Genomic DNA, 72,089 nt, shown 5'->3' on the forward strand with positions numbered 1-72,089 from the left:
CACATCAAAAATAAGAGAAGCTTGTGTGAAGATATTTTTATAAGGAATAAAGAGCATGCAAAATGGTAAGAAAATTGTGGTAATGGTGAGTCAATGTACATAGCATACATAGGCAAATAACACACACATAGGTAGAAATATTTAAATAAATACCAAAATAATTATGAAAATTCTTTATTTTTAGGCCCTATATACAATGAAATATTTACACACAAATGGGCCATAATATATCTTATTTGTTTTATTTTTTTGGCTCAAACTAGCCCAATGACTAGCTAACTGAGGGTTTTAAGAAGATATGGGAAAAGCCCCCTAACTCACGCACGCCTATGTACAATGAAAAGGTAAAAATAGCCACAGTGTTTACGTGATTTTGATAGGGTGAGGTAACTCACTATGGCAATTACGGAGAGCTGAAAAACGGCTATCACCATCTATCCTCTTGGGTTTGGTTGTTCTTTAACCTAGCATCATGACCTTTCAAGATCGCATCCAAAGGTTCAAACACTTTGTCGACCAAGATTGAACCTCCCGAGTTAGTCTTTGACTCTTTAGGTCCCTTTGCATTTTTGTTCCTTTCCTGCTCTTGTCTAAGCTACTCTCTTGTTTGATTCAGTTCAGTTTCCAAAGCCGCTTTCTCCTTTAGCCTATTTGCTTTCATTTTGTCTCGTTTGCCTTTCCATGATCTTCTTTCGAAGGTTCTCACCGATATGTTCTCAAATTCTATTTGAACAAGCAATGTGTCCTTTTCAGCTGGTTTGTTTTTGGCAGCTTCTTGAGCTTGAGCTCGAGTCATCACATTTAAAGGAATGGCGGGTTCTACCTCGGATCCACTTGAAGAAGGCATTATGCCTACAACATTCATTGTTGCTTTCCCTTTGTAGTTTAGATTTTTAGCACAGTGTTGGCGTAGATGGTCTGTCTCACAACCATCACAAAACACAAATAATTCTATTTGTGGATCCTTGTTTGGACAACTTTGTGCCCAATGGTCACCTCCACATTCATAGCATGGACCTTCTTGTTTCATAGTTGATGATCCAGTCAATGGTTGTTCTAGCCTGGTGAGAATGTTTTTTGAACCATACTCCTGATTGGCTATGAACATGAATGTATTCGCATCCATGGAGTACTGATTTCTCATGGGTTGTGGAACATACGTTGGTTGAGCGTAGTTGACTACTGCTCTACCATCATTCAGAAGAGGTGGATGTTGCCCTAGCACTTGTTGCAGCTTTGGTTGAGTGTTACACCATGGAGTGGGATGATCCCTTCCATAAGTATTACATATCCTCAATTGAGATTGTCGTACATCTAGGTTTTGTTTGTAGCCTTGGTTTATTCTTCTAATCACCCCCTCGGCCACTTGATCAATGATTGGTTCCCAAGGAGTTTGAACACCCTTCTTTGTTGTTGATTCGCTCCTTGGAGATGAGACGCTACTAGTCGTGTTGTCTGTATCTTTAGTCACCTCTCCGTAGGTTTTACAATTGTCAACTAGATAAAGAGCTTCTAAAGTGACTTGCTCAAACGTTGCGCATCCTTTCAAATGTAGGTCCTTTTTTAGAGTTTCATTCCTCAAGCCCTCTATGAAGAGAAGCAATAATCTCTCATCTTGTGGTAGCTCTCTCTCAGGAAATCTCTCGATGTTTTGTTTGAAGCGAAGCAAAGCTTCCTTCACTCTCTCGGTCTCTTTTGTTTGAAAGCGTAGATTTGTGACAACGTGTTGTGCTTGATCCCCCTTTTTGAGAACTCCTCTGTGAATTCTTGCAAGAGTTGTGCTATGTTTGGGAAATCGTCCCTATTCAATGGTCGGAACAAAGTCAAGGTTGTTCCTTCCAATGTTAACCCAAATCCCTCATACTGAGTATGGAAATCTGCAATCTGTCTAGCTCTCAACACTTGTTTGAAGAGTGAGACATGAGCATATGGATCCCCTGACCCAGTGTACTTTGTCTTGACACAATGAGCCACTTGATATGGTCTTAATTGTTGTGGTTCAGTCACCAGTATAACCAATTCGTGGTCTCTTGGAAAGATGTCTCTCACTCTCTCCTCTCATCTTGAAGAGAATCCCTGTGGAATCCTCTCAGATATGTGCTCTGGCATCGTTTTTGGCTGAATGTAAGTAGAGATCGGAGTACCCTTGTATGTGTATTGTTCTAAGTCAATTGGATTGACAAGCTTGTACTCACGACCATACTTATCTACCATCAAAACTTGCACTCCGTTGGCATCTGTATACGTGAATGCATAGAGGTTCTTATGTGTGGTCAACTCTCTATCATTGGGCTCTACACACCTGTAGAAGATGTATGGATCCCCGTTGGTGAATCTATATAAGCAATCATGAGCATAATCTGTAAGAACTCTCATGGATTCATTGGCTTTGATGAATTTCACGTTCGGTTTGTTGATTAGAGGATGCCTCTCATCTATGTATTCTCCCAATCCCATTGTTGTCGGCATTGCATTGTTTTTCATGTCTCTTCTGAGTAGAGTAGAGAATCCTGGTGGTGGATGATTTGTCATGGTCAAGACTCACTGAAATCTCTCAAGATAGTACTTGACAAGCCCAACTTGGCTTGGTGCAACTAATCCCTTTTTGCCCTTGATGAGGTCTCTGAAAATTCTGAAACTTGTGACTCTTTTGGTCTCTAGAAACTAGTCTTGGGGTACCCTAAAAGTTTGGATTTAGGAAACCTAGAAAAATTCAGCTCTAGGTGTGTGCTATTGCCCGCAAGCTTTCTTCCTAGCTATACCTGACTCAATTTGGAGTTGTCTATCAAACGTTAGAGCACTTTTAGTGAATTGCACTTGAAACAGCACCCAAAATAGTTTCAGGATTAGAACACAGGAACTTTGGGTTGTATCTTGTCTCCAGAAGGTATTTAGCTCAAACTTGAGATTTGGGATGTTCTCAAGTATGTCTACAAGATCACCAAGTCAGATACCACCACTAAGTTGAGGTACATGGATCGCGATCCATGTTCCTCTGTCAAAAAAAAAAAATCTCCAAATTTTCCCAAATTTTGATTGTGTGTAGACAAGGTCATATTCAGACTATACACCAATTTTCAACAAATTCTGAGGTGGAGGTACATGGATCGCGATCCATGTTCAACCACATCTGGACTTGATCTCTTGGCAGCTTGTTGCACTCTATGTCCACTAGCTAAATCTCAAATCTTTTTGAATTTGGACTTGGTTTGATAGGTCAAATAGCCAGTACAAGGTCTGCACTGCAGTTTTTAGCCTGCCACTTGTTTTACTCCCTTTTGACCCAATTTTCTCAATTTTGTTCCAAAACTGAACTTGGGGATATGTTTCTTTATGTATGTACTACTGATCTGGAAAGTTTCAACTCAAGTTGTCATTATGGGAACATGGATCGCGATCCATGTTTGGAGCCCAAATTGACTTTTCTTGGTACCATCAGGATCAGCATGACTAGTAGGTCCTATGGTATCCATTTTTTTTGAAATGGACCTCTAGATTGAAAGTTAGGTCAGGTCTGGTACTTTGTTAGAGTACTTGACAGTTTTGCGCTTTTGGACAGGTTTTTGATATCCAAATTCACTTTTGAAAAGACCACTAGATTCCTTGTGATGTCCTCTACCTATGGTGCAAGTTTGGTATCAACTTGCGATAAAGGAACATGGATCGCGATCCATGTACCTATGTGTCAGATTGCACTGAAACTTGGCACACAGCTTGCCCTTGGCTCACTGATCCCTGCTATATGGTTTTTGTGTGATTTGGACTTGTTTAGGCCAGGAAAAAGTCAATTCACATGTCTGTTTTAGGGTTTTTACCTTGAAGTGTTTTTGGCACTTTTGACTCAATTTTTGAACTTTTTTGAAAAAATTTCTCTGGGGACTTTTGTTCACAATGGTCTCTGCTACAGGCTAGAAAAGTTTTTTTCCAAAAATTTCTCAGAGGTACATGGATCGCGACCCATGTTCCACCACTTTTGGATCTGAATTTTTGGTATACTGATAGCTTATGATGTTTGTAACTTGCTCCACAAATCTTTTTGAATTTGGATCAGTTTTGCCTGACCAAAATTGACTTCTACAGTCTACTATGACAGTTTGGACAATGAACTATCTTTGGCTCTTTTGACCACTTTTTGCAACTTTTTTGCATTTGGTTCTTTTGGGAAAAGTGTTTGTTGTCTATGTCTCAGCTACCTACTGCTCAAATTTCAGTGAAAAAAATTTCAAAAAATTTTCATGAGGTCCATGGATCGCGATCCATGTTTGACCACACTTTAGCATGAAACTTGGTAAGCTTGTAGTCCATGTTATGGTGACACTATTCCCCAAATCTTTTTTAATTTGGCCAACTTTTTCTTAGTCAAATGTGAGGTATTATGTCTGTCCTACGGTTTTTGGCTAGTTTTTGTATTTGGCCTTATTGACCAACTTTTTAAAAAAATTTTAACATGGTCCCTTTTGGCAAATTTGTTCCACTAGTTATTAGGGTTGTTCTTGTCAAATATTAGCCCAAAATGTCAAAAAGGTACATAAATCGCAATCCATGTTTGACAACATTTTTTCATGAATTTTTTTCTATTGGTTCTCTATGCCCTGTAGAAGCCAAATCTCACCCCTTTTTGAATTTGGATCCCAAAATCTCAAGATTTCTCCAATTTTGTGTTTGAAATGCATGTTTTGCTGATTTTGCTCTAACAGCCAATTTTGAAGTGATTTTTGAGTTTTTCTTTTAAGCAAACTTGATCAGAGCAGTTTTTCAATGATGTACACTGTAACTGGTCACTTTTCACCAAAAATGGTTTTTTTGGGATACATGGATTGCGATCCATGTTCCTCCATAGAATCTTGCCAAACTTTGTAGATTGCTTCTAGAGAGTATGTTGATGCCTTTGATCCACAAATTTTTGAATTTGGATCAATTTTGAGGTCTCTACCATCAAATTTTCAGAATTTTAGAGTTATGGTCATTTTTGCCATAATATGGTTTTCACCCTTTTTTTCCTCAATCTTTTAGCCCAAATTTGATGGTGGTAGTTTCTACTTACCCTACTCCTAAGTATTGAAATGAAACATGAAATAAAAACATACAGAACGGTACAAAATAAAGTCAAATGGAAAATGGAACAGCACTCTGAAAGCATAGAGAAAACTGGAGAATGAAATGCTTTTGGCTATCTCACTCACAACCCTCTTTACTTCTCAAGAATAGATCCAATAAGTCCTCGACTTCTAGACTCTATCAAGCACTAAACCCCGTGTCTAGCTGCTTCACTGCTAAAGTGTAAATGGAATGGAGAGACAAACCTTAGAAAAGAACGCTTTAAATACGCACTAGGCCACTCGCCATCTAAGGATCATATCCCCGACAACAGTGCCAATGTTAGCGAGTCGCCACGACGGACGTCTGTAGCATAGATTTCTGGTACTAATATAATGTCAATACTCAAGGAAAGTGACTCGGATGGGGCACGAAGACTCTATGAGATCGTCAATCTCACGAAGTGAACCTTAACAAGCAAACACACTAGCTCAACAAGCAAACCAACACTCAATGATCAAGGAAATCTGCCTATGTCCTTTCTCACAGCTCTTGGTCATCATGCCATTTCGGTGCTCGAACGGACTCCAAATGCAACGAAACTTTAGGAGGAGGTCTAGGACACCTAGGGGCACTATCCTAGCAAGTCTGGTCGCAATCCAACAAGGTACCAAAATCATGATCCATTATGAAAAAGGTCCTAAAAAGTGCAACAGAACATGCCAGAAATGTTGTCCTATGGTCTAAGAACACTCTCCTATGGTCAAAACGACTAAACACAGTCATTTAAGCACCCAAATTTGCAATTAAGGCTCACTAACACGTAGTCACGAACCACGGCAAAACTGATGATGCTTACACTTGAATTAAAGAGCAAAGAGAGAGGAACACAATGCAAGTTTCGGAAATGAAATCTGATTACCCATTCATTAGCTACGATGATTTACAAGTTTGGAGCAGCTCGTAGCTTGAGCGTACGTTTTTTGAGCTCCCTCTTCTCTTCTAAAGATAAGCCTCCTTTCACATTAAAGTTATTGACGTTTATACCTAGGGCATTCTAAATGGCTAGTGGCCGGCTCACACGGGCCTTTACGAATACCATTACAACATTACAACTCAGGGGATTGATCCACTACTCTATAATCAGGATTTACACAGAGTATTACTACACTAGCTCGGAAAACTAATAGAGTACAAATGTGGTGTCCGGCTACGTGTCCGACCAATTGGGCGCCTGTTTGATCTGTCCTCAAACAATCACAAAAACTCAAGAAGTTCAAAAAGGGAGGAAAGAGTATCTCTTTTCTCACCTATGATGGCACCTTTGGTGCTATCGACAAAGTATTGGCCTTCATCCAACAATTTGATGTGGCCTTTGGAGACGAGGGCTTCATGGAGTCCTCCAAGCTACGCCATGTAGCTATGCACTTCCAAAAATTTGCTCATCAATGGTGGGCTAGCCTTCGTGGCAATGGCGAAGCCCCAAAGACATGGAAAACTCTACGAGTTTCCATCATGAAGCAATTCCTTGCAAGCGATACAAAGGACAAAGTGCTCACCGAATGGCGGAGTTTGAGGCTTCTCTCTCATGAGTCTATCCACAAATGTGTGGAAAAGTTTTGGGATTTACATCTCAAGGCTACTATCTTTCAAAAGATAGACTTCGTCGAGCAAAAGCAACAATTCTTTGCGGGATTACCTGAAGAGATGGCCGAGCATGTCAACTCTCAACAGCCTGGTTCTATCAGTGAAGTAATCCACCGTACCATGGTTGCTTCACGCATCAATTTCCAACAAGGGGCTAGACAGAATGTCAAGCCCATGGAAAAATAAAGAAAAAAGTGATGCAAAAGGAAAAATTAATGCCCAAAATTCTTCCCAAGGCCATTCCAACAACAATAACAACAATCGGTCCAAGGAGAAAGGAGATTACAAAGGTAGAAATAAAATCTCTCCTAAAGAGCTTGAAACTTTTTGCAAGGACATGGTTATCGTTCTTGCCCCACTCGCAATGAGACTCCTAGAGATTCCACTATCAAAGCTCCAAAAGAGGATGCTCATTGCAAAGGATCACCTCTCTCCTATGCTTGGGGAAAGGTAACGGAGCATGCTGTCTTCATCTTGTTTCACCCTGGCTCTACTCACAACTTCATATCAATGGAGTTGGACACCAAGTTGGGCATTCAAACTCTTGATATGGGAGATGATGTAACTACCTATGCCGCTTTCAAGGGATAGCAAGCCTCCGTTGTTCCCTTGATTGGAAAGTTGAGGCTTCATGTCCAAAGCTATGTCGATAAAGAAGACTTCTTTATCTCTCCTCTCCAACATGAGGATGCTATCCTAGGGGCACCATGGTTCAACTGCATGGCTGCCAACATGAAGTTTCCTGAAAGGAGAATCTACTTCACGCACGGGGGAAAGAATATGTACATAGATTCTAATGAGTCTGGTCATAATATATCACTTGTAAATCCTCTTGCTCTTGATAAATCAAGAGCTCAGTTTCTACGTACATGGATTTTGTGAAAGAGTCCCTAAAAGGTTCTAATGTTTCATCAAAGGTGAATGGTAGGGTTCAAGCAGAGTTAGACTTGTCTAACTTTTTAAAAGGATTCCAAGATGTGTTCATCGATGATATCCCTATGGACTTACCTCCAAAACGAGGGGATGATGACCATCGAATTGAGCTCTTATCAGGAAGCTCACCACTTAACAAACCTCCTTATTGAGTTTCCCAAGCTCAACAAGAGGAGATCATGAGGCAAGTACAAGGATTGGTAGACAAAGGGATGGTGAGGCCTAGATCCTCTCTCTTTTGTTCTCCAGTCCTTTTAGTGCAAAAGAAAGGTGGTACATACCGCATGTGTGTGGACTACCGCGCACTAAACCATATCACTATCAAAAACAGATTTTCCGTACCTGGGTAGAAGAACTGTTTGATAAGCTACAAGGCTCTACCTACTTTAGTAGAATTGACCTTAAAAGTGGCTACCATCAAATAAGGATAGTGAATGAAGATATCCTAAAAATCGCGTTTCGTACAACGTTTGGCCTTTATGAATACCTAGTCATGCCTTTTGGCTTGACTAATGCACCAGCTACATTCAATTGACTAATGGAGAAAATTTTTAGACCCTACCAAAAATTCAATGGAGTGTTCTTTGATGATATCATCATCTACTCCAAGTCCTTGGAGGAACACAAGCAACATCTCCAAGTGATTTTTCAAGCATTAAGGGAGAATAAGCTTTTTATCAATCAAAAGAAAAGCAAATTTTTCCTTCAAGAGATTCAATACTTAGGTCATATTATCTCTCAAGATGGTATCCGTATGGATCCATCAAAGTTGGAGGTAATAAAAACATGGCCTAATCCAAGGAATCTACATGAGCTAAGTAGCTTTATTGGTATGTGTACATACTATAGATGCTTCATAGCAAAATTCTCTCAAATAGCAGGACCATTACATGACTTAACAAAGGAAAATGTTAAGTATTCATGGACTGCTAAGGAGCAAAATGCTTTTGACAAGCTCAAAGAGAAGCTTACCTCCCAACCAGTCCTTATGCTTCCAGATCTCTTAAAGCCATTTGAGGTCCAATGTGATGCTTGTGGTGATTGCCTTGGAGCAGTCTTGCTTCAAGAAGGGCATGCCATAGCATATGAGAGCCGAAGGCTCAATACGAATGAATGGGTCTTAGGTATTTATGAGAAAGAGCTGTTAGCTATTCTACATGCCCTAGACACATGGAAGCACTATCTATTGGGGACTCCATTCATTTTACGAGCAGACCATCAAAGTCTCAAGGACTTCATGACGCAAACAAAGCTTTTTGACAAACAAATGAGATGGGAAAATTTTCTTTCGCAATTTAATTTCCACATTGCTCACATTGCTAGTAAGCACCATCAAGTGGCTGATGCACTTTCACGACGACCAAAAGTTAATGCTGTGTCTATAGCTGCTCACAATGATCTATCTTCTATGATAGATGAGTATTCTACTGACCCTGACTTTAAAGACATAATGTCAGCCCTTGCTGTGGGGAAGAAAGAGGAGCCATTCACCTTGTAGGATGGTTATCTCTCCATGGAAATAGGCTATGTGTTACCCACTCCCTTTGTGAGAAAGTCATGTATGAATCCCATGCTCCTCCCTATGCGGGGCATAGAGGCATTCAACCTACTCTTCAAGGAGTAGAGACATACTTTTATTGGCCTACCATGAAAGCGAACATACAAAAGCATGTTTCAAAATGTGTGGTATGCCAAAAGACCAAGTATGATAGAGGGAAGCAACCTCGATTACTCCAGCCATTGCCAATTCCCTAATTCACCATGGGAGAGTATATCCATGGATTTTATCTTTGGATTACCCAAGTCTATCCATGGGAACACTGGAATATGGACAATAATCGATAGGTTTAGCAAGCAAGCACATTTTATCCCTGTCAAGAAGACTATTAAGGCTCACCAAATGGCAACTCTCTTCATATTCCAGATTTTCAAACACCATGGACTCCCAACATCCATCGTGTCAGATAAAGATCCTAGAATGACCAATTTTTTTTGGAAAGGTCTCTTCAAAATCTAGGTACAAGATTGAATTTCTCTTCAGCCTATCACCCACAAAAGGATGGCCGAAGTGAGATAGCCAATCTTACGATTCTTGATATACTAAAGACCTATGTTACAGAAGTAGATCAACGCTCACAATGGAAAACGTACTTACCTCTTGTAGAGTATGTTTATAATAATACTATCCATACTTCTATGGGGAAAGCACCTTTTGAAATCATAGAGGGAAAACCTAAAAGTCCCTTGCAGGCTTAAAGTACATGGGAAGATCTTCGTTGTCGATGAGTATAGCCGTGACCTACAAGCATCTTTTCAAAAGATTAAGGAGGCTATATCCATCTCTCAATTAAGGCAAAAAGCTGCTGCTGACAAGCACAGAAGGACCTTAACCTTCAAAGAAAATGATTGGGTCTTACTTCAGTTTCCTAAGGCTCGATTGAGACAAACGACGGGCAAAAATCCTACGGTCCCTCAAAAATATTATGCTAAACTAGCAAAAAGATACTATGGTCCTTTTCAAATTTTGAAGCCAATCAATGAGGTGGCTTATCAACTCAAGTTGCCTAACCATTGGCTCATACACAATGCTTTTTATGTGAGCCTACTTAAGCCCTACAAAGGAGAGCTTCCAAATGAACCAATTATTGAAGACCCTCCTGAAATTGAAGACCAAGAAGAGGTGCTACAACCCGAAGCTATCCTTCGACATGAAGAAAACGTACTACGTCGACATGGTAAGATTATCTGACGGTATCTTATTAAGTTCAAAAATTATGCTTTTGAAGATGCTTAGACGGATGCAAAGAATCCAGGTTAAGGATAGTATGAACCTTGTCAACGCTTAAAATGCTACATTAGAGTAAGCAAATGTACATGTTTCTTTTAAATGATCAATGTTTTTGCCTTATAAGACTAATTCTCTTTTTATTGTGAACAAATTTAAGTAGTATGCATAGTAAGAATCATGTTTGTGATGACGACGTCTCTCAAACACCATGCAGAAGTTGTCACTCTACTCGGGAGGATGAAATGGACTAAAGAGCAGACATGCTTGCGTAGCTATGTCTCCCAAGCACCAAGTGGATCAATCATCCATCTTGGAATGATGTCCTAGGGTAAAAAGGGATCCTCTACCCGCTAAGACAAATTGACTAATGGCTATGGCTTTATCTCTTTTACCTCATAGTCAAGGACGACTATGATTTCAAGAGAGAGGTAATGTCATAAAATCTAATATCTAACCAACCCAAATGATCTTCTCATATTAAACTGATCATTTAATGTTTGATAATAAATGGGAACAAGGGTTAGAATATAGACATGTGCTTACGGATCTATCTCAACACGGGGCCAATGGTAAAGGGGTCCAAATGAGAGATGGTCTGTCAAAGAGCAAGGCTAACCAATGGAGCTCAAAAGACCTTAGGGTTAGCTTCATTAAAGACCTCCAATGGTTAGTGTTAAAAGTCCTTTGACCTTAGGCAAGCTAGGGCTGAGCTTGAGGTGGGAACCCGGACTAAGCTTGAGGTGCTTGTCGTGCTTGATGGCTAAGGTGCTTGAGGTGCTTGTCGTGCTTGATGACTAAGGTGCTTGAGGTGCTTGTCATGCTTAATGAGGAAGGTGCTTGAGAAGCTTCCCATGCATGGGGGGTAAGGTGCTTGAGTAAAAAAGAGACCCTACAAAGGAGGGAGAAAGCCCCAAAGTTAGGGGAATCTTTGACTTAACCTCCCACTCACCCAAAGGGCACCCCTTTTCTGAAGGGGCACATGGGACACATGTTAGACTCTCCCTATGCTTAGCCACATGGTGTGCTTGAATGCTATTGGTTGGGCTAAAGAGGGGTCCAATGAGCTTCTAGTTCCATCAAGCAAATATCTAGATATTTTCAAGCTCTCTCTCTCTCTCTCTCTCTCTCTCTCTCTAAGGGATAAGGAGGATACTTGCCCAAAGACTACCCATGTACTTGAAATGCATGATGCATGTGATTGGCTAGGGGGAGAGGGGTCCAATGAGCTTGAGGTATGAGAAAAAGGTAGAACTCACCCCAAGCAAGCAAGGGGTGTGTTGGGGGGGTGCACACACACACACACGCACTCATTTTGTGGATTCATTCACACTTGTGAGAATTGAGAGCCTACACCAACACTCTTGGCTATGGAATGCAAATCCAGCCAAGAGCCATGCTTCAACGCTTAAGCTTGCCATCTTCTCCATCTTCATTACTATACTATTATGCATGCTAGGAAGAAGAGTGATGATAAGTGAGGAACTATTTCTTTCTCCTATGGAATGTTTCTTCTTCCTCTTCCCTACCCTCATTCCCCACTAGCTCTCTCCACCTTCAAAGGTGTTTGAGGCCTTGGGATAGTTAATGCTTTCTACAAATTTTATGTTATGTTTGTGATGCATGAAGCTTTCCATCTTCATTGCATCACCTAGGTCACAAGGAACACAAAGATTGTATTGTGCCAAGTCTCTCTTGATGGGAGAAACTATAATACAAATGCCTATTGGAGGGGGGACCGGCTCCGTATGAATCCGGTCCTCAAGTATTGTCATGTTCTTGAAACTCTCTCTCTTGCAAAAGTATTGTTCATGCCAAGTTAACTAATGCCGTGCTTATGTTGCTACCATCAATTAAGTTCACCCGCTATGCTCACAAAGTAATCTCACAAAAGTGCTTTATCTAATTTCTTAATTCCTCTACTCTCAAAGTTCATAGGCCATTTCCATTTTAGAAGTCTACTCTCCAAATGGAGTCTTTTAGAATGCACTTATGAAAGAGTATTCTAGTGGGGGTTGGCTAGATACTCTCGCTTGTTTCCATGGATGTTATAGGATGGTAGCACTTGATTAAATGCAACCAATTCTCTTCAACACACTTCTTAAATAAACTCATCGGGATCATGCATAATAAAAGCCCTATCTTTGGATGCAATCACCTAGGCTTTCATCTTGAAGTTTAAAAAACTTATGCATGAAGTTGTTCACACCGACAAACAAAAATTCCAAAGAGATTGTTAGTCAATGGCTCCATTAACCAATAACGTTACACACCTCAAATCCCTCTCTCTCTCTCTCTCTCTCTCTCTCTCTCTCTCTCTCTCTCTCTCTCTCTCTCTCTCTCTCTCTCTCTCTCGCAAAGGACGTCAAAGGTGGGATTCTTGATGAACACCCGTGCATACATGGCCATATGTAATTTATTACATGCACATAGCAAGAGGTAATTTATTATACTAATCTAGTTTGAACCAGGTGAGACATTTGCTAAAAGTACCAAGCTGAATGTTGAAATGCTTTGCTAGCACTGCTTGTGTAATCTCCACATACGAAAATGTTCATGGTGCTTTTGAGTATGATATCAGCTAACCACGTTAGCGTAACTGCCTATGCAAGAAAAGGCACCATATTGCATGTTCCTTGTAGCTGGAACGCTATACCAAGATTGGGCTTATAATGCTAGCATCATCCATCATCACCATTCCATTGACCAAGCCCTCTTTTTCTTTGTGCCCATGGACCACGATGGTGCTGTCACACAAGCCTTTAGTTCCATGCTTAATAGCTGAACTAAAAGAGAAGAAGAAGGACTCTCTCTCTCTCTCCACCAACTACACATCCCCTCTCTTCGCCACATATAACAACTTCCTATATGTGAATTGCCTCTGATGCCATCCATTGCCACGCGGTCCCCAAAACCCAACTACCTTGCTGCGCACTCAACTCCCAACTACACAAACAACCCATCACGTAGCTCCTCTTTCCTTGCCTCACATGATGTAGCCTTGAATTGCTATTCAAAGCCTCTACATGCGCTATAACACTCACTTTGCTACCATGGCCCAAGTATTCCCACCTTGGCCACAATCCTTGCTTTAGTGACTTCAATGTTGGACTCGGTATAGGATGCACTCACATTATTGCAGAGTACGATGCTTACCTTCACTTATAATTTGGCATCTTATACCTTCTTAATTCAGGTTGTTTGCGTGCAAGTAATTCATAGCCTCCAGCTTAGGACAGCCGATCAAGAAATTCTCACAAATCCCCTTCATTGATTTATCTTAAAAGCAGTCAATAATTATGCATATCCTACAATCAACAAGTTTTTCAATAGACTATATTTATGATACCTGTCAACTTTGCCAACAATGACTCTATTTTTCAACAACCATATCAGCATAATGCCAACACCTACAAAATTTAGTGTAATAACCTTCAAACATAGTCAAGTTACCTCTAAAATTTTTAATTAATAGGTTTTTCAAGTGTTTAGAAAAATGTTTATTTCGAGCATTGATGTCCTTGCTTTCCATCCATAGGACGAGTAACACACTCATTCAAGGAATGACTTGGTATTGCAGGTGACACTACCTTTTGACATCCAACTTCAAGTTTCCCCCATTGTCCTTTTCCCAATTTACGTATTTCAAAAAGTGACTCCCTTTTTTTTTTTTGGAGAAAAGTGTAAATTAGATTAGCAAAAAGAGAAAAGAGTACAATAAACCCTTAGATAGGGGGAGGGAAACCCCAACAAGCAATAGCTATAGGAGGAGAGAATCCCTCATCCGAAATCTTATGGCAGAGTAGACTTGAGACAGTTTGGACTTCCATACCTGCCATCTCAGGGATTTTTGTAGCTCTAGAGGGGAAAGGGGTGGGGTGGCTTGGGCATCCTTGACTTGATTACAATGGGATACAACCGTTTTATACAATATTTGGAGAGGCCTTGTTTTGTGGTACATCTGATTTCAAAGGAATGCTGTTATATTTTCATATGAACTCCCCTCCTCTCAATTATGTAAAAAGTGACTCCCTTTGCTATGTGGATGTGTTCTTTTTTGAAGTCTAGAAGTGAAATTTTGAGGGCTCTCCATTATAAAGAGCCTATGGGGAGCCCTCTTGGCCGTCTAGGGTAATTGTGAGGTCAAATTGGCACCAATGCAGTGGCACTCCCATTACTTTACTAACGCTTGTTTTGGAAGGAGAGTTGTCTCTCCCTTTGTGGCCCTAAAGGCCAAAACTGACTGACGAAGGTTGCTTTCACTTTGGGTTTCCTTTTGCAGATGGTCATAAACATGGCAAGTGGGTGATGGTGAAATCGCAGCGGATGGTGAAAACTTTTAAGAGGAGAAGAGGGAGGTGGGTGGGTAGTGATCAAGCAGGCAGAGCTTATTATACCTTGACAACTCAAATCAAATTGGGTTCGTATTGTGCCATCATCTCTCTCTCTCTCTTTCTCAATCACACACAAACACACGATTCATTTGGGGGTCTAATTTGAATAATTTTCCTTTATGGGTTTGCTTTTTCTTTCTGATTTGTTTTGTGGGTCTCTCTCTCTCTCTCTCTCTCTCTCACTCACACACACACACACACACACACACACACACACACACACACACACAAAAGGGTGCTTTCATGCCTATGGATGTCGACTTTAGTTTGATCACATTCATCTGGATTCTGTAGATGGTGAATGTCACATGAAAGCTAGCTCGAAAGAGCGTCTTCTCAGAAGGTAGCTGTTGGGCAAAGCCTCCCTTTCTGACACAAACGCCGCTCTCTCACTCTAAGTAAGCGCTAGCTCTGTCTAGCTAGGCCTAGCTTCTTTTTCACGTAATCTAGCGAAAACACTCTCTCCCCTCCGGGTCTCCCCCTCCCGTGACGAGTCCCGTCTTAACATCTTTTGTATCTCTCGTCTGCATTGATTCTACGCAACGGTTCAATTCTGCTTGATGTTGCTATACACTTCCAAATGCCATAATTGGTGAAATTGATCTCTCTCTCTCTCTCTCTCTCGTCTCACTCAGTCTCTAGTCTCTCGCTCTCTCTCTCTCTCTCTCTCTCTCACACACACACACACACACATGCTGCCCATGCCATGCATACCTGCACTGCTTGCTTGCGCTCTAGTCTCTCTCTCTCTCTCTCTCTCTCTCTCTCTCACCCCAAGCTAGTGTAGTGCAAATCATCATGATCATCACGGCATGAGCATTTTGGGCAGTTGGTCTTTGCAATCGGTGCTTACAATGCGTAGAAATGCTTTCGCGTTATCCCCTTGCAACCATCATATCGATCCAGTTAGCCGTCGCTATTGCTGAACAACAAAACACATCATTTGAAATTGATTATGTCATGCGATTTGCAAACAGCGACAACATGAGCTGACTCTTCTCCAGCAGCATTGTAGGAGGACATGGAAGAAAGAGTCCAATCTTTCTGTGTAGCATAGCCCCTGTAAAAAAACGCTCTGCAAATTACAGCTTAGAGTAGTCCGATCGTGCACGTAAGAATTTCGAAGATGCTAATCGATCCCGCCTGTCCCCCCTGATCAAATCGCTCTTTCAGTATCAACCGCTACACTCACACACTCGTTTGTGTGCACCAAGCTTCTTGTACATCATGGCACACCAGCCCACATTGCAATCAAAGCAACTGCATTTCAAAGATCCTTCTTTAGCTTTGGTAGCACATCACTTTTTGCACAACAGCCGCCATAGCCACTTAAACCTTCTAGGCAACACCCTTTGATGCGAATCAACAACCTCCACTTCTGAACTAATGGAGATCTTAGCTAAAGCAGATCCTGGGGAGCACAATGCAATGGGGTGCATTGATGTATTTTTATTTGGTAGCGAACAAGATCATGTCTATGCCAACCTTGTCATCAAGGAACACTTCATCAGCTTGCCCTTCACTGAAACAAGTGGAAGCTACTAATTTGCAAGGTTGATTTCTGTCAAATTGAGTGTTCGATCGCCGGGAGAAACAATGTTCAAGCCAACCAAGAAGAAGCCCTCCAAAGCAAAGGAGAAGGTTGATTTCAAGCTAGAGTTTCATGCGACCCGGGTACACTCTTATTTTCATCAGACTAAAACCTTCAATCATCATGATGAAACACTAAAGCATGTTGATTCAACGATACAAGCACTCTAATTAATGGAGCTCATACACATCCTCAGATCCACTGTACAATCTAGAGAGGTTTAACTCACATGTTTCGATGTTTCAGGTTCCGCAGCGAGGATGGGACAGGCTTATGGTTTCATTGATCTCCCTTGAGACAAACAAAGTCACTGCTAAGACAGGGAAAGTACATGTAAAAAATGGGGCTTGTTTGTGGTCTGATCCAGTCTACGATTCTCCGCTGATTTCCCAGGATGCGGTTGGAAAGGACAATAGCAGAGCTCCTCATAAGCTTTTGGTTTCTATGGTAAGCCTTCAATCTAGATAAGGCTGTGTCTTGCTTGTGATCTAACTGCAAGTGTTTTCTCCCATGAACGTTTCTTTGCCCGCTTGAGCTTCAATGTCTAAGTGGCTCTGTTATGGGTCATGCATATCTTCAAATAATCTAGAAGTACTTGGTTTGCTTAGCATCTTGAAATCATGCAGTACGCTTCATCAATCTTGCATTGTGATTTATTGAGCCCCGCTCTGGCATTCAAAGTCATAGGATCATCTGTGTTTTTACCAGGGCTTATCTCGGTTTGGAATTCTCGGGGAAGCTACCATTGATTTTGCAGATTATATGCAGGCTGCTGCCCCTGTTTCTCTGCCCTTACAATTGCAAAATTGTAGTTCTGGCACCATCTTGTATGTAAGTATCAAATATTTTTGAATCTGGTGTAAAATCTACCATGCGACTCACGCAGGGTCTCTTATGAGCTTATGTGGGCAGGTCAAGATACAACGAATTGGGCTTGACACGCCCTGTAGGTAAGATCTAAAAACTATCACACGTGTGCGAGTAAATTGAGTGATATGTGGCAATTACCTGCATTCCTTGCTCTAAAATGGGTGTCTAGCTCAGCTTTAGTTCTCCCTTTCAGAGAACTGGAAGGCCAGCAGGACACGCAAAGAGATTGTAAACCTGCTGTTTTTGATGTCAATCTGCCATCTCTCGATGAAACAAGCGGGTCTATTTCCACAGCAGATAAGGTTAGTCTCTCTTTCTGCCAAGGCTCTGGATGACCACTAGCTGAAACAAGCAGAGGATTCTAGGAAACAAGGGGTTGCTCATGGAATTGCGGCGTTGCAGGATGATTGTGCATCAACTTGTCTTAGCTTGGACTCATTGGAAGCTCCCCGAACCCCTGAAGTGAGTGAATGTCGACCGTATAATAGAGATAGCAGGGGGAGGGAGGAGCTTGCATCACCCTGTAGCTCTATTGGCAGCTGTAGTGGAAGGCAGGACCTTGGAAATGCTATACAGGAGTATGTGAGGTTCAGTGAAGTGGATGCTAGTAATCAACCCTGTATTGGTAATTTTGCTTCTCCTGCAGAAAAAGCCAGTGTATGCTTCTCACCTTCGCACTCAATTGTTTCAAGTGGGGACAAAGACGGAGGCAACGGACGGTTTGAACCTCCAGAAATGCTGGCATGGTCAAACAGCAAAGGTATGGAACTGGAAGCTACAGAGTCGACAATTAAGGAACTGAGGTTGCAATGCACTCTTTGGGAACAAAGATCTAAGCAAACAGAAGTGCAGATGGAGCTTCTTCAGAAGCAGCATTTGGACGAAAGGACGAGAAATGAAGAGTTGCAAAGGTCCTTGACTTCATTAAAGGAAGAGCGAGACAGTACGAGGCTGGAGGTGCATAGCCTGCGATTTTCTGGAAACATCCATGATAGGGGTGGAGACGGGATCAAGTGGCGTGAATTGCAGAGTGAGCTAGAGTATGAGAAGAGTATGAATTCAAACTTGTCTTTACAGCTCAGGAAGACCCAAGATTCTAACTCGGAGTTGCTATTAGAGATTCAAGATCTTGAGAGGCTCTTACATGAAAGGCAAAAACAGGCTGTAGATCCAGAGGACATATCGCAACAGAAAAACAAAGAAAAAAAGCTTGAAGCATCAGTAGAAACACTTAAGAAAGAGCTGGAAGAGTTGGACAGAGACTCACATGAGCTGACCGAAGAGAACATGAGTCTCTTATCACAGTTGAAGCAAGCAAATGACCAGATGAAGGCAAAGGAAGACACCATTGTGCAATTGGAGATGAAGATAAACAATGAATTGTACTTGTGTGCTGAAATGGAGACAGAAAAACTCAAGGATGAAGTTGAGGAGCTGAGGTCGAAGCTGAGTGAGTATGAAGAGGCGTATGAGAGTAAGCTGTCCTCGAGCCGAACCCTCATCGATGACTTGAACTCTTCAGTCATGATGGTACGCAGCAAGAATGCACGAGTAGAAAGAGAGTTGCAAAACTCGGAGGAGCATATTTCTGAGCTGCTTAAAGAGATAGAATCCCTGAAATCAAAGATGGAGGGGTATGAAAAGGAAAGGTCCGTGTTTGTGTCACTGAAGGGGCAGCTAAATATCTTTCGTGAAAAAGCTAGCAAGGCAGAGCTGGAGCATCGAGGGGCACTGAAGCGGGTCGAAGAGCTGGAGACATCAAACAGAGAGCTGAAAGCGGAGAAGACAAGAGATCTTACGACCATCAGAAAGCAACTGCAAGATTTTCAAGAGCATGCCTTGGCCACAGATAGCAAGTATAGGGATACATCGCAAGCTTTGGCAAGCTTGAGGGATGAGAAGTTGAACCTTGACAAAGAGATGTCAGCATTGCTGAGCGCCAAAGAAGCTGCAGAAGCAAATTTCACTAAGCTGCAAAGCTTCAACATGGTATTACAAGAGAAACTGCACGCGGAACAGGGGAAGAATTCAGAGCTTTTGCAGCAATGCAAGGAGAAGGAAACCAAAAACTTACAGCTTTCTGAGGAGGTGAAGGTGACCACCAGTCACGTACAGACCTTGGAGCAGACGATCATGGAGCTTGAAACATCAGCAAAGGAGGTGGAGGCTCACACTGGCAGTATGCAGACAGAGAACTTGGTCTGCAGGTCTCGAATCAAAGAATTAGGGGAGCTGCTAGAATCATTAAAGGAAGAGAAAATTTCCTTGGAATCATCAGCGTCTGCATTTGAAGCCAGGCTTCAAGAGCTGGAGGCATTGAATGAGGAACTGTCAGAGAAGCTGAAGAATGCCCAAGAGGATATTGATTGGGCCAGAGAAAATACAAACACATTAGTAAATGAGATAAGGGAGCTTGAAGGGGAGTTAGAATCGGAGATGGTGGTGCAGCAGCGTTTGAAGCAATCTATCTCAGAACTAGAATCGCAGAAACTGGATTGGCAAAGTCAGTTAGATGAGCTTTCAAACAAGAATGTGCAATTACAGAAACATGTACTCTCACTTGAAGAACGCTGTAAGGACGTATTGAACGAGAAAGATTCTTTGCTTGTCACCTTGCAGGAGCATAAAAAGGATAAGCACAGCAGTGAAACTGCCCTTCAGGCCGTGATCAAGCAGCAGGAAGACAGAATCCAGCAGTTGGAAGCATCCAGTACTGAAGAAAAAATTCAGCAGTTACTACTAGATGCTTCAATACTGAGAGATGAGAAGTCTGTGCTTGAGCAGGAGCTCAAGAATCTTCAAGGTATGCTGATGCAGGCAAAGAAGGATGCTGTTGAAGGTGAAAAGAAAGTAAAACACACTTTATTGGAGGCATCTATGCGAACTGATGAAAAACTGGAGCTTGAAGGAAATGTTTTGAAGTTGGAACAAATGTTGAAACAGGCCGAAAAGGATTCTTCATCTCTAAAGAGAAATCTAGAGTTTCAATTTCAGGAGGCCACATTGAAGGAACAGGATATGATGAAGAAATTGAATAAAGTAACAGTTGAAGCTCAGCTTTTGCAGGATGAAAAGTTGGAATTGCTCCAGAAAATCATGGGGTTGGAGGCCCAATGTGCGGCTGCAGAACTAGAGAGGAGAAAACTGTCCATTGCAATGTCAAGAATGGAAGCTGACTTGGAGCTTCTGCAGAGGGAGAAAGAGGTCAAGGAGAGAGCAATCGCTGGTTTCGCTGGTTTGGAGGCCCAATGTGCCGCTGCAGAAGTGGAGAAAAGAAAATTGTCCATGGCAATGTCACAACTGGAGACTAACTTGGACCTTTTGCAGAGGGAGAAAAATGTCAAAGAGAGAACAATAGCTGGTTTGGAGGCCCAATGTGAGGTTGCAGAACTAGAGAGACGAAAGTTGTCTATGGCAATGTCAAAGATGGAAACTGACCTTGGGGTTCTGCAGAGGGAAAAAGAGGACAAAGAGAGGGCATTTGCTGAGGAAAAGGAGACACTCAAGGTTTCATTAGGGACAGTTTTCAAGATAGAAAGTGATTTGGATGTATTGCAGAAGGAGAAGGATCTGAGGGAAAGAGCCTTTGAGAGTTTGAAACAGGAAAAGGAGAGACTTGAAGCCTCTTTACGGATTGCAGAACTTGAGATCGAAACATTGGAGGAAAGGGTTAAATCCTACGCCGTAGCTTCGTGTGATTGGGAGCATTCCAAGGTTTTGTTAAAGGATAGTGCTGATGAGCTCAACAAAATGAAACAGCAGAATGATGAGCTTGGTTCAAAGCTTCTAGAAGAACACGTAGAAAGGGAGGAGCTTAGAAAGAGAGCAACCTACTTGGAGGAAGAGCTTCAGCGTAAAACTGCAGTTTTGGCTTCAATGGAAATGAAAATAAATGAAAGTGAATCATTTAACAGTCTTGCTGGTAGCCCAGTTCATTCTCTTAGTTCTCCTTCAACAGCAAAGAGCAGGGGTGGGGCTCTGTCTGCCATCCCTTCAGTTCGTGAAGCAAGAGAGTCTGCTAACTTGCGTGAAAAAGTGAAAGTCTTGGAGGTAAGAAGCTATCCAACGAGATCATGTTGCATCATGGATGTAGCTTTAACTTCTACCAAAAGGCTAACCCAGACAATGAATATGTGATGTGCACCAGGGGGAGCTTAAGGTGAAAGTGGCCGAGCTTGAATTGTCAAGGCAGCAGATGAAAGTGCAACAGGCTCAACCTTCAGTAAAAAGTGAGCAAGAGGAGCAACAAGTTATCAAGGAGCAATCAAGTGGTTACACAGATCAGCTTGTAAAAGAGGTAAAGTGTCAGCTTTGGCACTGGTCTAGAAATATTTATTATCTTGCAGCTTCCTTCTTGCCTTTCTATTCATCAAATTTTCTTCTATCTGATTATAGGGGCAGAAAAGTTCAGACCATGAACGAACTTGTCGTAAAATTCTCAAACTAGTTGCATTGTTTGAACCTTTTGTGCATGGAATGGTAATGCTTGAAAAGGAGAAATGTATTTAAATGTTTTCAAAAAAAATGTGGTGAGTGCAAGCATCACTATATACTCCTTTGACCATCAGTAGCCCATCAGGAGCTAAAGTGATCAAAGTTGCATTGTTTGGACTTTTTGTGTATACGGGCATGGAATGGTAATGCTTGAAAGGAGAAATGTATTTGGTTGTTTTTGAAAAAGTTGTGGTGAGTGCAAGCATCACTACATACTCCTTTGACCCTCAGTAACCCATTAGGAGCAAGAGTGATCACATGAACCAGTTTAACCTGAGAGCTTCTGCTATCAGCTCGTGTATATCTCAGTGGGGGCCTGATGTCCGTACAGTACGGAATCGATCCGTATGTATGTGTGGAAACAACCTTGCAATACTCCAAGAAGAAGCTTGGAGTGCCCTTAGGGCCTCGTGAAGCTCCTCCCGCTGGAGAGGCATCTCTAGTCTCTGACGCATCTCGCTAGTAACTAGGTGCTTTGACTGTAGCTCACCTGAGAGCGATTCACGATAAAAGTCAATAGCAACTGCACGCATATCCTCGGGCTTTGTAGCAACTGACCCATCAGGTGAGAGAGAGACAGAGAGCTTGCAAGAAGATAGACACGAGTGAGAGAGAGAGAGAGGGAGCCCGGAGGAGGAACTCGGAGAAGAGAGAATTTACGTGCGTAGGGATCTCTGTAACCTGTCAATAGCAACTGCACGCATATCCTCGGGCTTTGTAGCAACTGACCCATCAGGTGAGAGAGAGATAGAGAGCTTGCAAGAAGATAGACACGAGTGAGAGAGAGAGAGGGAGCCCATAGGAGGAACTCGGAGAAGAGAGAATTTACGTGCGTAGGGATCTCTGCAACCTGCTATTTCTTTGCTGTAACCAGTCTCTGGTGTAGGTGGTCAAACATTTAAAAATAATCGCCTAAAAACTGCTAGCCCAAATGAAGCAAAACCCTCAGCCACGCCCAAGTCGATCAAATTAAAAAAAACGGAAAACAACACCGTACGGATAGATCCGTATGGTACGGATCCGTACAGATCGTCCGTGCAATACGGAATTGATCTGTACGTACGTGTGGAAATAACCTTGCAATACTCCAAGAAGAAGCTTGGCGTCAAACCATCCTCCCCTCAGTAGCTACCCCGAGGGAGTGCTCTGAGGGCCTCATGAAGCTCCTCCAGTCGGAGAGGCATCTTTAGTCTCTGATGCATCTCCTCAGTAACTAGGCAAGGCATTTGCGTCCAAACCTGCTCTCTGCATGCATCCTGGCACTCTGACATTTGCATCCAAACCTGCTCTTTGCATGCATCCTGGCGCTCTGACATTGGCTTACTTGAGAGCGGTTCACGATAAAAGTCAATAGCAATTGCACGCATATCCTCAGGCTTTGTAGCAACTGACCCATCAGGTCTCCTCAACTAGCAAAATTGTTGTGCGCATGGTGAGGACGCACAGTCTCGAATTTGTCGCCCACCTGGGTGCACTGAGATGCCTGACGATAGAAGGCAAACTCGTGACGCCGCTCCTCAATTGTGATCAACTCTTGTTGAGCCTGCTGCATCTGCTCCTCCAACCAAGAACTATCAGGGTGCCACTCCTGCATCTATTATAGAGAAGCAATCCCCTGTCAGAGACGCTTCTCCTCCTCCTTGGCTGTAGCCAAGCAAATTGCAGACTCCTGGAGAAAGAAGTGGCTAAGCTCAGTAAGTCTAGTGACCACTCTACTAGCAAGGGTGCCTTGAGTGCCCTAACACTCTATCCAAAGCCCCCCCCCCCCGCCCCCCGCTCTCTATGTAATGGGAATGTCCTATGAACTTTGAGAGTAGCGGAATTAGGAAATTAGATGAAGCACTTTTGTGAGATTACTTTGTGAGCATAGTGAGTGAACTTAATTGATGGTAGCAACATAAACATGGTACTTAGTTAACTTGGCATGAACAATACTTTTGCAAGAGAGAGAGAGTTTAGAGAACATGACAATAGTTGAGGACCGGATTCATACGGAGCCGGTTCCCCCTCCAATAGGCATTTGCATTGTAGTTTCTCCCATCGAGAGAGACCTGGTACGATACAATCTTTGTGTTCCTTGTGACCTAGGTGTTGCAATGAAGATGGAAAGCTTCATGCATCACAACCATAACATAAACTTTGTAGAAAGCATTAACTATCCCAAGCCTTAGTCCCAAGGCCTCAAACACCTTCGAAGGTGATGAGAGCTAGCAGGGAATGAGGATAGGGAAGAGGAAGAAGAAACATTCCATAGGAGAAAGAAATAGTTCTTCACTTATCATCACTCTTCTTGCTAGCATACATATTAGCATAGTAATGAAGATGGAGAAGATGACAAGCTTAAGCATTGAAGCATGGCTCTTGGTTGGATTTAAATTCTATAGCCAAGAGTGTTGGTGTAGGCTCTCACTTCTCACAAGCTTGGGAAGGAGGTGGAGTACCTCAACTTTCACCAAGTGAGAATGAATCCACAAAATGAGTGTGTGTGTGGATCTCCCCAACACCCCCCCTTGCTTGCTTGGGGCTAGCCAATCACATGCAGCATGCATTCAAGTACAGGGGTAGTCTTTGGACAGGTGTCCTCCTTACCTCTTAGAGAGAGAGAGAGCTTGAAAATATCTAGATATTTGTTGGATGGAACTATAAGCTCATTGGACCACTCTTTAGCCCAACCAATAGCATTCAAGCACACCATGTGGTTAAGCATAGGGAGGGTCTGACATGTGTCCCATGTGCCCTTTGAGAAAAGGGGTGCCCTTTGGGGGAGTCGAAGATTAAGTCAAAGATTTCCCTTTGGGACTTTCATGCATAGGAAGCTTCTCAAGCACCTTCCTCATTAAGTTTGTAGGGTCTCTTTTTGACTCAAGCACCTTACCCCCCATGCATGGGAAGCTTCTCAAGCACCTTCCTCATTAAGTTTGTAGGGTCTCTTTTTGACTCAAGCACCTTACCACCCACGCATGGGAAGCTTCTCAAGCACCTTCCTCATTAAGTATGACAAGTACCTCAAGTACCTTAGTCATCAAGCATGACAAGCACCTTAGTCATCAAGCACGACAAGCACCTCAAGCTTAGGTCGGGGTCCCACCTCAAGCTCAACCCTAGCTTGCCTAAGGTCAAAGGACTTTTAACACTAACCATTGGAGGTTTTTAATGAAGCTAACCCTAAGGTCTTTTAAGCTCCATTAGATGCACGTTGCTCTTTGATAGACTACCTCCTTTTGGACCCCTAGTGAGATGTAACTATATCTCCTCTTGGTCTCCTACTGAGGTAAGTCTAAAAGCACTTATTGCACATTGCTCTTTGATAGACCATCTCCTTTTGGATCCTTATTGAGATGCAACCATCTCTCCTTTTGGTCCTGTGTTGAGATAGGTTTAGAAGCACACGTCTCTATTCTAACTCTTGTTTCCGTTTATTCTCCCATATTAAATGATTAGTTTAATATGAGAAAATCATTTGGTAAAGTTAGATATTATATTTTATGACATTACCTCTCTCTTGAAATCATAGTCGTCCTCGACTATGAGGTAGAGAAGATAAAGCATAGTCATTAGTCCATGTTGCTTAGCGGGTAGAGGATCCCTTTTTACCCTACAACATCATTCCAAGATGGATGACTAATCCATTTGGTGCTTGGGAGACGTTGCTGCCGTAAGCATGTCTACTCTTTAGTCCATATCATACTTCCAAAGTAGAGTGACAAGTTCTACTTGGTGTTTGGGAGACAGCGTCTCCACAAACATGATCCTAAGCATGCATACTATTTAAATTTGTGCACAATAAAAAGAGAACTAGTCTTATAAGACAAAACATTGTTCATTTAAAATGCATTTTCATATGCTTACTCTAGTGCAACATTGTAAGCATTGACAAGGTTCATATCATCCTTAAGTTAGGTTCTTTGCATCCATCTAGCATCTTTAAAAGAATAATTCTTAAATTTAATAAGATATCGTCAGATAATCTTACCGTTTCTTAATACCTTGTGGATGGACATAAATTTAATACTTCTTCTTGATCTTTGATTTTTGGAGGGTCTGCAACTATTGCTTCTTTTGGTGGCGATCCTTTGTAAGGCTTATGTAGGTTCTCATGGAAGACATTGTGTATGAGCCAATGGTTGGGCAAATTCAATTGATAAGCCATCTCATTGACTGGCTTAAGAATTTTAAGGACCATAGTTTCTTTTTGCTAGTTTAGCATTATACTCTTGGTGGCCCGTAGGACTCTTGCCCGTAATATGCCTCAGATGAGCCTTGAGAAACTTTAGCAAGACCCAATCATTTTCCTTAAAGGCTAACGCTCTTTTGTGCTTATTAGCAGCAGCCCTTTTTGCCTTTCCTGTGAGATGGATATAACCACTTTAATCTTTGGAAAAAGATTCTTGTAGGTCTCGGCTATATTCATCAGCAACGAAGATCTTCCCATGTACTTTAAGTAGTAAGAGACTTTTGGATCTTCCTTCTTTAACTTCGAAAGGTGCTTACCCCCTAGAAGTATGTAAAATGTCATTGTATGCATACTCTATAAGAGGTAGGTTTTTCTCTCATTGAGAACGTTGATTTACTTCCATGACATAGGCTTTTAGTAGATCAAGAATCGTTAGATTAGTTATTTCACTTTGGTCATCCGTTTGTGGATGATAAGCCGAAAGAGAAATTTAATCTACTTCCTAGATTCTTAAAGAGACCCTTCTAGAAATTATTGGTCATTCTAGGATCTTTGTCTAACACTATGGATGTTGGAAGGCCATGATGCCTAAAAATTTGAGATTTGAAGAGGGTTGCCATTTGGTGTGCCTTAATAGTCTTTTTGACAGGCATAGAGTGTGTTTTCTTGTTAAGCCTGTCGACTGAAACAATCCAAGTTGCTTCCCTCGATCAATTTCAACTTTTGGTATACCACGCATTTTGAAACATACTCTTGTATGTTTACTTTTCATGGTAGACCAACAGAAATACATTTCTACTCCTTGAAGAGTAGATTATGAATTCCCTTTTTGCCCCGTATAAGGAGAAGTATGGGATTCATACATGACTTTCTTATTGTATGGGTGAGTAAAACATATAGCCTATTGCCGTTTGGAAGATAACCATCCTTCAAGGTGAATGGTTCTTTATTCTTCCTTAATGTAAAGGCTGTAATTATATACTTATAGTCTCGATCAGTAGCATACTCATCTATCATAAAAGATAGATCATTGTGAGTTGCTATAGACACCACATTTACCCTTGGTCATTGTGAAAGTGCATTGACCACTTGATTGTGCTTGCCAACAATGTGAGCAATATGAAATTTAAATTGCAAAAGAAAATTTGCCGACCTCATTTGTTTGTCGGAGAGCTTGGTTTGCGTCATGAAGTTCTTGAGGCTTTGTGATCCATTCGTAGGATGAACGGAGTCCCCAAGAGATAGTGTTTCCACGTGTTTAAGGCATATAGAATAGCTAGTAGCTCTTTTTCATATTTGCCCAATACTCACTTATTGCAGTTGAGTCTTTGACTCTCATATGCTATGGCATGCCTTTCTTGAAGCAAAATAGCTCCAAGGCAATCACCACAAGCATCACATTGGACCTCAAATGTCTTTGAAAGATCTAATAGTGTGAGCACACGTTGAGAGATAAGCTTTTCCTTAAGCTTCTCAAAAGCTTCTTGGCAGTCCATGAATACTTAACGTTCTTTTTTGTTAAGTCATGTAATGGGCCTGCTATTAGCGAGAATTTTTTCTATGAAGCATCTATAGTATGCACATATAACTATGAAGCTTCATACCTCCTGTAGATTCCTTGGATACCATCCTTTTGTAATCTCTAACTTTGTTAGATCCATACGGGTGTCATCTTTAGAGATAATGTGACCTAAATATTGAATCTCTTGTAGGAAAAATTGACTTTTCTTTTGATTAATGAAAAGCTTATTCTCTCTCACAACTTGAAAGATTACCTGGAGGTGTCGCTTGTAGTCCTTAAGAGAATTTGAATGGCCTGAAGATTTTTGTCCATCATGAGTTTGAATGTGTCTGGAGCATTTGTCAGGCCTATTTTTTATAGTGCTCTTATTTAGTGATCCATGTGATATGTGTCGTCTTTCTTTTGCACTAAAAGTGATGGTGAACAAAATGGAGAGGAGCTAGACCTCACCATCTCTTTTTCCACCAATTCATGCACTTGGCTCATGATCTCCTCTTGTTGAGCTTGTGAAACTTGATAAGGAGGCTTGTTAGACAGTGAGCTTCCTGGTAGGAGCTCAATTGCATGGTCATCATCCCTCATTTTAGAGGTAGCTCACTAGGGATGTCATTAATGAAAACATCTTGGGAACCATTTAGGAAATTAGACAACTCTAATTCCTCTTGATTCCCTTTATTGCAAGGAATATGGTGTTCTCCGACTCATTATCATCTATGTACATGCTCTCTCCCCTGTAGGTGAAATAGGTTCTCCTTTCAGGGAACTTCATGTTGGAAGCTATGCAGTTAAACGATGGTGCGCCAACGATAACATTCTCATGTTTGAGAGGGGAGATGAAGAAAACCTTTTTGTCCACATAGCTTTGGACATGAAGCCTTAATTTTCCAATTAAGAAAATAACTGAGACGTCTTGTCCCTTGATAGCTCCATTGGCTTTCAATGCATCTCGCATCTCGTGGGCTTGTATGTCTAGCTTAGTGGTAAACTCCGTGGATATGAAGTTGTGAGTTGAACGAGGGTCAAACAAAATAAAGGCATGATGCTCTTCCATCTTTCCCCAAGCATAGGAAAGGAGAAATCCTTGGCAATGAGCATCCTCTTTTGGATCTTCGACATATAGTCTCTAGGAGTCTCATTGCGGGCAATTCTCTTGGGGCAAGGACGATAACCATGGCCTTGCTCCCCACGCTTAAAACATTTGTGGTTCTTACGAAAAGCTTCAAGCTCTTCAAGAGAGTTTATTTTTACCTTTGTAAACTCCTTTCTCCTTGGACCGATTGTTGTTGTTGTTGTTGGAATGGCCTTGGGAAGAATTTTGGGCATTAATTTTTCCCTTTGCATCACTTTTGTCTTTATTTTCCATCGAAATTGATGCGTGAAGCAACCGTGGTGTGGTGGATTACTTTGGTGATAGAACTAGGCCGTTGAGAGTTAACATACTCGGCCATCTCTTTGGGTAATCCCGCACAAAATTGTTGCTTTTGCTCGGCGAAATCTATCTTTTCAAAGGCAATAGCCTTGAGATATAAATCTCAAAACTTGTCTACATATTTGTGGATAGACTCATGAGAGAGAAGCCTCAAACTCCACCATTCGGTGAGTACTTTGTCCTTTGCATCGCTTGCAAGGAATTGCTTCATGATGGAAACTCGTAGAGTTTTCCATGTCTTTGGGGCTTCGCCATTGCGACGAAGGCTAGCCCACTATTGACGAGCCGATTTTTTGGAAGTGCATAACTACATGGTGTAGCTTGGAGGACTCCATGAAGCCCTTGTCTCCAAAGGCCGCATCAAATTGTTGGATGAAGGCCAATACTTTGTTGGTAGCACCAAAGGTGCCATCATAGGTGAGAAAAGAGATACTCTTTCCTCCTCTTTAAACTTCTTTAGCTTTTGTGACCTTTGCCATGCAGGGTAAGAGTTGCGATGTCTTCCCCTCTTGTATTCTCTAGGAGAATAGCCATATCTTTCATCGGTAGAGAAGAAAGGTGAAGAAGAAGGAGAAGAGGGTGACCTCTTTATTGCCCTTTTCTTCTCTCTTCCCTTTTGGAGTGACGAGGAGAAGGACTATGGGTTAACCGTTTCCTCTTGGGAGGAGTTGGCGATCGTTTAGTCCGCCTTCTTCGTAGAGCCACATCTTCGGAGGAATTTAGGGATTCATTACTTTCTTGATCTTTGGATTCCTCCTCTCGTATGGGAGAGAGTCTTCTTTTGGGGGTCTCATCAAGAGGCCTCCTAAGCTCTCTCTCCTCTTGGAGAGGATTCGAGGAAAGAAAGTCCCATAAGCACGAAGTTGCTGAGTAACTTCGGCTTCCAAAGCGGGGTTTCCCATAGCTTGTTGCAACCTAGTGACAAGATAATTAACAAACATGGAGACATCATCATTAGCACCTTCATGTGCAAAATCAAAGTTATCAACGTTCATTCTACTCTCTTGGTTATTGTCAGCCATGTTAATTAAACTTATGTTTTACTTAGTGTATGCTTTGGCACTTCAAAACCTTAGTTGCTACTCCTCTTAGCCTTTGAAAATAGGCCTTAAGTATCTACACCCACGGCTCGAATTGGTTAATTATAGAGAGTAGTGGAGTGATTCTAACATAGCGAAGTTGTTGAGGGATAGCTCCTTTCGGACTTCTTATGGCTTAATAATGGTAAAGCTGTAGGCAAGTCTAAAAAGACTCCATTATTAAGACCAAAGCTCCCGAGGTGTCGACCATATCCCACATAGTGGACTCAATAAAACCGATAATAGATCCCAGTCCCACTTACCCTAATATAATTACCAAAATCAACCATTAATAGGGTACTTAAGGACCTCTCTTCTTAAGCAAAAAAAGAGAAACCAAATGCTCTGATATCAATGTAATGGGAATGGCCTATGAACTTTGAGAGTAGCGGAATTAGGAAATTAGATGAAGCACTTTTGTGAGATTACTTTGTGAGCATAGCGAGTGAACTTCATTGATGGTAGCAACATAAACATGGTACTTAGTTAACTTGGCATGAACAATGCTTTTGCAAGAGATAGAGAGTTTAGAGAGCATGACAATAGTTGAGGACCAGATTCATACGGAGCCGGTCCCCCCTCCAATAGGCATTTGTATTATAGTTTCTCCCATCAAGAGGAGCATTATTTTTATTGTCCGAGACTCAAAAAGGATGTGGACGACTTTGTTTGCAGTTGTTTAGTATGCCAAAAGGTAAGTTTGATAGGCATAAGGCACAGGGACTACTACAGTCTTTACCCATTCCCACCCGCCCCTGGAAAAGCATTGCTATGGATTTCATCTTTGATCTCCCCAAGACTCAAAGTGGGCACGATGGCGTTTGGACTGTCATTGACAGATTTAGCAAGTAAGCTCACTTTATTCCAATAAAGAAAACAGTCAAACTTGATCACTTAGCGATTGTTCATTGCTCAGATTTTTTAGCTACATGGCATACTTGAGACCATAGTCTCCGACAGAGATCTCCAATTCACGAGTTTGTTTTGGAGGGCCATTTGGGAGAACATTGGCATGCGGTTGCAGTTCTCATCATCATTCCAGCAGACAAATGGGCAATCGGAGATAGCAATTTAGTGGTTTTGGATTTATTGAAGTCTTACATCTCGGATCAAAAGACTCAATGGGGAAAATATTTGCCTTTGGTGGAATTTGCCTACAATAACATGGTTCACTCTTTGACGGGGACGGTGCCATTTCAGGTAATCGAGACTGCACAAGAGGAGAGTCACTCCGCTCCTTTGTCACATATTACCCGGATGGAATAGAGTCACCGGTGGATGTCCCTTTTGGATTTGAGGGATACTGCTGTGCTGACAGTATTCTGCTGTACGACTTTATGAATATTGAAAATGGGAACTCTCGAACTTGAACCTGATTGATGTGTACCCTCTCATGTGATTTGTTTGAGTGTAGGATTGAATGACAAAATGACTGCATCATTTTGGTCTTGAGAATCTATAGACATGATCGTAATAATAATTAGCTAATCCGACATTAGTGAGGTCTGGGATGGATCTAGATGCGATTGCTAAATACGTTCGACAAGAATCATGGTCTTAGATCTGGAATCAATTTTTATGTGATTGATATGATGTGAATCTGCACTGACTGAGTCGTCTTTGTGCACGTGCTAGATTTGTGTTGGTCTAGTGTGTTGGTACTTAGAGTCAGTGTCTACTGAACTGGTTTATGGTCTTTGTGTCACGTGCACATCTAACCCTATGTGCATGTGGACAAGCTACTTCAGGTTTAGGGTTCAGGGCAGCTTAGGAAGTGTTTTGGCACATTTGTGAGCCTGTTGCAGGCCGTGCATGTCCAGGCACTTAGAGTAGTTGCATATCCTCTGGTTGCACACAGCATGATCATCAGCATGACATTCAGTATCCATCAGGAGCATTTTACAGTGCACATAAACCCATTTTCCCAATTTATCCATTTTTCACTTATTATTTAATAAGTGGCTTATGTTGGAAAACTGGGTAGGGCAAATTTGCTAAGCTACTATAAAGAAACCTAGCGCTAGCACTTTCTGGCAGAAGAGGTAGAAGAAGTTCCAGCAACTTGCCGTGCACCTTCTCAGCAAGACCGGTAGGAGACTTAGCGTTTTCAGCCACAAGAAAAACATGGCGTTTTTGGACATCCAGACCAGCCAGCGTTTTCAGATCCCAACACTTGGCGTTAGCAGATTGCAGGCCTGGCTTTTTCCAGTTGCAGACCTTGCCTAGCGTTTTGCAGTTTCCGGTGCCAGATCAGCCCCAATTCATCAGCGTTTTCAGTTTTCAGTAGTTAGCCCCACAGATTCAGCCTCGTAGATCTCATCTACCAGCAGCAGAACCTCGCCGTACCGTCGAGTCAGCCAACGTTTTCAGATTCAGCCAGTTGTCCGCAGATTTCAGCATCTGTGTTTTCAGCGCATCGTCGTCGTGTCGCCGCCATCGCCGTCCTTGTCGACACAGTGTCAGAGATTAGCAGAAAGTCAACGTTTTGCAGGTTTCAGATTTCAGCGCCTAGCGTTTTCAGATTTCAGCCCGTCCTCGTCGTCGTCATCATTGTCGTCGACATCGTTGGCAAGTCCATTGCATCTAGACGATTGTACCAAATTTGTGCAATCAATAGCATAGACCTCTTGCCAGAGGGGTCCTTCGAGGAGGGTTTGAGAACCGTCTGGTGTCGTATTCTTCTCTCTCTCTCTCTCTCTCTCTCTCATTTTGTCATCTTGTTACTCTGACTTTGTATCAGATCCACCACATTGTAATTTTCTTGTCTCATAGGTCACTTTGGCCTTTTGAAGACGTTAATATAACATTTCATTTCAGTCTCAGCACCTTCATTCACAGTAGTAGTCACTTTGTTTGTGGTCATTGTACTCTCTCACTAAAGGAACAGAAGGCTCTCCCTTCCGTACGTAAAAGGAACCCTTGAGCACAGTTTGGAGCACTCATCTTGAGCAAGATCAACATTCACTTCCGCTGCACCTTACACTCTTTCTGTTTTTGCAGGCGTAATCGCCCTAGGCGTAATCGAGGGGGATTACAACTCTTTCAAGAGGGGGGTATGTCACAAATTGATGATGTGGCATGTCCATATAAGTGCCCAACTTATATGGCTTCTGCTGACAGGGCCCTAGGGACACTAGGAAAAATTAAAAGATTGGCGGGCTGTTGCTATACGAAAACCTCCGCAAAGCACGTTGAGCATGCTGACGTGGCTGTCCGTACGGAAATCTCCGCAAAACGCGTTGCTGTGGTGACATGGCAGGCTGTATGGATTTTTGATTTGTGTGTTGGCTACTTTTGGAGAGCCTAGTGCTTTTGAGTTAAAGGCTTTTCATCTACTGCTTTTCATGAGGCCAAGGGCCTTTAAATAAGCCCCTTGCTCTATGGCTCATTGTGTGCTAACGAGCCGGTGAGGAGAGGTGACCCAAGGGAGACTGTACTTTACTCAATTATTTATACAAAAAGAAATACTGAGAGGAGCGCGAGTCTTTGGGCATGGAACTATGCCGGGCCGTGTCCACTCAATTGAATTGTGATTTAACTGTGAAGTGTTTAAAGTGATTCTCTCTCGTGTGTTGTGCGAGATTCTAGACTTGCGGTGTCCAAGTTTGTGACATTGGGGACACCAATTACCCTAGGTAGGAGGACTGAATACCTGCAGGAGTGTGTGGGTGTCTCGAACCAAAACACGTATTGTGGGAATACCTGCAGGAGTGTGTGGGTGTCATGAACCAAAACACGTACTGTGGGGAATACCTGCAGCCTTGGCAGCAAAAACTGAAGCTGTCGTGCGCGGGGTCTCCAAGACTGTACCGGTCTAATCCTGAAAGAAGCGGGAGGTACTCTCTCCTCAGGCCAGGGAAGCAAACCAAAATGGGCAGATCCGCTTTCTCGGCAAGAACATTTGAAGATGAGTCAAAACCATGGCGCCACTGTGGGAAATGAGCCCTAACTGTTGGGATGGCCAGTAGGCTCATTGAGATGACCTTGGCAGCCATCTCGGGAGTCTCAAACTCGATCTAGTAGTACCCTTGCCGGAGAAGCTGTATGTCGATGATCTTTCCCACCATTGGTAGGAGGTGGGCCTGTAGGAGGTCGTGCACCTTGCCTCTGCTACGTCGGCTGCCAATGATCTTGCAGATAACAGAGGTGGCGTGGCCTGAAGGTGCTCCACCTTTGCTACAAGGCTTTGCTGTGTTGGCGACGGAGCAAGTCGAATGGTGGGCTCTGCGGGATTGGTCGAGGGGGACTTCATCAGAGTCCCTCTGTGGTGGAGCATTAGCCTCCATCCGTGTCTGCTGTTGTGGAGGATGGCGATGGTAATGAAGAGATTACTGGCAGGCTGAGAACAGCCCACAATGGGTGGGGGGGGGTTAATAATGGCGAGGGGGAAGGTGGGGCACGCAGGTGAAGGCAGCAGCAAGCGTGTAGTCTCTGGGATTTCTTGCTTTTGGTCAGAGAGAGTGCACCACATAAAATTTGGCAGTATATTTCTTAAGAACAAATGCTCCCACAAGTAAGCAGTTACAGCTACCTTCACCATAATGTGTTCTCTAGATGTCTTACGGATTCTAGAAACTTTTCTAGAAAGTTGCATGGATACCAAATTGTTCAAATGGCCAGACCACTCAGGTCCTGGTCCACATCAGCTGGGCTTTTCCCTTCCAAAATCTGGGTCAATTGTTGGTTAATGTATCAACATCTTTGTACCCTGATGTGGACACTTTCATCCGGCTTATTATCTTTTGTTTTGCTGAGTGTTTAGATCTTCTTCTTGTTTGTGCTTTGTTTCTCACCTGGTGAATCCTATTGGTATTATTCTTTAATATGCTACTCCCTTTTGCTTTCTTGTTTTTGGGTGGGAATAAGCACATCCTTTTTGTAATTCTTGATTTTTGATGGTGCAGCTTCACAGTCTGCAAAGTCAAAACGCTGCTTTTTGTCAGAGGGAAATTGAACTCATGTCCAAAATCACCTCGGCAGAAGCCTTGCAACAAGAAGTCGAGAGCTTGAAGGAGGTACATATCTTTCCATCATGTAGTGTTGAAATATTTGGCTCTTAGTATTTTTGGTGTTGGAAGTCTCTCTTGTATGCACCTAATGATGCCAAAATGTGGTTGTCCAACACTGTTATGGTTGTATGAACTGACACTGACCATAGATCTTTTGTTTGATTGGACACTGATCATAGATCTTTTGGTTGAATGCTTAAAGACTCACCTTAATCAATCCCCCCCAACCCCCCTTCTTCTAGGTTTGCCCCCCCTGCTAGGTTTGACTTTGGTGTGGCTCAAAATTATTGCCATCATAGAAGAGATCAGATTGAGCAATATAAAGCTATTCGTACTAGATCCGAAATGCAAAACCACAGTCGTGTGTGTACACATTCATTATATGTATTAAGAGGCTTGGTGAGTCAAAACTTACAGACAAGGTCATTGTGTGCATGTAAATCACATGCCAAATCCAGTAGAACAAAGCTCGATGGTGCACAAAGATTTTCAGTATAGTTGCTAGCCTCTGTAGTATGAGGAGTGTATTGTATGAGGGCAGCCTTGTTTTCTGGGTAATGTTTTGAAACTACTGAAGCACTAGAGGGCCTTTGTGATTTGCTTTCAAGTCAGTTGGGTACTTGATTTTGGGGCAGCATCATTTTTGTTTACAGTAATATTGATGTCAATTCCTTCTTTTAGAGTGGGTATTAGAGACTTAGCTCATGAGGAAATTTTTTTTGTGAAGTATTTATTTTCTTTGAACTTTACTTTTCTTTTGAAGTTGGTGTGTAATGTGCTTGACTGAAGGTACCTGGGTTTAGACATTCTGCAAAGTCAGTTTCAATGCTTGCCAAAGTTGGAATTGTTTTGATCCATCCTCATTCAATGGTTTGTGTTTTGTGATCTCATCAAATCTCAGGAAAAGAGAGTGCTAGAGGTGGCTCTTTCCAACTTCGGTGCTGCTGCCAGTAGTGATAATCTCTCGAAAAAGATTAGTGCATTGGAAATGGAACTTGCAGAGGTGCTGGAAGCCAATAATATGTATAAGAAGGAGCTTCAAAGGTTTAAAATTGTTCTTTCTCTGGTGGCATTGTGGTGATGTATGCTACAATTTTGGATTTGGAAATCTCTATGGATTAGAGAGATATTAAGCTAATCACTGTACATGACTTCTTGTTGATATTTTTTTGTCTCTCCATTTCTTCTTCTCATCATCAATGAGACATGTATTTGACCTTTTTTCTGCAGTGCATTTGCCAAGCAGCATAACGTTCATACAGCTGCCTTGGAGAAGCTTGGAAGTGTGGAACAGGTAATCCAGGACCTTGCAGACTTGAAAAGGAAAAATATGATACTGGAAGACGAACTCAAGGACATGCGACAAAGGTACTTCAATATGAGCCTTCAGTTTGCAGAGGTGGAGGCAGAGAGGGAGGAATTGGTCATGACCATCCGCAATCTTCGAGGTGCCAAGAAACTGATGCCTTTCAGAAGTTCCAATTTCTGAGAGATTGCCTTAGCAGGTGATGATGATGACCCATTTTGACAAGAGGCGCCTATCCGCTGTACATAGGGTCGGCACACTACAATTGACTACTAACAGGAGACCATGTACATCAAACCGTCTCCCATGTCGCCTACCGGGTCTACTTAGAAGCCAGGCGCCATATTTCACTTCATAACAGCTCATCTATCTGGGATACAAAGTACACAGAGCTATTTCCAAATCAAGTGTTATTGTAATAGTAGACTTTCTTCTTTTAAAGTCCAATTGAAATATTGGATTCAGCTGCATTCTTTCTCAATTCTCTTGCTTACAAGGAGCACTGCTTTTGTGTCGGCGGTAAGAAAACCTTATAGCCATATCCTATAGTGAAAAACTACGACAACCACTCCGCTACCCATCATAGTTCTTAGACGACAATCGCCTTGTTAAGAGTTCAGGAGGATACTGTTCTTCCTTTCAATTCCAAGCAAAAGCCATTACTTCCTTTCAATTCCAAGCAAAGCCATTGTACATACAGTCTGTTTTTCTTTTTAAGTGAAAGGCATCATTCAAAAATTTCTAGGTTCTCAATACTCAGAACAGCAAGAACAGAAGTAACTAGAAAAAGTTGGCCTCAGTAGGAAAACTGCCACACAATATCCATTTTGCTAAATTCTGATTTACAATAGAAATATGTACTTTAAGGCTGCTCATAAATGGGGACAAGGGTGAGCCAAGACGGTGTCGAGTGATGCCAGCCTGTCCGAAACAAACAAGACAGAAGGCCACCCGAAAGATCTGATAAGTCAAAGCCATTGCTCCATTGCCAAAGAGGAGTGAGTAGACACATCATGAAGACTCTGATCATACCATGCCTTGAATATTTGCATTGGAGGAACTAGAATCTGAGTTGATTATGTATATGCTTTGGAAATGAATTGCTTCATTATTTTTAGATCTACTTGCCTTTCCCAAGTAATTTGTGACAAATTACATGCTAAGCACTCAAAAACTGATCTCAAATGTTAAAAAGGAATAAAAATTAGAAAATCTTGAAGAACTTAACCAAAATAGATACAAGGGTATTTTGGGAATTTTTGTCTTTGTTGTACCTCTCGAATAAAGCCCTAAGGTCCATGTCTTCCAAGTTCCATGTAGAGAGAGCTAGAGTCCTGCGTAGCGAGCACTTAATCTAGAGCTTTATGCAAAGACAAAGCACATTAATGTGAGATATCACAGCTCATGAACCCCAGTTATTAAAGCCTTGCAATGGACAACAATGCTTTGCCCTCATGACTAAGTAACACATAGCATTAAAAGGGGAAGGGGAGGGGGGGGGGGGGGGGGGGGGGGTTAAGGGGATCGAGGCAGGGAAGTTCGCCCATAAAATTTTGAGAAATCGTAGCCATCGATGCACACTTAAAAACTAACCCAGCCCTTGGGTAGCGCCTTTAAGTTAATAATGAATTGTAAAATTGTGCATGGGTACATGTGTGTGTGTGGGTGAAGTGGCTAGCCCATCCTCAGCACTAAAGGGCACGGGGCATTAAATGAAGCCCCAGAGGTGGGATCTACGGCTGAGAAGCCCGGGCACAAAAGCAGAGGCGCGCAGGGCCGTAGGATGCACCAGAAGTAAACTAGGACGCCGAAAAGTAAACTTGAACATGGGCACACCTGTCCACGTTGACTTGTCATGCGTTTATTGCCCACCATGGTCAACATATGCGCACGGGGGGTTGGATAAGCCATGCGCCTTGCCCAACACCCACCGGGGTTCAAATCGTGCGAGTAGCACCCCACGCTCCATTTTTTTGAGCCCTCAAATCTCCTTGAGATTCGTGCGCGCACCCTCAACCGTAGATCCCATCTCTTTGCTCCCGTGCCCTTTAGTGCTGAGGCTAGCCCATGAGTCTCAATCTTGGGCCACGAGGTCTTGTGTTCAAATTCGGGTGATTGGAGGTATGATTTTTTGCTTTGTCTGAGTTCCATTTTGCCTCGGGATCCCGCCTTGGACTTCCCAGCCGTCGATCCCTTACCACCCCCCCCCCCCCCCCCCCCCCCCCCCCCCCCCCCCCCCCCCCCCTCCTTTGTGTCACGTAGTGTTGGGGAGTGCCCTTGGGAATCACTGACCAGCCTCTCACGTATGGCTCTAGAACAATGAGAAAAACACATGCGAAAGGTTTGCATGTACACTGCTCATATGTGTGGTGGCTATGTGCATTAGTGAGACCTTTTGAAAACATAGATTTTCCTTCCTTCCTTAACCCTTGATGCACATCTATGTCCTTGAAATTCTGAGCATTGCAATGGCAGAAAGACAACTTGGAATCCACAGTTACTGTGAAGAACCAACCTATGCACTCCAATAAAATTAAACAGCCTTCCACCTCAACTCAGCTTGATATTGTATGCACACATATGGATTAACCACCCATACATCCCATCAACTCGTAATGCTTGTATGAAGACGCCGGCTCACCACACCGGCAAAGGTGATGTATTCTAAATCACTAGCTGTCTCTCAACTTCCTTGAGCAATTAGGATGGTTCTATCCTGTACCAAATTCCATATCTCTCTGTTTTTTTAATGGGAATAGTCAGTTGATTGTGTTATGAAAAAATGATCACACAACCAGCTATACAACCGTGTACATGGAGTTTGTTAGTCCATGCACACCCATCAAGGCTAAGAGCCTCTCACATGAGGCATGCTGACTGTAAATATCACTTAACCAACGATCAACTTCTATCTTGGTAATACCATGTGCATCATCAACCAACCACAAAAATCTCTCACGTGAAAGAATGCATGCCGGATATTGTGGCTGCCGGAGAAGGGAAAATAGCCTTCTATAGAGGAGGCAAAGTGATAGTACTTGACCAACCTATGGGACCAACCCTAAAGTTTGCGGTATCATCCAGGTGGTTCAGAAAGGCGAGAGTGACCGCTATATGTGGGTCAAAATTAGAGCGGAGGAGAGCAGAGCCTTCTACGTTGCCATATGTTACTTCCCTCCCCTCCCAGCACATCTCATTATGCTTCGCCTAAGGAACAGTCACCATACATGATACTAGATGAGAATATTTGGGAGTTCTTGAGGGATGGTGATCATGCTACTAGGGGATTTCAATGCTAGGACAGCATGTCATCAAGCACCCTTCTTTGACACTTTCGAGGACAGCATGTCATCAGGCAACGACAATTCTGAGATGTTGAGAGAGCTAGACTCCAGTGAGATGGGGCTCTCTGGGACCTTAGAGGATGCTAAGGATTTTACAGAGTATGGGAGATATTTGATTGAGATGGGCACAACACATGGATTGACCATTTTGAATGGCCTTGATAGATATGTTCAGGGAGCTTCACTTGCTTCCCTCATAGACATGGTGCTAGCAATGTGGATTATGTTCTAGCTCCCACATCATGTACACCACACAATTAGGACTTATCAATCTCACCTAGAGCTTTTGGAGTGGCTATAAATCATGGGATAAAAGCATGCATTGGTGGTACAAAAGAAGGAACTTTTTTGTTTCTACCTAGTTGGTACTTCTACATATGTTCAGGTTGTTTTGGAGGGAACCTTTTTTTCCTCTAAATTTAATCACTCTAGGAGGGAATGTATCAGAAATTGAAACACCACTCCTTTGAAAGAAAATGTGGGTGGGGCAATTATGGATGTGAGTTGTGCATATTTGAATTCGTGTGATTGAGGCTGTCACTATCTGTCCCGCGTCAATGGCTTCGTATCGCTCTCACAAAGAGCACCTGCCCTCCCTCGTGCTCATCGTCACTGGTTCTCACTACCTGCACGTTCCCTTCACTCCACCATCCCTCGCACCTCTTGCACAAGCAACAAAGGCTTTGCACCACCAGCTAGCGAGATCCCCGTCTGTGCACCATCACCACAAGGAGGACGCTTGCGAGGAAGGCTACTGTCAGGACGTCACTCGACAAGGGGAAGAAGCCTAGGACCATGGATGCAAGGTCCCCCCTAACAGGTACAAAATCTCCTCGGAGAATCAACACCCCAAACACAAGAGCTAGCAAGGGGAGCTTCTCTGTAGAGAAATCAGCTAAGTTTGGAGCAGTTTTAGTAGAGGATTAGACTCGATCGTCTACAAAATCCAGAGGTTGGTGTTCCTCCTTTGCATGTGTACACTATTGTGTTGTGTCATTGGCAAATGATTTTCTTTCATGAAAGGTAGCTATTGTCATTTGAAGGTTTTAAGGTTTTGAGCCAATGCATGTATTCTTCTTAAATTGCATGCATGCATGCAAGTGAATGTCTGGTATCTTGAGAGCTCTGCCATTTTTTCAGAATTGCATGCATGCAGGTATATGTGCTATGAGTCGAAAAAAAATTTAAAGCTCTATAGGGTAGTGAAGGTTAGCATATAAAATGAGGCACTTTATAGTACCAAACTTGGTACTTTACAGTACCAAATTTTGCATTGGCAAGGTCATCGAAGCATGCTTAAGTGTTTGGTTTGGTAGAATGAGGGCATGTCTAATGAGCTTTATGTTTCCACATTGCAAGAAAAAGCAAAATGGAGGAATACCCTCTTCTGACCAAGTTTTGCTATACAATTGAAGAGCTTTATGAGGATTATGGTCTGAGCATGAAGGATGTGCTTCCAAAGGATCTTACGGAAGAAGACCTCCCTGATGACCAGTGGATGATTGTTTTCAAGCAACGCTACCATAAGAATGCAAAGATTTACTTGAATCATGTGCAGTCACGTCTGGCTGACGATTGCAGGTTCCTGTTCCACAAGGTATACCAAGTCCCTCCATCTTGTGGGGAGATCACTTCAAAGTTTGCGCGTTGCTTTGCTTTTGAGAAATGCCATGCGGCAACAAAGGACCCTATGCGCCATAACGTCACATGGGTGAGGTTTTCAGAGAGTGTACTCAATATGTGTGCCAGCTGTCCGAGAGGGTTGGAGCGGAAGGTCGAGACGTGGTGAAGGGAAAATGGTGCCCCCCAAGGAGGCCAACTGTCATCTATTAAGAAGCCCACAGAGGCCACTTGTCATCTATTAAGAAGCCCCGCCTTATGGAAAGTGGTGGTAATCTCTATATAGCGGTAGACCCCTCACAATGTCACGTGTGGACACCTAACTATGTTACAAACATGGAAAGTATTGTTGCGAGAGTGCCTCAGTCATGTGCAGCTGCACATAATAGGCTGAAAGAGTTGAGGGCAGCTCTGCACAGCAGAACAAGGAAGCTTTGTTGAGAGCAGAGGGTTCCAATGCTGTTGCGAAGCGGATAAAAGATGACATAGAGCACTATGAAGTGCAACTTGCAAAATTAAAGCAGGAAAACCCTTGCAATGATGAGGACATCAAAGAGGTGGAGGTTGATTTGGCAGCCAGTCAACGCATGATTCACCGACTTGGAAACAGTGAGGACATGAAGAAGCTTGAGAAGGAGGTTGATCTCCAACAAGTAATCCTTGACATCCATCCTTTGAGAAAGTGGTTTTGGTCTTTTTGGCAGCTTTTGCTAGTGTTGACAACTTCTATTTGTTGTTGCATTGGTACTTCTAATACATTTGGTGGTTTATGGCAGTTTCTGGTACTTCAATTAATTTTCTTAGTATTTGTAGATTTTGACAGGTCTGGCAGTTCTGAAACTTTTTGGTAGTTTGTTGTATTTGTGAAATCTCTTGGTATTTTTTTAGTATCTATAAATCTTGCTTTGGTAGTTTTGTTAGCGATCGGTCCTCTTGCTTCTGTATGGATGCTGCTGACATGAAGCCTAGAGATCAAATCCCTAGTGAGGATGAGAACATGCAAGGGGAAGGTGCAACAACCAAGAAAGGAGTGGAAGAACCTAAAGGGGCAAGGGAAGAGGCCAAGCTAGGGGGGGAAGCCAAGAAGGAGGATGAGGGGGAGGCCAAGAAGTGGTTGGAATACAAGAAGGGGGATGAGGGGGAGGCCAATATGGGGGTGGATGCCAAGGAGGGGAAAGGGGTAGATGATGCCAAGAAAGGGGAAGGGACACGGGCGAGGAATGGGGAAGAGGCAGAAAGGAAAAAGGTAGGTAATGGGAAGAACATGGACGAGGTCAAGTATGCCAAAGAGGAAGTGACAGCAGAGGATGCCAAGGAGGAAGTGGTAGTAGAGCATGCAAAAGTGGATAGCACCGATGGTGGTGTGGATCCAATTGCTGATGATGTTGTACACAATCCGACATGTTATTCTACTGATTCAGTGACCTTGTTGGAGCTTTTTTATGTGCAAACAAAGAAGCACAATTGCGTCCGTGGCCACTTGTCTTGTGCATGCAAACTGTAGCCCTTCTTACATGCTAATGTATTTCAAACAATGTGCTTTTCATTTCACTGAATCATTTCAATTTTTGACCTGTGTCTTTCATCTCTGTTCTCTCTATGATATTCTGATGTGTTCAGCTTGTAACTGTGTTCCAATGTTACTATTCATTTCCAAACTAAGTATTGCACACTGTAGTACCAATTTGGTACTATTTGGTACCAAATTGGCTCTATTGAGTACCAAATTTGGTACTTTCTAGTGACATACTAGTTCTCTTTTTTGATATGATAATTGCACTGTCTATTTGCACCGTGTGTTTGCATTGTCTATTTTCCTCCACTCATTTGCAATGTTGGTATCGTAGTAAAATCTTGGTGGCTAGATGAGCCACCAGCAAACACGGTGCTTGAGGTTGATATGGCTGCTAAACCCGGACAACTGATTGCACTTGATCTCAATGGGGTGTCATTGAAAATTTGCAACGAGCTTCCAAAAGGCCTTTGGATTTTGGACAAGAAGCTCCAACCACAGATCGTCAATGTCTATAGATTGCTAATTTGTCTTGTAAGGCCAGATGCTGATGAGTTCATAATAACTCTTTTCCAATATAATTTTGTGGTCCTGTTGTAAAAGGAGAAAATTGATAGATATGTTGAAAACTTGCTTCCCCCAACATGTTAAGCAGAAGTATTTTGTAAGTAACTCATGTGAGCCTTGAGTGTTTCAGAGGTTAAGTTACATATGCTTCTAGCCTGCTTTTGGCATGGCAGATGTACTCTCCCAAGAAGACTATGAGACCTGTCGACAGAGTATGGTGGAGGTGCCACATGTGCCCAAATAATGGGCGAAAAGCCTATTTTCCTAAAGAACCTACGGACAGTGTGGGCAAGGCACCTGCAGTTTGATGCTAGCAACACAATTCTAGTGGATGATTGTAGATACAAGTCGCTCAAAAATAACTATGAGAACTATCTTGCAATCAAACCATACTACCCTGTGGTGGTAGGCCAAGAATACCCGTTTTACTTGGTGGACCTTATTTTACCGTGGTTTCTTGGATGGATACGCTACCAGTACCCAATAGTGTACACTTGCAAGAACCCAATCTTTGACATAGAAGATGATATTTATGGGTATGTTGTTGATTACTTCATACAGATGGAGAGTTACTCTTATAGATTTGATCCCCTTGAACTAGGAGATTCTTGAACTATTGTACTTGGTGAAATTTTATATCATGACACAATATATAATGGAAACCCACTTTTTTGGTACATTGTCTTGGGATCTTGATCTCTAGTGTCTTTCCTTGTGCTGTCTAGTACTTTGTAGTCTAAAAACATATTTTTTTAAATCCTTGACATTGGTGTTAATACAATGGTGAAAATGTACAAAATTTGGTGCTAGCCTCGGGGGGTGCACTATGTAATCATGTTATTGTACCCCGTGAGGTCATTAAGAGGGGTTTTAAAATGTAAAGATTTTAGGCAATATAACATAGATACATTAAAAAAGGGGTTTTTTATATTCCATTCTGGAAAACAATCCTAAAAGAAGGGGTCATTTTATTCATTCAAACATTTTAAAAAAGGGGTTTTTAAACTACCTCGCGAATGCACGTTGTATAAGGGGGTAATGAATAGTGCACCCCCCGAGGTGCTAGCACACTATCAAACTTGGTGCTATTTAGTACAACATTTGGTGCTAGAACATTATCAGAATTGGTGCTATGCTGTGTGTCATCTGATATGTAACAGTGTAGTGTCTTTTGAACATCACCTGATGTAATTCTTACATAAGTGATGTGCACAAGTATTGTGACTTGAGTAGACCACCAATGCATTGACTGAATCTCATTCTAAATAAATAAATAAAAATTCTCAGCAAAGTCAATAACTGAAACAACAACATTGCTAGGAAACTTGAGCAAACAATCCTTGAATTGTTGGGCTTGCCAGCGGAAGACTTAGTTGTGCTTGATGAAGCTTGTGAGGTGGGTAGAAAATAGACTCAAAAAAACCGCACTTTTCATTCGTTGCACAATCAAGTGATTTCTCTTCTTCTCACTCCTACCTACATCAACTTGTCCCATTCCAACATCCATGAAAACCTTCACATACACCTCCTTGCTATCCTCTGCTATCTCATTGGGACAAAATGTTAACTTCTGTACACCACATTGGGAGCAGTCCCCCACCTAGCATTTCTTGGCATGCAACCTTTGTTACTATAATAGACTATTTCCATAATTGGTACTATCTTTAGTCTTTTGGTGCTATGTACAACCATGGGCATGCAAGAGAGTACCAAATGGATTGTTTTTGGTACTTTTGGTACTATGTACAACCATAGGCATGTAGGAGATTACCAAATTGGGTAGTTCAAAGATGTTTGTGTATTATTCATGCAACCTTTGGTACTTTAACAAAATATTTCATTATTTGGTATTGTATTTAGGCTTTTGGTACTAGGTACCACCATTGGCATGCAAGAGAGCACCAAATTTGGTGGTTTACAACAGCTTGGGCACTATACAAAGACCTTTGGTACTGTGGAGGACTAGTGCCATATAAATAAAAATTTAGATTTGGTAGTGTCTTACTGCTTTTGACTTATAGCAGAACTCCATGCAGAAGAGTACCCATATGGCGTACTTTGCAAATGCTTTGGTACTATGAAGAGAGTAAGTTTTGTACTGCACAAAGACTTTGGTACTACAAAATTAGGCTTTGGTAAAATAGAGTGAGGCTTTGGTACTCTATAGATTGCCTCTAGGGAAGGAAAAGGTACTATATAGAGGCTTTGGTACTTTATAGATAATATTTGGAATTACTAGTATACAATTGAACACAAAATTTGGTAATGCATAGGGGCTTTGTTTCTATGCAGGAAAGTTTTGGAACTACATAGGAATGTATTGAACTATATATAACCTTTGTAAGGTACTGTACACACCCACTGCCATATAGTAGACTACCAAATTTGATAATGTCCAGACCAAATCAACCTTAAAGGATTACCAAACAAACTACAATTGCTAAGAGTTGTTGGTACCTGAGAGTCATTAAGTAGATGCAAGGATGTTTGATGATACTTTTTCTTTTAATTCTCTTTTTGCGTATGTCCTTCTTGTTAAGTGAAGCTCTGGTCTCTGATGTCCAAAACGCATACACCTAATCTCTTGTTTCATTGGTGATAACGGCTCCTTGAGCAATTATCTATCACATGCAAACAATGTCAACACTTCATTCTCATCTTTATTCTCCAGCCTTGAACTTGCAGTAGCTATATTTGTTTGATGGATACCCAAGACATTAGCAATTTTAGATTGGTTTATTGAGGTCACACATGTACTATTGTTCAAGATCATTGTGAAACAGGTTCTCTTCACAAAATGCTCACTTGCTGAGTGCGGGACCTTAATTTGAGTCAAAGTGTTACGCACACTCGATAGAATGGTCTCTTCGACATTCCTAAAATTTGATTTTTACAGCTCTAAAAAAGTTTGGTGGTCCAAGAGTTGCTGGAATATCTCCTTTTGCTCATTCCTTGACAGTCCTAGTGTTTGCTTGCGCCAACATCGTGCCACCGTTGCGCAAATATTCTTCCTTGTCCTAGATTTTGGTGATCCATCTGCAGAAGAAGGATGTCTTTCTTTGCTTCTCTATTCACGTTTCTTTGTAGCCCAATAGTTACAAAGAAAATCCCGATTAGTGATAATTGTATGAATGGAAGTGCTAATGGGATGACTTTGCATCTGTTCATTCGTGCTCGAACCACCTTCCATCTCGTCGAAAGAGAGCAACTGTGGATCAACCGAGCAATAATCTCTTGTAGTACTCTCCAATGGCAAGGAGAAAGTGTGTGTGTGTGTGTGTGTGTGTGTGTGTGTGTGTGTGTGTGTGTGTGTGTGTCTGTGTGTGTGTGTGTGTGTGTGTGTGTGAGAGAGAGAGAGAGAGAGAGAGAGAGAGAGAGAGAGAGAGAGAGAGAGAGAGAGAGAGAGAGAGAGAGAGAGAGAGAGAGAGGTGTTGAATCCATAACCCCCTCTGGTCCTGCCATCACCCCCACCTCTTCTCGGGAGTGGTCTGTTTCAAAAGCTAGAAGCGTCTTAAAAAACAAAGAAATATATGGTCCCTCCCCAAGTCCAATTAAAGGGTCCTCTATTTTTACTCACATGAACCACCAAGCCTATGTTGTGTCAATGAAAATCCTTTTTGTACCACCACACCATTCTTTTAGCCCATGCTCAAATATCTATTGCAATAGATTTTACTTACACTATTGGTGGCTTTCATCGTGTGGCACATCACCATCTGACATACTAGAGACAAATGGAGTGTATATAGCATGGTTGTATAGTCTTCTAGTTGGAAAGAACCCCCATAGATCCTAGTTAGACCGCACCTGGATATTGACAAAGATGAGACACATAATAGCAGCCACAACTTTTCCTCACTCTCGACTGAATGGGAGGCCACAGTTTGAGAGCACCTCAAAATAGTTGGTATGATAATGAGTTGTCAAGAGACGAGAGCCTGACTACAGAGAGAGGTGGCTATGGGAGACATCACACATGGGCAATCGTGTATACTCTTTCGACGCCTTATATGGCTAAAGAAGAGAGCTTCCTTAGCTTAGTTTGAGAGAGATATTATCAAATACTCTCGGGTTAGGATTCTAGGAGGCTTGGAAACTTCTTTAAAGAGCACTCATGCTCTCCATTCATGACTTCTACAGAGACATGGACACAATATGCATCCTCTTTATACAAAGTAGCAGAGAAGTTACCATTGCTAGACCCGTCAGAGCCATGTCCTCCGAATTCTACTTTCTTTATAGTGGAGATGGTTAGGTGAGCCATTGGCAGATTGCACACAGGGAGGTCACATGATCACAATGACGGTATAGTGATAGAGCATTTCATACATGCTTGAGATCATATTTATGGTTTGTTGGCCTCTCCTTGGCCTTCATGTTCAACACTTCTCTGTGTGTGTGTGCGCGCGCGCACGCGTGCGCATGTGCCAATGTACGTGTCCAGTATTACTGCCTCTTTAGGTAGGGTTTTGGCCCTCTATCTAGAGTTATGAGATACCAGGGTCAAAAATGTCTAGGACTCTATGTAGGGATTTCATTCACGTGATCACGATCATGTGATTACGTTACTAACACCAGTAATTACACAAGAAAAAGACATGATCATGTTATTTGTTAACGTGATCCTAATGATGAGGTGCAAAAACCAATAACGCCGGTTAGCCCACAGGGTATAAGCATATTCCCTTTGGGCCCGTCGAGAAAATAAAAAAATCTAGTGGGCGTAATTATATATAGTAAAACCCGTGCTTATCGTGGTGTTTTGAGTAGGAAAATCCCTGGGGAGTGAATCCGAGCACTGGGTACAATCATCTCCTTGTGAATTGACCTAAGGTTACAGAGTCACAGGTCCTTTTTTTGAGCCGAATATGATTCTTAACTCGCTAACCACTTCTAAAAATATTTAAATCCTTCACCAAACATAAAGGTACAAAACCAAAACAATTGAGAAATTGGAGAGTCATGTTCATTGCGATGAAGCCATTGGTCCATATGAGGGCTGAAGTTGGTTTTAGAAGATGAACATATGTAAATGACAAGTCGATAGTCAAGGGTCGGATGCCCAATACACTGGATGCCCTGTACTAGTGTACTAGGTATATAAAGATTCTTGAAGTCTTGCATTTTCCACCATTAAAGATTTGAGTTGATATACATTTCACTGCACAATATAAGAGCTATAATCCTTAATTGGGTAAAAATAGCTTTGATATATTTAATTGGATGCATAAGGGGGACTAAAATCTGTCATAATAAATAATATCTAATTCTCCTAAATGATTTTCTCATGTTAAACTAATCATTTAATATGGGGAAGTACCAAGGGAGAAAAAGCTAGAATATTGGTTAGGTTGGTAGACCGGTCACAATAGGGATCCAAAGGGGGAGCCATTTGCAGAAGAACAATGTGCATCAATGGGCTTCAAAGACCCTAAGGTTTAGCCCATTAAGACTTCAAAAATGCTAAGGTTCCAAAAATTCAAAGGTTATGTCCAATAGTCCAACCTTGGGTAAATTGGATGCTTGTGGGGAAGACTCAAAAGTCTTCCCACATCCCTATCCTTGAGGGAGCGAGCCCTTTTAGTAGGGAGGGATGAGAGAGAAACACACACACACACACACACACACACACACACACACACACACACACACACTTGCAAGCTCCCTTTACACAAAGGGCATAATGACACATGTCAGCTCCCTAGCCCAGTTGCCCCACGGTGCATTCAAATCCTATCCTTGAGGGAGCGAGCCCTTTTAGTAGGGGGGGATGAGAGAGAAACACACACACACACACACACACACACACTCTTGCAAGCTCCCTTTACACAAAGGGCATAGGGGACACATGTCAGCTCCCTAGCCCAGTTGCCCCCAAGGTGCATTCAAATCCTATTGGATGGCCATAGAGGTGGACCAATGAGAATTAGGCTAGAGTAAATCTAATTTAATTAATTTAGAAACACTTGATAAAATAACCAATAGAAATTAAACTCTCTAGAAGACTACTGGACACTCTCCCAAGGGGTCCATTGAGCATTCAACAACCCAATGGCTTGCCTGATTCCTATTGGCCAGAAGACTAAGGGTTCCAATGAGAGTTTAATTGCATTATTTAAATACCTAAAGCTGTCACAAAAGGGGAAAGGGGAACACATGTCACAAGCTATCACTTATGCTTCTTAATTGTCATTGCCTAAGCTTTGCAGGTCCAATAGGATGCCAGCATGTGCAATTAGCAAGAGGGGTCGACCAAGAGAGAGAGCGAGGGGGCTGATTTTTTGAAGGCATTATCACTTACACACTCACACAAGCTCATGTGTGAAGAAAAGAAGACTATATCTCCCTCTCAAGCTTTAATGGAAAGCTCATCATCTACACCAAGCTTGTGAGAAGGTAGGCCTACACCAACAACTCTTGGCTTTGTGATGCAAATCCAACCAAGAGCCAAGCTCCAGTGCATGCTCATCTCCTCTACCATGCTAATTACTAAGCTATTATGAGTGATTATGTGAGGAGACATACTTCTTTCTCGTAAGAATACTCCTTCCTCTTGATCTACTATCATACCCCGCTAGCTCTCACCATCGAAGTTGTGTGAGGTCTTGGGTCTGAGACCGTGAGGGAATTGATGTTTTCTTTTACAAGAGTGAGCTTGGTGCTTGAAGCTTCCATATTCATTGCACCAGCAAGTTATTAAAGGAACACAAAGTATTGTATTGTAAAATGTCTCCCTTGATGGGGGAAACCTATAATACAAAGCCTTTTGGAGGGGGGACCGTGTAAATCCGGTCCTCAACTGTTGTCAATAGCTTCATTTCTCTCTCTTTTGAAAGTATTGTTCATGCCTATCTAACTAGGTGTTATTGCTCTCTCCATCCAAGCACACTTGCTATGCTCATTAGGAATCTATTCTAATGAAATGCTCACTATGTCAATGTTATTTTCCGCTACACACAAGTTACTAGACCATTAAATGTTACATTGGTATCAGAGCACAAGGTTTTTCTTTTCTTGCTCAAGAAGAGAGGTCCTCAAGCTAACTATAAATGGTTTCTATTATTAATTGGAATTGAGTAAGTAGAATAGGGATTTTTCTACCGTGCAGTGTGCTTGCTTCGTGCAGGTAACGGGGCATCACCGGTCGAGATGTATGGTCTTAATAGTGGAGTCCTACGGGGCGTGCCTACGGCTTAACCACTATTGATCTATTAGAAGCTTGATAGGAGCTGATACTGTTTTGGTGTTGAAAGGCCCTCTCTTCTATTCCTTGCAATTAATGATATTCAAGCCACGGGTACAGGAGCTTGAGTCCTTGTCTAAAGGGGTTAAGAGGAGTAGCAACTAGGGCTTGAAGTGCCAAAGTACACCTAAAAGTTGTTAGAATGGATGACAATAGTAAAGAGAGTGAAAATAATGTTCATAGTGTTGATTTTGCTAATGAGTAGGCTACTAATGATGCCCCTATGCTTGTTAATTACCTTGTTTTTAGGCTTCAACAAGCCATGGGCAATCCATCCCTCCAAAGTGAAGTGCAACGGCAGCTACATGCTCATGGGATTCTCCAAACTCTCCACCAAGAAGAGAGAGTACCTAGGAAGTATCCTTGTGAGACTGCCAAAAGAGGCCTCTCTCCAATAAGGGAAGAAGAAGAGGATCCGTATGAAGGGCTCAAAAATATACTACTTGGCGACGCATCTCCTTCCCAAAGGAGAACTCAAGTTTCAATGGTAGAGCCCCCACCCAAAGAACGAGAAAGAAGTGAGTCTCCTGCCACCTCGGCGGAGATGGCTCCACGAAGACGGCGGGCAAAATGCTCTCCATCACCCCCTAAACGGAGAAGACCATCCCACACTTCTCCACACCATAATTCAAAGAGGGACAAGAGAAAACAAGAGAAAACAAGAGAAGAAAAAGGCGAGAAAGAGGTCACCCTCCTCTCCATCTTCTTCATCCTCTTCCACTTATGAAGAAAGTGATGATGCGAACAATCTAATTTCATTCATTTAAAAACACTTGATAAAAGAAAAAATAGAAATTAAGCTCTCTAGAAGACTATTGAACAGTCTCCCAAGGGGTCCAATGAGCATTCAACAGCCCAATGGCTTGCCTAATTCCTATTGGCCAGAAGACTAAGGGGTCCAATGAGAGTTTAATTGCATTATTTAAATACCTAAATCTCTCACAAAAGGGGAAAGGGGAACACATCTCACAAGGCTATCACTTATGCTTCTTAATTGTCATTTCCTAAGCTTTGCAGGGTCCAATAGGATGCGAGCGTGTGCAATTAGCAAGAGGGGTCAACCAATAGAGAGAGAGGGGGGGCTGATTTTTGGAAGGCATTATCACTTACACACTCACACAAGCTCATGTGTGAAGAAAAGAAGACTATCTCTCCTTCTCAAGCTTTAATGAAAAGCTCATCATCTACTCCAAGCTTGTGAGAAGGGAGGCCTACACCAACAACTCTTGGCTTTGTGATGCAAATCCAACCAAGAGCCAAGCTCCAATGCATGCTGATCTCCTCTACCATGCTAATTACTAAGATATGATAATCTATAATGAGTGATTATGTGAGGAGACATAGTTCTTTCTCATAAAAATACTCCTTCTTCCTCTCGATCTACTCTCATACCCCGCTAGCTCTCACCATCTTCAAAGGTGTGTGAGGTCCTGGGTCTGAGACCATGAGGAAATTGATGTTGTGTTTTACAAGTGTGAGCTTGGTGCTTGAAGCTTCCATCTTCATTGCACCAACAAGTTATTGAAGGAACACAAAGTATTGTATTGTAAAATGTCTCGCTTGATGGGGGAAACCTATTATACACAGCCTTTTGGAGGGGGGACCGGCTCCATGTAAATCAGGTCCTCAACTATTGTCAATAGCTTAATTTCTCTCTCTTTTTGAAGTATTGTTCATGCCTATCTAGCTAGGTGTTATGATTTTGTTGCTCTCTCCAATCAAGCACTTTTGCTATGCTCATTAGGAATCTATTCTAATGAAATGCTCACAATGTTAATGTTACTTTCCGCTACACACAAGTTACTAGACCATTAAATGTTACACAATCCTTGACTAGGTACAAGTAGTCCTCAATTGTGTGATTATGTTGAATATTTCTTTGCATTGTTTCATGCATTGGCTTATATAGGGAGTGCATTATGTATTATGAAAGATTGTTAGTGCATGACATGACCAATCATAGATATTATTGCTTCCGTGTGTGTTTTGCAAGTAATTAATATCATTTTAGTGTAGAAGTTGATTATTCTTTGTAGCATTTGAAAATAGATGTGTCTTATTGTTTGCAAATCAAAGAGGGTGTATAAATAATCATCATAATAATAGTTGCATTGAGAAATTCATAGCGTTGTTGTATTTATAATGCTGTGTAGAGAGTGCATTGCAATGTGTATGTTTGCTCACAGCATATGTTATCGATATGTGGATTGACTAGAGTGCATTGCAAATCTCATATTGTGCAGATTTGATTACTTTCCTAGTGATTGGTTTTTTAATATATATTGAAAAGATGATAAATGTTTTAAAAGCTGAACATCTAGTCCTTATGCCTTCAGTCTTAAATTGAAAGCAGTGGAGTAAAATGTCAGCACAAGTGGTACGAAGAAGACAAAGAATAAAGAAGGCCCTGGCAAAGAGTGGGATTATGCTCACAACATATGCAATTGATATATGGAGTGGCAATGTAAATTTTTTTCACAACAAAATCAGGCGGTGCATCATGTATTAGAGACCATTTTTTGGGTAGAATTAAAAAGAGTTGTAAGAAATGTGAACATCCTCAAGCACCTACAATTGCAAAGTGTTGAGAGAAGAGCTCGCCAAAAAGGGTAGCAAAAGACAATGGATACATAGATCTATTATAGATGCAAGTCAAGAGGAGTCAGAGTGAAATATTAACTTTAATGATCATGTGGTGACACCAAATAACCTTGCAGAACAGCTTGCGGAGGGAGAGGAAATGTCAAGCAATGTTCCTTTTAAGCATCACAATGAAGGTGGACTTGAGCAAATGCGTAAAAAATCACTGCATCAAAGATTTTAAATGCAATCTTTAGAAGAAGCACAAACCGCACTCGCCAAATCAATTTTCTTCACTGGAAGTGCTCTGGTCGTGGTAGACAACAATCATTGGAAGGCCGCTTGGAAGAAAATCGACGAGTTTGGCCCAAAATTTTCAGCCCCTTTGTATCACACGATACAAAATGTTCTCTTGCACAAATGGTACATCGAAGTCAAAGAGCGTGTTACCAAAATAATACTTGGAAATATTTCACTTTTAGGATGCACAATTGTGAGTGATGGTTGGTCTAATATTCAAAGAAGACCACTAAATAATGTAATGCTGGTTTGTCCAAGGGGAGAAATGTTCATAAAGACGATTGACAGTTTTGGTGCAATTAAAAGTGGCAAATACATTTTTAAGGTCTTGAATAATATAATTAAAGAAATTGAAGCTGAACATGTCGTTCAAGTAGTCATGGACAAAGCAAAAAATTATAAAAACTTTAGGAAATTAATAAAGAAGTGCTTTCCACATATTTTTGTCAATCGTTGTAATACGTATAGCTTAAACTCGGCGTTGAAGGATTGGTACACTAGTGAAGAAACCACATGGTTTGCCAAAATAATTGACACAATGCGGGAAGTTGTGAAATTTATCTTGAAATGACAAAGAGTACTCGATTTGTTCAGAACGTGCATGTTAGTGATGTTGAAACTTCTTGCTAAAACTCAATTTTGCACACATTTTTATACATTGGAATCACTTCTCTACAATAAGTACGCTATGATTGACACTTTCAATTGCACAGCCTTTGACGAATGGCAACTTGAGCAGAAAGAAAAAGTGACAGAGACAATTACATGTCTACGTGGCTCCATAAACAAGGCTGCATGGTGGAGGAGTGTCATGGATGCATACCATGTAATTATGCCCGTTACGTTCACGATTTTCAACCTTGATCAGAAGGTGCCAAATATGGACAAAGTGTGGATGTCATGGTGGTCAGTCCAACAGAGTCTTGAAAATCTTGAGGAGCTGAAAGAGTCTCTAGTAAAGAAGGAGTGGTGACTACCATTCTTTGTCGAACAACGAAGAATTTTGGCCAAGTTTTTTTGTGCAAGATGGATGAGCGCTCATAGTCCACTCCATAGTGTGGCTTACATGCTCGATTCAAAGTATTGGAATTTAGATCCGATGTCCAATTTAGAGGTGGTCAGCGATTTCTATCATGTGGTCAACATGTTCTACTTCAATGTTCAGGACTGAGTTGATTGTATCAAAAAAATGAGTGCATTTAGACTAAAAGAAGGTCCTTTTGCGAATGATTATGTACCATCAATGGCAAAAGAGCAACGTGCATGGAAGTGATGGATGATGAATGGTGGAGAACATTACTCAACCTTACGTCCCCGTTAACCCTCACGCACATTCCTATCACCTACGATGGATGCTATATTATTTATTTAGTAGAGTTAGGTACCGGGCTTGTCGGCCCAATAGGAAAAGGGTAAGAGTGATCGTTGATGAGAGACGCACTCTAACTGGAACATTCAAGGGATTAGTTGGCTAAGCATGGGCGTCCAAGTGTGAATGGGGTGAGCTCATATAAAAGTCAACTAAACCTAAAATTCACTCATTCTCTCATTTGTGCAATTGAAGAGTGCTCTTGCTCCATCTCCACCTTCTTCTTCTTCTTCTTCTTGTGTGTGTGTGTGTGTGTGTGTGTGTGTGTGTGTGTGTGTGTGTGTATGCGTGAGAGAGAGAGAGAGAGAGAGAGAGAGAGAGAGAGAGAGAGAGAGAGAGAGAGAGAGAGAGAGAGAGAGAGAGAGAGAGCATTGCGGCAGCACGACGGCTGCGAGGCGCTTGAGCGCGGTGTAGCGGCGTCTCCCTCTTCTTCGCGGCGAGGAATCCTTCATGACAGCAGGCGTAGAGCGGTGAGTGACACACCATCGCCATCTTTGAGCTTACTAGTTTAGGCTTGTTGTGTGCTTGGAGCCATTTGTGGCTCACACACAGTGTATCGGCAAGTTCCTTGAATTGACACGTACGACATACGCGCACATTTTTGGCGTTGCTTTCCGGGAATGCCTTACACTAAGCTTGAATGGCACTCTGTGCTTCTTTTGTGGTGCAATTTCAATTGTAGGAAAGGTAGGGAAGGAAGGTGTGCGTGTTGAGAAGAAGGATTTTGTGTTGTTACTGTGTATTTCTTTGTTAATGAAGTTTTGAGAGGTTACTGTGTTTTCTTGGTGTAGTTAGTTCTGTGTAATATAAATTACAGTAAGCAGGAAGTAGATCTGTGAGAGCTAATGAAGTGTGTTAGTGTGTAACAGTAGGTGTATTAGTTGTAAGTAGGTAAGTAGAGTGTGTGTGTGCTCTCGCGTAGGCCGCGGTGACCTTATCCTTTAAAAATAAAATAAAAAAATAAAAAATAAAAAAAAATTTAAAGGTAGGACCGGGATCGGGAATATCTCCCAGACCCAAGCGCAGACCCAAGCCCAAGCTCACGCTTAGGTTCAGGCCTCAGTCGCCCTTTGAAATTACGTATTTTAGCTTCACATGTAGCTAAAAATTGACTTTTTTGAGGACCAACGGAGCTTCAGGTGACCGAACGTTGTGCTGTAAAGCACACCGCGGCCCTCTGAGTGATACGCTTGTTTCAAGCTATCACACACTTTAATCAAAAAACCGATCCATTAAAAAACATTAAAAAAAAAGAGTGAAAACGGATGCCTAAAAAAGTAAGCGGTTAACCTTCAAGGTTATTCGCCGCCGACGCTTGTAAAGTGCCAAAGGCATATGCATCTGCGCTTTTGTCGTGTGCTAGAGACGGAGCAACTAGAGAGAATTTCGACTTACGCGAGTTCTCATTATCCACCTACCTTAGGTTCCGGGCCCTCAACGGGGACCCAAGGTAGTACAAACCAAGACCCAAACATAGCGGCTAGTGACTCTTCCTCTAACTACGACATCATGGAGGGTTTCCCGATGTCTAATCCCAATAGCTCAAGTCAAGATATGCATGCCATGGGCCCGAGGTCCGGGCCGAGAGTGCTTAGCCGCTTGAAGGAAACCTTTAGTAGAGCCACTCGCTCCGAACATGGAGCTAATGATGTAAATGAGGGGAGTGGGGAAGTAAATTCTCCATTCATGACCAACATAGAACCTATGCCCTTAGAGAATGTGCACGTGAATACTTCATTCACTGCACCTCCTGAGTCTTCAGATTTATTCCCCTCCGAGGTCATATTACCCAATGGTAGAATCCTTGCCGAAGTGCAAGAGGTTGAGCGATATATCCTTGTAGCAAGGGGAAAGGAAATCGAGAGCTTACGCAAGGCGGAGCAATGAAGAGAGTTAAAAGCAAAAGCCCCTATGAATATATCCTTGCTAGGAGAGCAATCGAGTGCTCCTGACTTAGCAACCGCTAAGGGCCAACCCCAAGAGAGCAACATTGCATCTAGCTCAAAGGACACCCCTAGCACCTCAATCCTAGATGGAGCGTTCTTAAATGAGAACTGGGAGTACGAACTACAAACGGAAACTCTGACCGACCTATACACAGGTCTCACCTATCATGTGGGTTGGTTAGATGTCCTACAATCCATAATGGGTGCTACTAGTGTGGTCGATCAACAACAAAGAGCTTGTGAGGTCATCCATAGGGTGATTGAGTTAGAGAGACAGAACAAGGGGATCCACATGCCTTCAACGGGTCTCATGATATTCTTGGATATAGGGAAGGCTAAACAACCGACCTTATCGCAAATGGAGACTCCCTCGGTAAGTCCGATGGATCCTCCATATGTTGTTTCTATAGGGGTCTCAATGCAATTTGAGCCCACAAGTGATAGCTTTACCTTTCCAAGTCTAGCTCATCTTTCCCTTGATGACACCACAGCTACCATGGCTACCTCAATGATGGGCATGCCAAGAAACACGCCATGGACCTCATTTATTAGTAAAGCACCGCTACATGGTAGCTCAATTCCTACAATAGTACCTACAAGTGTGTACCAATCGTATGCACCTATGGGTCATCGCACTCATGTAGTCCGTACCCCTCCCATTGTTTCAACTACGTATGCTCCACAAGCACAACACCCAAGTTCTTATTTCCATGGGACTATACCTGCAAGCATTAGCATGTCACATCCGACGTCGGCTATGCCTAGGGTCACACATATGAACTATGGACCACCACATGGCACAACATCGTACCCAATGTGGAATCCAAGGGCTTCCTATGCGCCAAGCCCAATGCCAATACCCACTCCACATGTAGTCTCTGGAGCACCTTCACCCAATAGTACCTACAAGTGTGTACCAATCGTATGCACCTATGGGTCATCGCACTCATGTAGTCCCTACCCCTCCCATTGTTTCAACTACCTATGCTCCACAACCACAACACCCAAGTTCTTATTTTCATGGGACTATACCGGCAAGCATTAGCATGTCACATCCGACGTCGGCTATGCCTAGGGCCACACATATGAACTATGGACCACTACATGGCACAACATCGTACCCAATGTGGAATCCAAGGGCTTCCTATGCGCCAAGCCCAATGCCAATACCCACTCCACATGTAGTCTCTTGAGCACCTTCACCCATGGTGCCTGCTCACTTAGGTGACTTGGCAACATTTGCTCAAGCTATTGGTCGATCTATTGCTGAGAATATGCGTAACACGCCTGATAGAGAGCCTAGAAGTAAGGCAGTACAAATAGCCAAGCTCACACAAAAATTTAGTGGAGACGGGGATGTGAAAAAGCATATCGAAGTGTTTGAACAAATACGCAATTCTCTAGGAGAACACAATGACTTGCATAAGAGTAATGGTTTAAGCCTAACCTTAAGTGGGAAGGCAGGGGATTGGTATAGAACCCTAAGGGTGGAAGAAAAAATGATTTACCCTACTCTTAGGAGACTGTTCTTGAAAGAATACATACGAGAGGGAGTGCTTTGGGTGTAGCCTCTCAGCTCCAAAAAGCCCAACGAGAGGAAGGAGAGTCGATGAGAGACTTTATTAGTCGCTTGAAGCATTTGAATTCTCGCTGCAATCCAAATGAACGCTTCAACAATAACTAATTGCTTGATAGATTCATTAGGGGATTATGACATGAGGATATCTACAATGGCCTAGTCATTAGAGGTATCACCAGTTGGGAAGCAGTCACCACCAATGCGATCAAATTGGAGGACAATTTAATGATTCAAGGAGAAAGAGTGTTTGTTGAGCCTAAATCTATTAGCTCGCAAGCATCGGGACATCAGAAAATGACTCTAAAGCCTATTGCTAAGGAGCCAAAGATATCTGAAATGACTTTAGCAGATCTCACCAAGGCCATTCAAGACAGTCTTAGAGATAATCGTGCTCCATAAAACAATCATATGTATCCAAGAAGGGAGCAACAATGGTGCTCAGTATGCTATGGACCGCATAGTACCAGTGAATGCTCTACTTTTATAGTAAAATTCAATGGGAATTGCAATGCCTGTGGAAGGTATGGTCATCAAGCTAAGGATTGCATAGTATTTGAACGCGTGATGGCCAATAGACCAACCTTAGCATGGACAGACACACCTCGAGTGCCTGCATTGATTCCGGCCCCACCTCTTGAACAAACAACACAAAACATGGTCCCTACGGCCCAAAATGTTGTTCAAACAACACCCTTACCACCTCCAGTGCTAGGACCGCAACCACCGCATCCAAGAATCACTTATGTGAATCAAGTGGGGTGTGAGTCATCTATTGCTTGTTTGGAAGGCTGTGAGGAAGATATAGATCGTAATATTGCCTATGGGATGGATGTGCTTGAAGAAAGTCCACAATACTACATGGAGGACTATTGGGGACAAGTCAAACCTGTCTATCAAGTAGTTGCTCTTGCGGAAAGAGGCCAAAATATCAATTAGACCACCTCTTCAATGCTATAAGTGTGGAGGTCCACATCGTGCAGCCGAGTGTCCTATTAGGCTGCCACACTAATGAAAACCAATCAAGCGAGCACGTCTACAATGCCAATACTCACGTGTAATCGATGTGGCATAGATCATTTGATTGCACAATGTCCAAATAATCCAAATGCACTGAAGATCATGCCATTAAACTTGATTGAAGTTATCGAGGAGCCATCACAAAGTACACCTGTGGTACCAGTAAACGTACTCACACGATCGATGCTCCAAAAACAAAATTATATTCTTGAGGAAAGAGACACGGCATCAATTTCCCGATCTCAGACAAAGAAGAAAACACGAAGGAAGAGATCGCAAAAAGCAGCGAAGTCAGACCCCAGTTCAAAGACCAACATAGGGACTGTTGGTGACCTCGTATATATGAACGACGGTGAAGAGGATTCTGATTCAGGTGAAACCATGGAGACCAAAACGACCACTAAGATAGAAACCAACAAGGAAGATCTTCATGAGCCACAATGGCAGGGATCCAAGAAGAAGATAGGAACTTATCCAAACCGTATAGAGGAGATCGAGCAAGTCAATCAATCAATGAGTTTGGTAGAAGATACCCAAAGTTATCTAGAACCAGCACCGAGGCAGATCCAGATTACACACACCGTGTTCCCTACGCAACAACAACCTCACCAAGTCCATAGACCCTTAGCCGTCATCCAAGAAGAAAGTGACTTAAAGTCATGGGAAAGTGGACGTACTTACTTCTTGATGGAAAGAATGTTTACAGAGGGACTACTTGATCCTATCAAAGAAATGGAGATCCCATCTTCCCCACATCAAAGGACTGAAGCCCAGAAGGCGCTGTTTAACATTGCCAAATTGATGGATTTCATGTCTTCAAAAGTCAAAACCACCATCATGTCCAAACTATATAAAGACCCTGAGCTAGTCTCAGCTCTTTGCGCCTTCCTCAATGGAGAACTAAAGTTTGGGCTACCACAATTTGCACAGATGGATGGAGCTGGGGAGATGCCAATAGAGGAGGAACACTTAGATCCACAACCCAACGTAGATAAGAACCTTGTTATAGAAATACCTATTAACAAGTTGGGACAATACTTTGAGGGTGATGAATCCAATGCGACCATACCAATCACTACTAAGGGATTAACTATGAAGGGAATCCTTGATGGTGGCACTAGGGTTAGCATTGTGACTAAAAATTGCTGGGAAATTATGGGAAGACCTCACCTTGTGACCAAAACCATAGTAGTGAAGATGGCCAATGGGTCTATTGTTAAACCTATTGGGATGCTAGAAGATCTCAAGATCAAGGTCTTTGGACATAAAATAAGGATTACCTTCATTGTTATGGATTTCTCCAAACACACTATGGCATCGGAGATGATCTTAGGACGTCCTTTCATGAGGGAAGCAAAAATGATGCATGACTGGTCTAAAAACCATGTCTACTTGCAATTTCAAGATTTTGTCATTTGACTGGATCTTGTTACTGGTCGAGCACATCCTCTAGGAAACAGGTTTCTAATTGATCATAGATCTGACACAACAGTTCACTCGGCCCCATTGCAGTATTGTTACACGTTGTCAGGAGTTTTTTGGAGCAAGGGATTGCGCATATGTACATACACATGCATGGTGCATCAAATAAAGGATTGCCCATTTTCCTTAGCCAGGTGGTTATGTGGGGCCCACATGTGTACAGGTAGGACAACATGTACATAGTGCAGCGATTTTCACTATTACCAGTACCAGTGTGTTTTTTATACAATAATGAGGAGTTGGTAGCGCGTAAAACTTCTCGAGGAAGCTATCCGCGGGCCGACGACGTGAGGTCAGCAGGTGCGTCAGATGGCATCTAGTGGCGTCAGGAGGGCGAACGAGGTCAATATTTGCACGCAGATGAGGACGGACACAACGTGGGTGTTTGCTTGTGAGAATTATGCAGAAAGGTCATCATGAGGACCTTTTTTGGGGCCACTTCACGTGGTGGCGAGATGCATTATTGGAAAAAAGCTGAGTGCCAGGTGTGCGAATGATGCAAAAAGGTGACAACTATGCACTGCGAGGTCAGTTTTTGGCCTGTTCGGGGTCCGTTTGAGGTCATCTAAAAGGCCAAGGGTGCCCAACTAATAAGGCTAAGTGTGGGAACTGAAAAAACAGAGAGAAGACCAGAAAAAACGTGGAGAAGAGAGGAGGAACAGCCGCAGGTGTGTTTTTTGGGTTTTTGGAGCCTGTTTTGGCCGAAAACTGCTCATCCGATGTCGGATTTGAGCACTTTGACATTGTAGACTGGGGTTTTGGGCCGTTCCGGACGCGATGGCGCTGTCCATTTTGCCAAATTCCTCACTCTTTTCCTGCTGTTTTTCTGTGTAAGTTCCTCCTATGAGCGAAGTTTCTGCTCCAGTTTGTGATTGTATCTGGCTTCTTTCACCCATAGTGTGTGAGCTATTTGCCCCATTGGTGTTGGCCCAAGCTCAATTGTATCTAAACATCAGAAATTCTCCTCTTTTGAGCTGAGTTTTTTGGGTGTGTGTGTGTGTGTGTGTGTGTGTCTGTGTGGAGTGGGCAAGTGGATAGTCTCTCTCCTCTCACTCCAGAGGTGTGTTCCCTGTCTCGGCCAGGTGTGTTGTCTAAGCCGAGTGGTGCCCCATAGTGTGTGTGTGTATCTTCCCAAGAGTGTGTGACGGGTCGTTATAGAGGCGCTGTGTGTGTTTTCATCCCGCTCACATTCTTTTGGTGCCCCCACTGAGGATCTTCTTCGAGTACCTTCTGCTTCGAGCTTCGAGCTTCGAGCTTCGGGATTACAGGTTACAGGTTACAGGAACAGGGACAGGGACAGGTACAGGTGATTCACACAGGTACAGGTAGCTGGAGTACAGGGATGTCACTTGCAGTTGTTGTGGGAATGCATCACTTGGCGCCTATTTGAGCGCATTGTCTGTTGGATTGTACGTTACTTGTGGAAACTGCCATTGTACGCCTTTGTGGAGCCATATATGGTTTTATTTGGCAGTCCCAGCCATTTCTGAGACTTGGTTTGGAAGATAGTCATTTCTGAGACTTGACTATACGCGATTTGCATTAGCTTTCGTGTGAGGGTCGATAGCGTGAGGTTTTTATTGAGCTGGGGGATTCTCAAATGTGGAGATCCTTTCGGTGATACAGGTAGCTGGAGCACCCTTTTCGTGACCTCGCCATAGGCTATGTACTAGTGAGTCCTACTTGATGCTCGGGTTCTATTGTTGACAGTTTATGCGTACATAGACAGTCTATATTTTGGGTTCCTACTGCTCTACTTCTGGGGAAACTCTGTCGAAATTTTCCCAAGTTATGATGGCTGGTTTTTTGGTATTTTGAGCCATTTATGCTGTTATGCTACTGAAATTTTGGCAAAATCAGAGGTTGAGTCAGGTGTGCCTTCTTGGGAGCTTCATGGTTGGCTTTAATGGATGATCAAAATGGCCCTCAGTTCACTCCTTTTCATTTAACTCAAAGAATTCAGATTAATGTTCATGTGTCCAGGAAGATCTTTTTCCAGCAGCGCATAGTCTTTATGTTTGGGCCAAGAAGATTGAGAGAGATCCTGGAATGTCCTTTGCCTGTTGTCATTCCGATGATTAACTATGAAAACTCATTTGATGTGCATGTGTTTGTACTTATCTAAAGTTGAGCTCCATTGAAGTTTCTGGGGATTGGGTAGTCAAAAGTTTTGGGTTCTTGCACGTGTGCTCAAAAAGGTTCTCAAAGCATCATAATTTGGGTAGCCATGGCTTTCTCTTATCCCGAGTTTCATGGAAGAAGTGATGAAGATGTGGAAGAATTTTTGGAAAAGATGGAGGTTGCCTGCATTAGCAACCAGATTCATGACCCTACGCAAATGTTACGCCTTCTCCAAATTTGTTTGAAGAGTGATGCACGAGCTTGGTCCAAAGCATTTGAAGAGGAGTTGCGTATGGCTGATCCACCTATAAGATTGAGTTGGGACAATCTAAGGCATGGATTGGAAGTGGAGTTTGTGAAGATAGAAGACCCTGACAAAGTGTGGCAAGAAGTACAGGCTTTGGTGCAAAAGGAAGGTGAGCCAGTAGATGCGTACATACGTAAGTTTTCATTGGCATGGGAGCGAATGTGCAAGGCTTTAGCACCACAGGTACCCCCGCCTGACATGATGAAGAAGGACAGGTTCTTGGCTGGTCTTTGGGAGAATATACGTTGGAGAGTAGAGCTAAAGAAGCCTAGGACATATGAAGATGCACTAAAGGTAGCAAGGAACAAAGAGTGGAAGCTGAGGAAAATGAGCCAGTTAGGCGTGGAGTCTTTGCCAATGAGGTCTGAATTTCAGCCTATAGAGTCTTTACAAGGGCGCATGTCAGGGGTTCATCATGAACCAGTGGTTCCTGTTACTACTCAGGTTATGCCAGCAGTGGTCACTACAGCAGTGCAAGATGATGGCCTAAGGCAAGACATGAGGCAAGTGGTTGATCTGATGAAGAATCTCAGCCTAAACATGCTAGGTCAAGTGGGAAATAATCGAGGTCGAGGGCGGTTTGCAAATCAGCCAGGAGGTGAAGAAAGACCTAGGAATGGTGCTGGACAAAGTAATAGTAGGTTTTGGAGGCAGACGCCCACATGTTATAATTGTGGAGAGTTGGGTCACATCAGCCCGCAATGTGATAAGCCACCAAGGATGGGGGGAGACATGTATCCATTGCCAAGACAGGTGCTAACTAGATCAAATGATTATGGCATCAAAATTAAGGGAGACGAAGGAACCAGTGGACTGACCCAGGAGGAAAAGGGAAAGACAAAAGTGCTAAGTGTAGTCACCTTGGAGAAGGCATCAAAGCTAGAGGATACATTAGTGATGCCTATTGGGAAGAGGACCACAGAGGATAAGGAAGGAAGAAGTGCCCCAGGTCCTAGTAAGAAGAAAGGAAAGAGCCATGAAGGCGAGGATGTCAAGGCCAAGAGGAAAAGGAGAGCTCGTCGAAAGTTTCATGTTTCAGATTTTCCACTAGGGGATGGGCAATTAAGCTATGACTTGAAGGAGGATCTGACGAGCAGGAAGGCAGATGTTACTTTTGGGCAGCTTATAGAGATGGTGCCTAAGCTAAAGCGACAGTGGAAGAGGATGGTTAACCCAATGGAGAAAGAGCCAGAGAGAGGTTCAGTGAAGGTGTTGGCAATGGACGAGCTACCAGACATTTGTCCAATAGTAGATGTGTGGCATAAAAGGAAAAATTTGGGACAAGGTTATGTGGATGGCGGAGCCCAAATATGCGTCATAACACACTCATGCGTTGAGAAGATGGGTCTCACAGTGGCTGGGGTGTCAGGTTTTCGGATCAGATTGGCAAACCATCAAAAAGTAAAATGCTTGGGTGTTGTAAAGAGCTTAGAAGTGGAGGCATATGATGCAAAGGCAGTGGTTGATTTTCATGTGATGCCAGCAGGGTTGGGAGCATATCCTATTATACTGGGCAGACCATGGTTACGTGCAGTGGGAGCTGTTCAAGATTGGCGACATGGTACAATTAGCCTCTATGGAAAGACAGGTACCAAGAAGCTTTATAATATGGACACAAGGAAACGATTAGAGGAGCTTTATGAAGATGAGGATGAGTCTAGTGATGAAGACTCTTCCACGGTGACAGATGAGGACAGTGATAGCACTACCAGCAGTGATGAGGATGCTGATGTTGCATTTCTTTTGATGGATAAAGAAATCCAGGAGTGTGGTTTAGTCGCATTTGCGAATGAAGTTGAAGATGAAAGTGAAGGACCTTATGAAGTGATTGAAGGGCTGATGCAAACCAAGGTTGAGTTGTCAAAGAAGCAGGAATTAATGACGCAAATGATTAGTGGAGACCTCTCAGCTATGGAGAAGGATATATATTTGCATATGCTGGCTAGTTTTCCTGATTTGTTCATTACTTCATATGAAGAGATCAGAGGGTTCAAGGGTGAAGAGATGCATATAGAGCTGAATGAAGGTGCTAAGCCAGTGCGGCAAAGGCTAAGAAGGATGGGTCAAGAGCAAATGGAAGCCTTGCGGGTAGAGGTGGACAAGTTATTGAAGGCAGGGTTCATAGTTCCAGTGGAGACCACAGAATGGGTGAGTCCAGTAGTAGTCAGTCCAAAGAAGGATGGGAAGTGGAGGATTTGTGTAGATTTTAAGCCCTTAAACGCAGCCACAAAGAAGAACCCATATCCTCTTCCATTCATCGATCAGATCTTGGATTCAGTGGCAGGTTATGAGAGGTACAGTGTGTGTGATGGTTTTTCAGGCTATTTTCAATTGAAGATTGCTCTTAAAGACCGCACAAAGACAACTTTTATTACGCCATGGGGATGCTATTGCTACACAGTGTTGCCGTTTGGGTTGTCAAATGGACCATCTTTCTATCAAGAAAGAGCAAATTGGGTGCTGGAACCATTCATTGGTAGTTGTGTTAAGGCTTTTATGGATGACTTCTGTGTTTATAGCAGTAGGGCTGAACACCATGAGAAGCTGCAGATGGTATTGGCTCGATATGATGAATGTGGAGGACAACTAAATCCAAAGAAATGTCATCTAGCACAGCCAAGGGTGAAGTTATTGGGCCATATGGTGTCAGAAAATGGCATTGAGGCTGATCCAGATAAGGTGAAGTCTATTATTCTTCTTCCATCACCTATGAGTACGAAGCAATTGGCAACCTTTATACACAAAGTGAAGTACATGGCACGGTTTATTCCATTGTCTTCGCAGCTTCTTTATCCATTACAGCAAGTGGCAAAGCATGATCCATTGCAATGGGATGACAAGTGTGAAGAAGTGTTTCAAGAGGTGAAAGAGGTGTTAGGGGGGTTGTCAGCCATGCAGGCTCCTGATTGGGAGAAAGTTTTTTATGTAAATCCATCAGTAGGGGATGATGCCATTGGAGCCATGCTATTGCAAAAGGGGAAGGGCAGCCATTATATGAGGCCAGTGTATTGTGCAAGCCGAGTGAAGTTGGTAGCGGAGAGAAAGTTATCGGAAGTAGAGCTAGTGATGGCTAGTGTAATATTTGCTTGTCGACGATTTCGTCATTACTTGCTACCACGGCCTTTTGTTTTCTTGACGAGTTATGCCTTTTTGCCACAGTTAATTAATGGTATTAACATGTCAAATGTGGTGAAGAAATGGGTAATTGAGCTGCAAGAGTTTGAGTTCTCTTTTCTAGTGGAAGATAGTACAAGGGCTACCCTAGCTGATTTGTTGACCTACAAGGAGAATCCCCTTATTGTTAAGGAAGAGGTGGTGAGAAAGGTAGTTGAAGAAGTGCCACAGATCAGCAATGCACATGTGTTGTTCTTTGATGGTTCATACAGAAAGAGCCATGATGCAGCTTCAGGGGGTATAGCACTTTATGATCCAGATGGGAAGCTAGTATGCAAGAGAGGGTTCAAATTGGATGCTCATAGTAACAATGAGGCTGAATATGCTACATTGGAAGCCGGATTACACATTTGTTTGAAGCATGGGGTTCGAAGGTTGAGCATAAAAGGTGATGCCTTGTTAGTGGTGAAGCAAGTGTTGGGTGTGTGGAAGAGCAAGAACACCTCATTGAAGGAAATGTGCTTCAGAATTAAAGGCCTGTTAAAAAAGTTTGAAGCATGGAGTATCAGACACATTGAACGTGCTCTAAATGGAGAGGCACATGAAGCAGCTCAATGCATGATTGGGGAGCTATTTGTGTTGAGGACCACTTTACCTCTTTATCATGGCCGGGAAAGTTTGGCTCAAGAAGAGGAGTTTTTGCTAACAGGAATCATTCCAAAGGAGATTCAGAAGTCTAAGAAGTATGGCTTTGTGCGTAGAGCATACAGGTACAAATTGATTGGTGATGTCTTATACATGAAAGGGGCTGATCTCGTGTTGAGACGTGTACCTTGGCGGGAGGAGCTTTACAGAGTGTTGGAAGAGAATCACGAAGGCGCATGTGGTGGCCATTTTGCTCTAAAGATCACCTTGCATAAGATTTTGCAAGAGGGGTATGTATGGCCTAGTTTGCACAAGGATGTTCACCATTGGTGTAGGTCTTGCAATAGGTGTCAAGCATTTGGGAAGAGAGTGTTGAAGCCAGAGCTACGAAAAACCATTATGGCGTTTGATGTGTTTGAAAAGTGGGGGATTGATGCAATAGGCCCGTTACCTATCACAAGCAGGGGCAAAAGCTATATCTTGACGGCAGTGGACTATCTCTCTAGATGGGCAGAGGCTATAGCAGTAAAACAGATCACTGCAAAGGATGTGGCAAAATTTGTGTATGATGAAATATGTTGCAAGTTTGGGGTGCCACTGGAGTTACTTTCAGATAAGGGGCCTGGCTTTAGAGCTAAACTGCTAGATTTTTTATGTGCAAAGATGAAGATTAGGCACCAGCATACCACTCCTTATTACCCGCAGTGTAATGGCTTGAATGAAAGATTCAATGGTGAGTTGGTACAGATTCTTTCGAAAGTGACAGAGCACCAAGGAAAGAATTGGGATTTGGAATTGCCTAGTGCATTATGGGCTTACCGTACTTCGGTGAAGACAGGTACAGGGTTTACTCCATTTCATTTGGTGTATGGAAAGGAAGCACTATTGCCTGTGGAGGTAGAGTTGCCTGCGGTCAAGATGTTAGAGAAGTTGCTTGGGCCGCCTAGTGATGCATTCAAAGAGAGGCTCTTGCAGTTACAAGAGGTCCAGTTGGATAGGATGAGCGCTTTGGAGCATTATGGGCAGATGCAGGATAAGGCTTTGACAAAGCTAAATGAAAAGGTCAAAAGTAAGGGTATCAAGCAACATGACTTGGTTTTGCGCTACAACCGTAAGCTGGACAACACCTTCCAAAAGAAGTTTCAAATTAAGTGGGAAGGCCCTTTCAAGGTAGTAGAGTGTTTTCCAAATGGCACATATCAGCTGGCTAACCTGGATGGTGTTCTACATAAGTCAAGGGTAAATGGATTGCGTCTTAAATTGTATCATGCTAGATTGATGATGGTGGAACAAGATGAGTTGTCGGTGGAGCAAGAAATGTTGGTGAAGCATGAGGAGACTTGTGATGCGGCGAGTCTCATATCTCTCTTTGCTGCTGCTGATCATGAATGATCTAGCAGGCTAGGGGATGGGCAAATTATGTCAGGAGTTTTTTGGAGCAAGGGATTGCGCATATGTACATACACATGCATGGTGCATCAAATAAAGGATTGCCCATTTTCCTTAGCCAGGTGGTTATGTGGGGCCCACATGTGTACAGGTAGGACAACATGTACATAGTGCAGCGATTTTCACTATTACCAGTACCAGTGTGTTTTTTATACAATAATGAGGAGTTGGTAGCGCGTAAAACTTCTCGAGGAAGCTATCCGCGAGCCGACGACGTGAGGTCAGCAGGTGCGTCAGATGGCATCTAGTGGCGTCAGGAGGGCGAACGAGGTCAATATTTGCACGCAGATGAGGACGGACACAACGTGGGTGTTTGCTTGTGAGAATCATGCAGAAAGGTCATCATGAGGACCTTTTTTGGGGCCACTTCACGTGGTGGCGAGATGCATTATTGGAAAAAAGCTGAGTGCCAGGTGTGCGAATGATGCAAAAAGGTGACAACTATGCACTGCGAGGTCAGTTTTTGGCCTGTTCGGGGTCCGTTTGAGGTCATCTAAAAGGCCAAGGGTGCCCAACTAATAAGGCTAAGTGTGGGAACTGAAAAAACAGAGAGAAGACCAGAAAAAACGTGGAGAAGAGAGGAGGAACAGCCGCAGGTGTGTTTTTTGGGTTTTTGGAGCCTGTTTTGGCCGAAAACTGCTCATCCGATGTCGGATTTGAGCACTTTGACATTGTAGACTGGGGTTTTGGGCCGTTCCGGACGCGATGGCGCTGTCCATTTTGCCAAATTCCTCACTCTTTTCCTGCTGTTTTTCTGTGTAAGTTCCTCCTATGAGCGAAGTTTCTGCTCCAGTTTGTGATTGTATCTGGCTTCTTTCACCCATAGTGTGTGAGCTATTTGCCCCATTGGTGTTGGCCCAAGCTCAATTGTATCTAAACATCAGAAATTCTCCTCTTTTGAGCTGAGTTTTTTGGGTGTGTGTGTGTGTGTGTGTGTGTGTCTGTGTGGAGTGGGCAAGTGGATAGTCTCTCTCCTCTCACTCCAGAGGTGTGTTCCCTGTCTCGGCCAGGTGTGTTGTCTAAGCCGAGTGGTGCCCCATAGTGTGTGTGTGTATCTTCCCAAGAGTGTGTGACGGGTCGTTATAGAGGCGCTGTGTGTGTTTTCATCCCGCTCACAACGTGTAAAGTGGACCCTGTTGGGGAAGATTCTCCTTATATGGATGTACTACCTGGGATGACTGAGTCGGAAAATGTGGATTGGGTCCACCTAGAAGCAACCATAGACACTTGGGGAAATAGGGGGACGACTTGGGTAACACCTGAGGGGGATGAAATGCCACCATTTGTACCCTTGAATATGCTACAAGCAATGCATATAGCTTCTGACAAGACTCGTCCTAATATAACGCGAAAAACATACAAGTGGGTCCCTATAGCTTCTTTAGCGACCATAGCTAGTGCTAAAAAACAGAAGCCTTGTAAGAAACGTACCGCTTGCTCCAAGAAATGTAAAGAAAGGTTGCGTTGGATTCCTAAACGACTATTGGAAGCCCAAGGCTATTATAAAGAAAATGATCAAATCTGAGTGCCAAAACGTGGATTGTGTTCTTACTTGTCACCTGACCCATGTGTGCCCAATCCTGTAGCTTCAAAACAAATTGACGATGGTGGAAAGAAAAAGATCACAAAATGCTACACACCCGCTCCAGAGCTAGTTTGGGTACCAAAAAAAGAACGATTTGTTCCACCTAGCTCAGGAAGGGGGGAGTCCCATGAAGCTTCTAGCTCCTCATGTAATGCATCCATAGAGGTAAAAGCTTCTCCACAGCCTCCACCTACAATAGTGGACCTCCATGAAGCTACAAAGAAATCCACACCTCCCAGCGTTCAAGAATCACCTGATGAACCACTTCAAGTTCAATCCTGGGAGAGTACCTTACCACCCTTGCAACTCAATGAGGCACCTAAGGTAATAGAAAACTACTGACAAAAATCCTCACCTATTACCAACTGGAACAATTGGTTTCAAAGGGTGATGAGCACATTTCAAATGGTATGATCTACCCAAGGAAGGGGGAGTGTTTGCTGACAGTCATCATTCACTCACTCCCCTTTCAACCTTCTTCCCTGACCTCTCAATCTCCCAATCTTAGGGAATGTATATAGAAAGACTTATACTCACAAAAAACAAAAATAATAAAGAGCAAGAGCAATTAGCAAACGAGTATGCACAATAAAAGTCAAAACATTGACCCAGACCTACACATTCACATCCGGTATACTGAAACAGAAACCTATGTCATCAAACACCTTTGATCCTTAGCACTCTAGAGTGATGGAGGGTAGGTAAGATTAGTACGATAGGAGTGTTTCTGTTTTAGAGTTGAGTGATTACCAAAGTTCTTTTTTCCCACTGATGTGCCTCCTAGAGGTATTCTTTGTGTTTCCTAGTGTGTACAGGAACGTGTTGTTGTGGTTAGGATTTGGAACTTCATGGAATCTTTCTCTCGTTCATACTTCAAATCAAACGCGACCATCAACACAAAAAGGTGTTTCTTGTCCATTAACATTGCCCCTTATCTTTTTGCATCCATGTTCCTCTGCTTTAATTATGATTGGTAGCATAACATTCAGTGCATTTGCTTAGTATCAAACATTAAATTCAATGTAATTTTTTGTCATAATCACTTGTCTAAGTTTAAAAATCAAGCAGTCCGACTAAGCTAGTTTGACCAAGCTAGGTGTTAGAGATCTTCTCTTAATACCATGGGGAATGCTTTCCTAATAATTAATGGTTAATTATGTTCTTAATCCGATTTAGGTAGCATTGTGTGAAATGTACTAGGGCTTTCTAGTGGGCTTAGTCTCTATTGACCTTTAGCTTAAGTATTATAAAGGGAGTTTACTAATGTGATGAGCCTGGGGAGGATAACAGTGTTATATGACCCCCCAAAGTTACAAAATTAAAAATGCTGGAAATGAATAAAAATAAAATAAAATCAAAGTGCCACAATGTAAAATATTAAGCTAGAAGAGAAACCTCAACTTGATTTGGTACTCCACTCACATGTATCGCCTATGGTACTAGAGCCCTAGAGGTTCCCAGTGTGGGCGCTTTTCCTTGAAAAGCAAAAAACCCAAGGCATACAAAATAAGCACACACATCAAAATTGAAACAATGTGAAAAGACTTTGGGGGGTCAAAGAAAAGGCAATCAGTCAGGCGATGATTTCATGAGAAATTCCTTTTATCATAGCTTAACTACAAGGTCTTCCAGGTATAGCCTCTAGTCAGCCCTCGAACATGAAATACTTGGCTCTGGTGATTAAACAACTTAATTGACCAGAGGACATTAAGAAGCTTACCCATGGTATTAATAGTCGATCTTTAGTGCCTTTCGGCCGCTGAATTAGCGACCCGGAACTTGTTTAGTTTTTTACCTTCCCAACTGTTTATGCGTTTGATTATATTGCAATTTAATGTTTATTGCTGACAAATGGTTTAGAATTATGCTACCAATCAATTTGTCTACCTAAAATTGCATTTAATTGTATATGAGAATGAAATTACTGTGCCAATGTTGTTTGATTTTGTAGTGACTGAAGAAGGCTAAGGACATTCAGCTCAAATGATCTTCCACCTCAATGAACGAGCTTCAGCTCAATAGCTTCTGAGGACGGAAT

The 72,089-nt window shown here is 42.5% G+C and overlaps 1 protein-coding gene across 1 annotated transcript; it reads left to right on the forward strand.

Annotated features, from left to right (window-relative positions):
* The first annotated feature begins 15,161 nt into the window (after nucleotides 1-15,161).
* LOC147428085 (uncharacterized) lies at nucleotides 15,162-36,954 on the forward strand. The gene is made up of 10 exons (XM_086497168.1): nucleotides 15,162-16,470; nucleotides 16,634-16,834; nucleotides 17,096-17,218; nucleotides 17,300-17,337; nucleotides 17,451-17,559; nucleotides 17,660-21,307; nucleotides 21,405-21,554; nucleotides 34,860-34,970; nucleotides 35,866-36,008; nucleotides 36,195-36,954. Exons 1-10 carry the CDS (start codon nucleotides 16,393-16,395, stop codon nucleotides 36,451-36,453), a joined length of 4,860 nt encoding a protein of 1,619 aa, XP_086353294.1. The 5' UTR covers nucleotides 15,162-16,392; the 3' UTR covers nucleotides 36,454-36,954.
* The last annotated feature ends 35,135 nt before the right edge of the window (nucleotides 36,955-72,089 follow it).

This window comes from Adiantum capillus-veneris, chromosome 23 (assembly GCF_014529385.1).
Source record: "Adiantum capillus-veneris isolate H3 chromosome 23, ASM1452938v2, whole genome shotgun sequence".
Lineage (NCBI taxonomy): Eukaryota > Viridiplantae > Streptophyta > Polypodiopsida > Polypodiales > Pteridaceae > Adiantum > Adiantum capillus-veneris.

Bases quoted from the DNA above. Each gene is read 5' to 3' on its own strand.
- LOC147428085 (XM_086497168.1), top strand. From the start codon at position 16,393: ATGTTCAAGCCAACCAAGAAGAAGCCCTCCAAAGCAAAGGAGAAGGTT. The intron at 16,471-16,633 runs GTACACTCTTAT...TCGATGTTTCAG, and splicing joins TAGAGTTTCATGCGACCCGG to GTTCCGCAGCGAGGATGGGA. The intron at 17,338-17,450 runs GTAAGATCTAAA...TCTCCCTTTCAG, and splicing joins GGGCTTGACACGCCCTGTAG to AGAACTGGAAGGCCAGCAGG.